Here is a 72089-nt window from a genome sequence, read left to right on the forward strand (position 1 = left end):
CAGTATATACAGTGAGTACACAGGGAGCTGCTGTCAGTATATACAGTGAATACACAGGGAGCTGCTGTCAGTATATACAGTAAGTACAGGGAGCTGCTGTCAGTATATACAGTGAGTACAGGGAGCTGCTGTCAGTATATACAGTGAGTACACAGGGAGCTGCTGTCAGTATATACAGTGAGTACAGGGAGCTGCTGTCAGTATATACAGTGCGTACACAGGGTGCTGCTGTCAGTATATACAGTGAGTACACAGGGAGCTGCTGTCAGTATATACAGTGAGTACACAGGGAGCTGCTGTCAGTATATACAGTGCGTACACAGGGTGCTGCTGTCAGTATATACAGTGAGTACAGGGAGCTGCTGTCAGTATATACAGTGAGTACACAGAGAGCTGCTGTCAGTATATACAGTGAGTACACAGGGAGCTGCTGTCAGTATATACAGTGAGTACACAGGGAGCTGCTGTCAGTATATACAGTGAGTACACAGGGAGCTGCTGTCAGTATATACAGTGAGTACACAGGGAGCTGCTGTCAGTATATACAGTGCGTACACAGGGTGCTGCTGTCAGTATATACAGTGAGTACACAGAGAGCTGCTGTCAGTATATACAGTGAGTACACAGGGAGCTGCTGTCAGTATATACAGTGAGTACACAGGGAGCTGCTGTCAGTATATACAGTGAGTACACTTACTAAGGCTGGGTTCACACGCTGTAACTGTGCGGCTGTATTTTTTATGCGGCTGTAAATGTGCGGGTGAAACTCCGGCCGTGGGAAAAAATAGACATGCGGCTCAAAACATACGGTCATTTACTTGGAAATCTGGTTCAACTAAAAATAACAAATAAAATGTTAAGAAAGTGATGGAAACACCTCTGGATGCATCTGGGAAAGCAGGGAAACAGTTTACATGAATCGCTATTACCGGGGTTTGCGATCCTCTGCACTATAGCCGATGTCTCTCATGGTTAATATATTGAATTAATAAAACACATTTTCTGTCTAATAAAGTCTCTTTTATTGTTCAATAATTAAATGTAAACGATTCCATCATTTTGCAATTAAATATACTGTTAAAATAAATATATATATAAATAAATGTATATTTATATATATATTTATTTTTTGACAGTATATTTAATTGCACAATGATGGATTCGTTAGAATTAAATTATTGACCAACGAAACTGAATTTATTTAAACGAAAATGTGTTTTATTCATTAAATATTAATTAGTACAGGAAGCTCTATAAGCCGTTAATTCATATTCCCGGTAATACAGCATTCTGTACTAATCATCACTTTACTTTAATGAAAACATCAAATGTTTCTTCTAATTATGTTATCACAATAGCATTATTAGAAGAAACATTTAGAATTATATGTGCGCTCAGCTGATTGGATGATCGGCTGAGCGCACATATAAAGAGCCGGTCCGCAGTACAGTGACTTCATTGTGCTGCGGACCAGCGAAGAGGACACATCGGGGTGAGTATAGAGCTCTCCCCACCCCCTCCCCAGCACTGCACCCCTCCCAGCAAGGAAGGAGGGGTCACTTAACCCCTTCCTTGCTGGGATGGGTGCAGTCTGACATCAGTCTGGCCCCCAAGGGGTTAAGGGGGATGCAATACATCCTCCCTTAACCCCTTGGGGGCCAGACTGTAAGCAGCGATCTGTAAAGATGCTGCATACTGTAAGGAGCACAACACCGCTCACAATGATGGGTGTTGTGCTCCTGTTTGTGTGTTTTTTGTGTGTTTCTCCCTTTTTGTTTTTCAGATATCGGTATCCTGGGGATTACGTCGGATTCCGTGGACTACGTCGATGACCAGCGTTTTTTTAATGTTTTTTTTAATAAAATGGTCAATGAGGGGTGTGGGGGTGTTTTTATTTGAATAAAAAAAAATTGTAAACTTGTGTCTTGTCTTTATTTCTTTACTTTATAGACTTAGTAGTGGAAGCCGTCTAATAGACGGAATCCATTACTAAGTTGGGGCCTAGTGTTAGCCGGTATAAAATGGCTAACACTAACCCCCCATTATTACCCCAGTACCCAATGCCACCAGGGGTACTGGGAAGAGCCGGGTGCCAGTGGTCCCGGAGCGTCAAAATTGGCGCTCCTGGACCGGGCGGCAGCAGGCTGGTAAGATTTAGGCTGGGGAGGGCCTAAACCAATGGCTCTTCCCACCCTGGTGTTACCAGGCTGCTGTCGTTTGGTTTTTAACCCGGCTGGTTATAAAAATAGGGGGGACCCTATGCGTTTTTTTTTAATTATTTATTTATTTAAAAAAAAAACGCATAGGGTCCCCCCTATTTTTAGAACCAGCCGGGTTAAAAACCAAGCGACAGCAGCCTGGTAACACCAGGGTGGGAAGAGCCATTGGTTTAGGCCCTCCCCAGCCTAAATCTTACCAGCCTGCTGCCGCCCGGTCCAGGAGCGCCAATTTTGACGCTGCGGGACCACTGGCACCCGGCTCTTCCCAGTACCCCTGGTGGCATTGGGTACTGGGGTAATAATAGGGGGTTAGAGTTAGCCATTTTATACCGGCTAACACTAGGCCCCGACTTAGTAATGGATTCCGTCTATTAGACGGCTTCCACTACTAAGTCTATAAAGTAAAGAAATAAAGACAAGACACAAGTTTACAAATTTTTTTATTCAAATAAAAACACCCCCACACCCCTCATTGACCATTTTATAAAAAAAAAACATTAAAAAAACGCTGGTTATCGACGTAGTCCATGGAATCCGACGTAATCCCCAGGATACCGATATCTGAAAAACAAAAGGGAGAAACACACAAAAAACACACAAACAGGAGCACAACGCCCATCATTGTGAGCGGTGTTGTGCACCTTACAGTATGCAGCATCTTTACAGATCGCTGCTTACAGTCTGGCCCCCAAGGGGTTAAGGGAGGATATATTGTATCCCCCTTAACCCCTTGGGGGCCAGACTGATGTCAGACTGCACCCATCCCAGCAAGGAAGGGGTTAAGTGACCCCTCCTTCCTTGCTGGGAGGGGTGCGGTGCTGGGGAGGGGGTGGGGAGAGCTCTATACTGACCACGATGTTGTCTCTTCGCTGGTCCGCAGCACAATGAAGTCACTGTGCTGCCGACTGGCTCTTTATATGTGCGCTCAGCCGATCAGCCAATCAGCTGAGCGCACATATAATTCTAAATGTTTCTTCTAATAATGCTATTGTGATAACATAATTAGAAGAAACATTTGATGTTTTCATTAAAGTAAAGTGATGATTAGTACAGAAAGCTCTTTTGCCGGCATATGAATTAACGGCTTATGGAGCTTCCTGTACTAATTAATATTTAATTAAAAAAACACATTTTCGTGAAATAAAATCAGTTTCGTTGGTCAATAATTTATTTCTAACGAATCCATCATTGTGCAATTCAATATACTGTCAAAAAATAAATATATATATAAATATACATTTATTTATATATCTATTTTTTTTAACAGTATATTTAATTGCAAAATGATGGATTCGTTAGAAATAAATTATTGATCAACGAAAGTGTCTTGATTACAAAGAAAATGTGTTTGATTAATTTAATATATTAACTATTAGAGGCATCGGCATTCGGCATCATTGCCGGCTATTTTTGAAGTACTCCGTACGGACCGCCTGTCAATCCACGGCCGCATATTCAGCCGCAAACAATGGTCTTGTTCATTTTTTACAGGTCCGTTTACGATAGGGCCGTAGATTCATACATAGTGTGCACTGTGCAGCCGCATATCCTATACTTTCCAGCATACACACGAACCATCAAATATACCGCCGCACAATTACAGCCGCACATACAGCCGCACTCTTACAACGTGTGAATCGAGCCTAATACTGTACATTGAATAATTTTATTATAAAGTGACCAACCCCTTTAACAAATCTTGTCGTCCACTACTTATCAGCTGCTGTATGTCCTGCAGAAAGTGGTGTATTCTTTCCAGTCTGACATAGTGCTCTCTGCTGCCACCTCTGTCCATGTCAGGAACTGTCCAGAGCAGCAGCAAATCCCCATAGAATACCCTCTCCTGCTTCACCAGGGCCGGCTCCAAGTTTTTGCAGGACCTTGGGCAACAGAGCCCCAGCAGGCCCCTCCTCCACTAACATACACAATCACACATTATTGACACACTGACTGACTCTGACACAGAGACTGACTGACTCTGACACAGACATTGACTGACACACTCAGACACTAACATATAGCAGTTGCCCGGGTAAGTCCTGTGCTTCACCTATGGACACATCCTCATGTACACAGCTGGGTGACATCTTGGATACACATAGGGACACTTCCATAGGGGTTATACATTCCCCGCAGTCCTATCCCCTGTATGCACAGCAGCTGTGTTTGCGGTCGGTGCGGTGTGACCCGGGCTTCACATTCGCATCGGAGTGACTGACAGCGGATTGCGTGTTCCCGTTACCTGACCTCATTACTGTGTAAGTAGGTTGAGAGCTCCTGAGACTGGACACTGAGCCGTGAGTCAGTGCGGGGGATGAGAGGATACAGCGGGAACACGCTGCCCTGAGAAGGAAAACAAGTGCCCAGGATGGAGGCTAACTTACTGGATCCTTTGTTCTCAGAGGAGATAAACCGCTGCCAGAAGTATCTGGTAATAGCTTATTGATCTCTCCCCTTAAAGGGGAATCTATCGGCTGTGATTCAGCTTCCAAACTACTGACGCTGTTAGATGCTGTTAGGTAATGGAGACACATGGTACCTTCCATATATCTGTCTGTGCTTCCAGAATGTAGAAAATGTTTTTTTTTTCTCAAGCTCCTGATCTGCTGAGGGCTGTAACATCTCCTCACTCCCCTCCCATCCCTGATCTGCCCTCAGCAGATCAGGAACTGTCTGGGCTTTTCCATGTGATCAGCAATACCAGGCTTCATCAGATTGTATTTGACAAGAAAAAACCTGTGATAAAGCCTGGTAATGGTGATCACATGATGAAGCCTGGTAATGGTGATCACATGATGAAGCCTGGTAATGGTGATCACATGATGAAGCCTGGTAATGGTGATCACATGATGAAGCCTGGTAATGCTGATCACATGATGAAGCCTGGTAATGCTGACACCATGATGAAGCCTGGTAATGCTGACACCATGATGAAGCCTGGTAATGCTGATCACATGATGAAGCAGACTATTGGCGCGTGTAAAAGGGTCTTTAGGTGTACGGCCATTATAGAAATGCAGACATACAGACTGGACCCCTTGCTTACAATATACAGTAAAACATAATTACAACTACCATCCAAAACTACATGGAAGAGGAATGGTCTTCTCCAAAGTTCTATGCATAGTGTATGGATATCTTGTCTGGATCCGGGAGTCTTCTCAAAGAGGTGGTCTTCTGGAGAGGTCACCCCCCCCCCCCCCCCTTCATGTGTCTCTCAGCCTGTGTTATGGGAACAGGGTGGCATGCTGGGCTGGCATACACATTGATGCTACTCATGGACCCCACATATATATATATATATATATATATATATATATATATATATATATACACACACACACACACATATATATATATATACACACACACACACATATATATATATATACTCAGACCCATATGATAAGATCCTAATGCAGCTCAGAGCCCCCATCTCTTCTGTGCTATAACCCCTACATAGGTGTGAGCCCTGGGGGATCCTGCTATGGCTCCAGTCTAGAGGCTCCAGAGCAGGGGCCCCACCCAGCCGCCCCCCATGATGTATTCCGGTCACACAGCTCGGGGCCACCTTGAGGCTGAACTTGTCACTTGTCTGCAGCGCACATGTCCCATTCTCCACCTGCCCTCAGCCACAGCATACACACAAAGTCCCTTTAAACCACGGCGCCACCTCATTGGCTATTGATGAACATAACCCCGCCCCTCTTGAACAATGATTGGATAACGGTCTGCCATGTCACGCCCGCTGTCATCTGCTCCAGCCCGTGATTGGCGGTTTATTTCCCTTAGCCACGCCTTCCGTTAGAATCTCTGTAAGAGTTGATTGGATCACGCCCCGTTAGCCCCGCCTTCTGTCAAGCAGATGCGGCCGCTGATTGGCTGCGGCTCCAGCGTGTTGCAGGAAGCTCCCAGCTGATCCGCTATGGGAGACGGAAGTGTCGCCTGACTGGGGGTCTGTGTCACTGGGAGTCACCGGGGCTGAGTGCGATGAGAGCAGCGGCGGCGGCTCCGGGTGGATGATGGCCGCTGTAAAGAGTCACAGCCGGGCAGCGGGGAAGCGGGAGGAGGAGAACGGGGGTCTGGACCGCTCCCTCCAGCAGATGATCTCAGCCATAGTGGACGAGAGGAACCGCCTCAATATCCGCCAGGAGATCAGCGGCCTGGGTGAGTGCGAGCCGGGGGGGGGGGATCGGGCTGTGGGGATCGGGCTGGATCTGGGGGGGTCATGTGATGTCTATGGAACAATGGAGAGCTGGGCGCTGGGCTCCGCGTAGGCTGACCATAGGCGAAAGTGTCCATCCCCCGCCGTACGGTGACCGCCAGCGCTGTCATGTCACCCGCCACCGCCGTCATACCAGCCGCCATGTCACCCGCCACCGCCGTCATGTCACCTGCCACCGCCGTCATACCAGCCGCCATGTCACCCGCCATGTCACCCGCCACCGCCTTCATACCAGCCGCCATGTCACCCGCCACCGCCGTCATGTCACCCGCCACCGCCTTCATACCAGCCGCCATGTCACCCACCACCGCCGTCATACCAGCCGCCATGTCACCCGCCACCGCCGTCATACCAGCCACCATGTCACCCACCACCGCCTTCATACCAGCCGCCATGTCACCCGCCGCCATGTCACCCACCACCGCCGTCATACCAGCCGCCATGTCACCCGCCACCGCCGTCATACCAGCCGCCATGTCACCCGCCGCCATGTCACCCACCACCGCCGTCATACCAGCCGCCATGTCACCTGCCACCGCCTTCATACCAGCCGCCACGTCTCCGCCCAGCCGTGACCTCACCCGCCACCTCTCCGCCACCAGCCAATGACATTTTTTTTTTTTTTTTAAATGTATCAACTTGTCTTCGGAATGTCCGTGAATGTATCGAATCGTTTAATTAACAATTGAAAAATTCAGTTTCTAAGTTTTAATTTATTATATTCAATTTTTTGTTTTCCTTTTAAACATTTTAAGAATTTTTTTTTTTTTTTTTTTTTTTTTTTTTTTAAAAGCGCAGTGGCGGTGTCGTGTTTTCATCACTCGTTCACACCAGCTCTACGAGTAACAGATCACATGGCGAATTTTGTATTAAAACATAAAACACTTGGTTTTACCTCCCCCTCCCCCCCCCTTCCCTTCTTTCAGCCTGGATCTGAATATTTTTTGGGGAAAAAATTTAAAAGGGGGGAAAAAAGGATGAGTGATCATGAATCGCATCTTCATGGCATGTTTACTATTATGGCGGAGTGAGAAAAAATGATTATTTGTCCTTCGTTACTAGTAAACTAATTTAATTTTAATTTTTCTTATTTATTCTTATTTACTTAGTCTTTCAATCTGGATTTGAATATATATATATATATTTATTAAATTATTATTTTTTTTTTTTTAAGGAATGAAAAAACACGTTTTTTGGGGACTCGTGACTGACTTACCACAATTGCGCCCAAACTACTTGTTGTATTTTATCAGGAAACATATTTGGGGTTTATGAGAATTATTTAAAAAAAAAAAAAATCTGTATTTATTGAATACGGTTGTCAGTCGGTTGTCAATTGACTGGGGAAAGAATTTAAATTGCAACAAAGTAACAGAAGACGTTCTGCATTCCAACAATGTTACAGATTGGAATGTTGGTGTGTTTGTGGGAGGGGGGGACTGTGTGACTTTGGAGGAGTTGTGGGGGTGGGGGGAGGGGGGCACTATAGTTGTCTGATTTAGGGGGATTTTTGGGATATCTGCATAGGGTTAAGAAGGTCTTATAGTCTGAGAGAATAACAGTCTGGTCACTACTTTTATATCTCCAGACGGCATGATGGGATTTGTAGTTTAGCAGTAGATTGGAAGCCGCTGCATGCATGCCTGCTCCCTCCCCCACCCTTCCTTACATCACTTGGAATTGCTGTATATAAAATCCTATGAATACAAAGTATTCTACCTAATCCTCCTATCATACAAATAGATGACTATAATATGTTGTGGCTTGTGTGTATTATACCCCTAATCCTGGGGGTCTCCTGTAGGGGGGCGGGGGTCTTATCTTATATTGTGCCTCGTTTCTCCTCCACCTGAGAACAAAGGTGTCCTCCTCCCGCTCACATGGAGCTGCCTGACTCCGAGCTGTCCGCAGTGTCCCAGACCCCCCCCCCCCCCTTCCTCCATCCCTATCTGCTCTCCAGCCTCATTTATCACATCGCATCAGTATACCCCCCCCCCCCCCTCTAGATTTATCAATGGTTTCTTCCACAGTAATAAAATTAAAGGGTCGGCTATATACAACCCCCAGGCTTGTTGTGATGTATTTAAAGGGTCTCTAGTTTACGTAATTTGCCTGTAATGTTCTTCCTCGGAAAGATTTTGGCTTGGGTGGTATGAGGGGTTTCTCAGCGTTCTCCTAAGGGGGCGACTTGCAATTTGTTGTATAAAACAAATATATAAATAATATTACAGCAAATGTCAAGGAGGCGATGCCAAGCCGCAGCATGCATGCCTGCCTGCTCCCTCCCCTCCCCTTCCTTACCCTGATCTACAGTACTGAGCTCTGTTAGTCACTCAGGATAGGAGGCATGCTACTGGCACCGCCTCCTTGACACTTAGCCTCAGCTTGATAGGAGGCATGCTACTGGCACCGCCTCCTTGACACTTAGCCTTAGCTTGATATGGAGCTGAGCGAATGCCTTTAAGGCACCCTTCCCTGGTGATCAGCTGATCCATGTGGGTTTAGGAGCAGTAGGCAGCGGCACAGTGTCTTCCTATAGCCACAGCTGCTGTGTGTTAGTGATGGTGGAGATCACTCTAGTTGGACCCCCCCATTATTAGTGGTACATTCCAGGGGGCAGGAGACCCCTTTAATGTAAATCCACAACAATCTGTAACTACAATAATATTGTGGGACATTGCTGGGTGTCGTGTTCTGGTTTTCCCAGATAATCTCAGTTCCTCATTTCAGGTGATCGGTGTAAACTTCCTTCTTCCTCTATCAGAACCGCCTGATGGCAAACAGTAAATCATTGTGGTTATCAGGTCATAGACGTCACCCCCCCACCCCCCCATATATATATGTATCTGTAGTACCAGGTACTTTCTGCCATGTATGGTGGTTACTGTGGATGAGATAAGATTTTATTGTGAGTTACATCCTGTATTATACTCCAGAGCTGCACTCACTATTCTGCTGGTGGGGTCAATGTGTACATACATTACTGATCCTGAGTGACATGCTGTATTATACTCCAGAGCTGCACTCACTATTCTGCTGGTGGGGTCACTGTGTACATACATTACTGATCCTGAGTGACATGCTGTATTATACTCCAGAGCTGCTATGTGTATCGCCCGTGTCGCACTCTCCCGCTGTGTTTGCTTTGTATTACCTCCTCTCCTGTGTTTCTGGCTGAATGCTGCAGCGGAGAATAGTAACACTGCGGTTACACAAGTCACACTCCAAATTCCAGAGTTCTGCAAACATAAGGGTGAGGCTGTGGTATGCTGGACGAGTCCTCGAAGCCTTAGGGCTAATACTTAATCATCCATTGCCCGAAGATAAGAAAACCATAGCTGCTTTCTTCCAGAGACAGCACCCCTCTGGTTCAGGTTGTGTGTGGTACTACAGCTCAGATCCGCACAGATGTGACTCCTGTGTCTGGTGCTGTCTGTTGGTGGATCAGACATTGGCGGGTAGTAATACTGCACGGTCTTCTATGCTGTACAGCTTTCAGGGTGGCATGATGAGATGATGATGGGGCTACAGGGGTCTGAGATGGGGCTGAGATGATGGTGCTGCCATACGTGGCTGAGATTATGCCGCCATACTGGGCTGAGATGATGGTGCTGCCATACTGGGCTGAAATAATGCTCTTTGCTTACATAATTCTACAATATAGTTCTGAAATTATACTTCAGACGCTGCTCTATTAATGGTACCATACAGTGCTGAAGTAATACTACCGTAAAGTAGTCACCTAATGCTGCTATACAGTAGTATACCACCATACAGAGCTCTAATAATGCTTCCGTATGGTGTCTCTATAACACTACCAGACACAGCTTAAATAAGTAATACAACCACTACAGTGCCCAGATCGTGTTATAGTGTCTAAATAATGCTGCCATAAAGTGCTCAAATAATGCCGCCATAGGGTCATGAAATAATACCATCATACGCTGCTCCAGTAAAACCAGCGTACAGGTGGTCATATGATACAGCCATATAATACACCTGACACTGCTGAATGAATACTACCATACAGTGTTTAGGCAATGCTACCGCACAGTACCTGTCCTTTTTAAAGACATCCGTCACATCATAGTGATATTTTAGAGGTTTGGATCGGTGGCAGTCTAGGTGCCCATGTTCAGTTTGGTACATTTTTTTTTTTATTTCTACCGCCATATTGTGCTGATATAATAACACAATACAATAAGGCTACCGTACAGTGCCCATAAAATAGTCATCGTGAGAGTGGGGTATGGGGGGGGGGCAGAGGTTTGTCCCCTTTTGCCCTCCATAGACATGGACAGATCCTGGCACAGAGTGACATTAGATGGCGGGTTTTATGCTCGCAGCACCTGTTGATTCACGATGCTGAGGAGCTGACAATGCGCACAGCACCTGCTCACTATTCCGCTCACCGAGAGGGTTTCATTTGCTGCCTTTTGTATGGGAATGAGTCATAGAGCGAGATTATAATACCGCCTGCTGCACCAGCCAGGAGCGAGCCAGCGCGAATCTAATAAAGAGCGGCGGGTGTGAAGATAAGACCGCCGATGGGTGATGGGAGCGATTAGATTACCCCCTCCCCATCTGGGTCATGTGACATGGTCAGGGGGTGAATGCTGAACTTGTATGTTGACCGTATTTTTTGAGTTCCTCAGTTATTCCTCCTGGAAATGTCAGTGAACTGAGAACAGGGTTTTATCAGTCCCCACATGCTCTTAAAGGGATTATCCAGGCGATTATCCAGGCTTAATAACAATGCTTACCTCCAGAAACAGCGCCTCACCTGTCCTCAGTTTGTGTGTGGTATTGCAGCTCAGTTCCATCAAAGTGAATGGAGCTAAAGTGTAATACCACACACAATTTGAGGACGGGGGTGGCGCTGTTTTTGCATTCTGTAATACAGGGAGGATTAATCTGAGGTCACATTGTGGTCGACCTCACTCTGGGCATTACAGAGTGCAGATACAGCCTGTTTACATCAGCTGTCTCAGAAGGGAGGGGGGGAGGAGGGGGAGACAGAGAGAAAAGCTCGCATGCAGATTTTTGTGTCTTCACCAGAAAGCAGCAGCTGAGAACTGGGGGAAGGAGACTGAATAGATAATAACAAGTATGGAAGGAATAGTTAGTCTCATCATGGGCTGCAACATATCAAGAGTCTAAGTGGAATATCCCTTTAAGGCTCCCATACACCAGACGATGACTTTCCCCCTGATGTTGGGGAAGAGAAGGATCGTCCATGATGAATTTGAATGCAGAATCTCCAAAAAGTGGCTTTTTCTCCCATCTTGAAATCATACACACACTCAGCCAAACTGAACGTCCGTGTGCGCAGGGGGGATTGAGACAAATAACTGATGTCCAGCTGATGGCTATTAAAGATCTGTGACCACCTTAAAGGGGCTGTTCAGGCTTAGAAAAACATGGCTGCTTTCTTTCAGAAACAGCGCCACTCTTGTTCTCTGTTTGAGTGTGGGTATTGCAGCTCGGTTTCATGAAATGAATGAGAGGGACCTGTCCTAGTGACAACGGACACTTTACCGACATTTCTGTAACCCGTCCCTTCCCTTAGCGACGTCCTGGTCCCCACCACTCGCCTCTCTGGCCTGTGACTACCAGGACGCGGGGCTAATAATAACACATGAGTGGCATCTATTAGTCATGTGTCAGCCCTGACCTGAAAATCCCCCATATTGGATGCGATCTGGGATAAGATTACAGCCGTCCGACACAGATGGTAGAAAAAAAATCTATGGAATATTCATCAGACTGAGCCGTCATGACATCAGCCGCATGAAAAGAGGAAATTTCTGGAATGTACAAAAAAAAAAAAATGACGAAAACACGAAAGAAAATAAATAAATATAAATAAATAAATATATACATACACACACACACACAGGGTGGTCCTAAATTAGGTGGACAAAATATACTGGATCTGTGAAACAGGCCCAGTTGCCCCTAGCAACCAATCAGATTCCAGCTTTCATTTTCCAAAGAGTCTGTGAGGAATGAGAGGTGGAATCTGATTGGTTGCTAGGAGCAACTGAGCCAGATTCACTTTACACCATGTTTGATAAATCTCCCCCTTCATAACCCTATTACACTATGGGGGAGATTTATCAAACATGATGTAAAGTGAAACTGGCTCAGTTGCCCCTAGCAACCAATCAGATTCCAGCTTTCATTTTCCAAAGAGTCTGTGAGGAATTGAAAGGTGGAATCTGATTGGTTGCTAGGGGCAACTGAGCCAGTCTCACTTTACATCATGTTTGATAAATCTCCCCCATAGTGTCCACCTACTTTTGGACTGGTTGTGTCTGGTATTACAATTCAGCTCCATTCACATCAATGGAACTGAGCTGTAATACCACACACAACCTGAGTACAGGAGTGGTGCTGTTTCTGGAAGACATCAGCTATGTGTTACTAATCCTGGACAACCCCTTTAAAGGGGTTATCCAGCGCTACAAAAACATGGCCACTTTCCCCCTACTGTTGTCTCCAGTTTGGGTGCAGGTTTTGAAACTCAGTTCCATTGAAGTAAATGGAGCTTAATTGCAAACTGCACCTGAAATGGAGACAACAGTAGGGGGAAAAGTGGCCATGTTTTTGTAGTGCTGCATAACCCCTTTAACACAGTTGTGTGCACGAGGCCTCAGATCTGAACCTGTAATATGGCCCATGCTTTCACAATACGTGCGGTACGCTATGTCCGTCATTTACTGGGGGTTTTGTAAAAAAAAAAAAAAGAACGGCCCCATATAAATGAGTCTTAAAGGGATGTATGAGGGGTGTAATACTACACACAACCCGTCCTTAGGTTGTGTGTCGTATTACAGCTCGGCAATGAAATACCACACACAACCTGAATACAAGGGTGGCGCTGTTTCTGGGAGGAAAAAACTGTTGTTTTTCTAATCCTGGATAGCCCCTTTAAGTAAATCTCCCTCGTCATCCTCTTCTCTCCTCGGGTGTTTGTAGTTTATAATCCCCTTCCCTCCCTGCTGAGCCCGGGTTTATATACAGCAGCTGAGAGGAGGAGGAGCTAAGACAGGAAGAGCCGATGACATCATCAGAACTGAGCCAGGAGGTGGATTTCAGACTACAGTGGAGCTGCAGTGTCTGTGCCCTAATGCAGCAGAGCTAGGAGGCAGCTGAGCCTGAAGGGGAGACGTAGCAGGTAAGGAGCACCCAGGAGTGGTGGCCGGTGGCTTATAAGACCCTGTAACTGCACAGGACACTAGCACTAGGACCCAGTGACTTCCTTGCAGCAGCCGCAGCTTTGTCCTTGTTGCTGTAGAACATTCAAAACGAGCGCTCTATGGGCGTTCACTGTGTGGATACAGGTACAGGCTCCCCCACCCCGCACATCTCCCAGCCCCCTCCTCCTCTCGTCACTGCAGCCCCCCCCCCCCCAGCCTGGGTAGTCACATGAGACGCAGCACACGTGCAGCCATGTTGAATAAATATCAGCAGTATAGTGTGTATGGAGGTCGCCTGTCGGGAAAATCCCCAAAAATTGTTAATGACATCTAGTGTTGTTAGGTTAGTAGTAGTCACTGATCCTCCATGACCGTGCTGATCCCAGCATGGTATTTAAGGAGATCCGAACTTCCGGATTACCAGATCTGGCAAGGGGCGTCATGACAGGTACAATTTAAAGGGGCTTTCTAGGATTAGAAAAATGTGACTGTTTTCTATCAAAAACAGCGCCACCCCTGTCCTCCGGTTATATGCGGTATTACAGCTCGACTCCTTTCACTTCAAAGAAACTGACCTGCAATACCAAACACAACCTGAATACAAGGGTGGCGATGTTTCTGGACAACATCAGCTTTTCTAATCCTGGATAAAGAATTTTTAGCACCAAACCAGGTTGTGTGCGGTATTACAACTCAGCCCTCAGTATTAACACTGTAGGGGGGTAAACACCAAATAACTGCCCAACACCCTTCCCACTTTACACTTTTTTCTTATTTGTGGGGATCGTATTCCCCTATGTAACACAGGAGGCTGGAAGTGCTGGTGAGGAGAGTGGAGGAAAGTACAGGTCTTCTGCTAGTGGTGGAGCATATAACCATGAAGTTGAAGTTCTCCTTCAATCTAAAGGTGCCCATAAATCTCAACTAAACCAGCCAACTTTCACGGAAAATTGTATAATGTGAATGGCGGCCTCTCGACTCTAAACCAAAAGTTGGTGTTGGCGAAAAGGGTCGTCAGTTAAAGTCAAACATGTCCGACCTTTCTCTTTTCTTCTGGGAGAGAGAAGCCAATGACAGAGCTTTCAGTCTGCAGCTTTCCCCTCCCCATAGAGGAAGCATGGCGCCTAACATTCATGTATATAGGGAGGTCGGGAAAGATGACTGTTCTCCAAATGTATGGGCACCTTATAAAAGGAAGAATGGTGGCAGGTAGCTACAGAAGACTAGAGCAGTGTCCTCTCCAGTAGTGTTGAGCGGACTCGACAAACTGTTCGGCGGTGTTCTCCAAACCCTCGGAATTTGGCAACGTTTGGTCCGGCAACGTTCTCCGAACTGGAGTGGTGGCTGAAGAAGTTGGATGTTGCCCTAGGGCTGCCAGGAAAACATGGATACAGGTAATGGCTGTATTCATGTTTTTCATGACTCCCTAGGACGGCATTCAACTTCTCTAGCCACCATTCAGGTTCGGAGAACATTGCCGAACCCAAACAGTTCACTCAACACTTATCTCCAGTCCTCACGTCCCACCAACAGGCCATGATTCATGGATGCCTCATAGAGAAAACACCATAATTCTACCACCCATTAAAAACCAAAGCAGTCCTGAAAACATGGCCACTTGGGGAAACCAAAAGATCAAGGTTGAGGAACGTTGTCCTCCTGTTTAAGCGTCTTTCTTAAATCTCCTATGAATTTAATATGTCTTACCCCAAAGATGACTTCACAACCGTACTCACTATCACAATTTTTCTAGGATGCCATCTTGCATAGTCCAAGGCTGCACCTCCTCCTCGAAAACCAAAGACCCAGCTCCGGTCCTCCACGCTTTTCCACCAGAAATTGAGAATGTGCGATTGTGGCTCCTGCAGACCAAACAAGACTTTGGGAACATGGAGGAGCTTAGTAAAAAGATTGCGGAAGCCCCAAGAGGAAGTTACCGTATGTGTTCTCTCCACTTTGGCAAAGACTGTTACGAAATTAGAGGTCGCTCGTATTTTCTTAAAAAGGGAGCGGTCCCTACCGTATTCCCTCAGAGAAGAGTTTCAGGAGACGTGATGGAAGAGGGAGCGTATAAATCGATGAAAAGATCAAAAAGAGGTAGCAGCTTGATGGATGTCGCAATGGCTGCCAAGGAGCACAGTTATGCCGGAGAAGTACAGACTCCAGTCCACCATGTCTGTAACCAAACATTTGCCACCAACACTATAGTCAATGAAGCCACAGTAAAAGTTGAAATAATGGACGATTCTCCAACAAAAATTCTCCCCGAAGATGACTTACCAAGATTTGCAAGAAGGAAAAAGATCAAGTTACCCCCTCCCCCGAAGCCTATGGGAAAAGTGACGGATTATTGCTCCCGCCACGTGCACCGCGGTACAAACACTGATCCTTACTTCGGAAAATCGCACAAAAAAGTTTCCGCTAGTCTACGACCCAAACATTTCTCTATCGGCATTCAGTGTAACCTATCCAACTTACCAACGTTACAGGATGATATGACACGATGCCAGGCGATGCCAAGTATTGACACTGTAGGCTTGTCAAACAGAATACGGAAGATGGTGCTACATCGGGGAAGGGTCTATGTTATGTGTGTGTAGGTGATTATTTTTGGGACAGTTAGCATCTTATTTATTGGCAGTAAGGCCTCTTCTAGATCCTGTGTCCGCTACGGCATGCCAGTTACCAGTCAACAAGCCTTACGGGACATTATATCAAGTGGAGATTACCTGAGTCTATTTCAGATAGCAATAAGTACCACCCCAGGGTTAACAAATACTTCTAAAATACTTCAACATGAGTAGATCAGAGTTCCACCAAAAATTCTAGTTTCCCACCACTAGGACTTGGTAGGATCCAATATTTTTGGTGCCCATCAACACTGGACTATAAGATGAAGTTCATGGATCAAGCAGTGGTTTGACGTCTAGTTCAAAAAATTCTGACCATTGATGTTTTATCCAAGACTTCGTATAGGATATTGGAACATATTTTCTATGATGCAATGGTCAATCCTCATTGATCGTGGTTAGTGTTAATTAACCACGGCAACTTCTCCGAACGTCAATGCTCAGCATTTAACGCCCCGCGTCTGGAGAAAGTGGATGCCGCCCATGGGAGTTCTGGAAAACCTGGCTACAGCCAAAGGTTGTATCCATGTTTTCCAGGCAGTCCTTGGGTGGCATCCACCTTCTCCAGATGCGTGGAGTTAAATGCTGAGTGTTCAGAGAAGCTGCCGAACCTGGACACTTTCATGATGCTCACTCAACCGCAATCGTGGTGACATCAAAGGACCATCTGAGGGACATAGAAGGTGGCTGTGGCTATGGGACATTGCTAAAGTACCAAGCAACTCGAAGGAGATGGATAAATCCTAAACTTTTGTTGAAGAATTGGAGAAATATGAGATCTCTAACCTTTTTATATAATTCCACACGCCTAGATTTTTATTTATTCATGCTTCGGTTACAGCTGTTTTTTTTGTAGATTATCAGAAGATGTGGTGGTCACTTGGTGGAAATTTGTTGTTTCTAATACCAGTTCGGTGAAAAAGAAGAAGAACCAGCAAGATGTTTTTTTTTCTTCATGTTGAAGGAAAGGAACGAATTACGAAACTTTTTCAAAAGCTTTTTTTTTTTTTATTTGAAGTTCATCATTTTAGAATCCAAAAATGATTCTTACCCAATATTATTTTTGTGTCGCGTAGCCTATATTTTTATCACTAGGGCATGTGGATGTCCTTAAGGACTAGGATAAGGCTGTGTAAAGCTCCTTGGTTTTGTTTTTTTATTGCTTAGTAATAAAGATATTGGTTCGGTTACATTTCCCCGCGGTGTCTTTACTGTTTTTTGCCGGTCAAGTTATTTGCAACAGCAAAGGAATTTTTTGAAAGTGTTGAAAATGTTTTACATGGTCTAAATAAAGTATGTACTTAGTGGATGGTCTAAGTTATCGACCACCCCCAACTCTCCAAATATTGTAGGTCATAGGACACCGAATTGAAGTTTGTAGGTCCCGTTTATCTTTGAAGGATCGATTGGCGATCTGATGTGTATGGCGGCATCCCATCTGTCCTCGATTGGAACTGGGCATGATGGATTTCAGCATACACAATTTTACTCCCATGGGATATAAGCAGCTGCCAGAGGAGCCTGGTAGTAGCCTGTTCCCTTCTACAAGGAATTGGATTACCAGTGTCTGAAAAAGTTGGATGCAGCCCTTGGGAGTCCTGGAAAACATGGATAGAGCCATAGGTTGCATAGGGCTGCATCTAACTTCAGCCACCGGTATGCAAACGCCGAACATTCATGTTAATACGAACCTGAGCGTTCTTGAAGTACTCTCACCCCATGAGGTATGTGACTGTAGCATGCCTGTGTGCAGGACTCCTCCGTTGGTGTGCGGTGACGTAAAGACTTCTTCATTCTTGCCAGATGGCGGCGTAAATTGCTGCCCGTTATCCCACTGGTAGGAGACGCGATGGTGGAGAGCGAGGAGGCACAACAGACGGTGGCCTGGAGGGCCTTGACTTGACTCTTTGGGGTCCAGAAATTTCTCGTATCTCAGGCAGAATACAATTTGCTAATGGTTCTGCTTTGGGTGTGCAGCTTGTGATTAATTTTCGGAAACTTGTCCAACTTTGCTACTTGTATAAATAGCGCGATTGCCTTTTGACAGATGATCGTAGATTGTTGGATCGTGACTACATTAACTCTCAACGCAACCCTGCAAACACTGTGTGGGATAGAGATACTATGGGAGGTCCCAAACCGCAGTTTGGGTGGTACTCTGCTGGGTGCTCATTAGAAGGGGTGGGTCATCCAGGGTCGATCAGTGCACTGATGTGGAAGCCCCGCCCCCAGGGCACCAAGCTGCCTCATTTACATATCTAATAAACTACATAGCTCCCAAAAACGGCGCAGAGGATGAAGGTAAGAAACTTTCCTCCATCCTCAGTGCCCCATGCACTATAGAGACATATCAGCTTCTAACCGATAGTTATGAATTTTCAATTTTATTAATTATATTTTAAAAATGCTCTTTCCATGGTGGCCACTAGGCCTAAAACTAAACTGAGACTTCCTGGTAAGTTTGTGGTGATAAGGAGGAGGCTGCCCGAAAGTGATCTGTACAGAATTACAGTAAAATTGACAACATATGAAGCTCACAGCTTAGCCTCCCCTTCCCCTCTCTGAAATTATCTCCTCAAAGGTCACGGGGTATGCTGTATGCTTCCCATTCATGTCAGTGGGATAGCTTCTCTCTACTATTGCCTATGTCCGGGGGACTTGCTGTAAAGCATATTACTAACTGCTGCCTCAAACATCTTAAGTGCCGATCCCGTTTGTTTATGGGTATCCATGTGTCAGTTATCCTATTCTGTGTGGTTGTTAGAAGCTTGGGTCAGGTGCTTCCTGCAGGAAAGGCTAACCAGGAATTACCTGTAAGAACTAAAGTCTCTAACTAGAGTCGAGCGAACTTGCCAAACTGTTCAGATTCGTCAACATTCTCTGTCTGTAATGGTTGGTTAGTGTTCATCACCTTTAACCAATTTTGTTATAAAGTTTGGGACCTGGACTCTCTTGTTCCCACCGCCCAGTCTCCAGTGATGTCACCCGTATAAGACGAGACTGAGTGATACATCCTGGATAGCCGTCCTCAGATTTCTCCAGCAGGGCCTGACCTCTCGGCATAGTGCTGACTACAGTCGGGTCCAATCTCATTACAGCCGCTGTTATTTCCTGTCCTTCTTCCTTGATAAATTAATAATCAGGGTGGTTTGTGCAGCCGAGGAGAAATCTAGGACAAGGAAAGCTGCAGTGCCGGAAATGGGGATGGGATCTATTTTTATATACATATACATATAAATTTGTTAAATATAATATTTTTTCTTTTTTTCCCGTTTTTGAAAGAATATATATATATATATAATATAATATATATATATATATATATATATATAATATAATATATATATATATATATATATATATATATATATATATATATATATATATATATATATAAAAATTTTTTTTTTTTTTTTTGCCAAAAATTTTTTTACTAATAAAAAAAAAAAACATAAATACATCATATCTAGTTTTATATATATTTTTTATGTTTTCTTTTATAATTTAAAAAAAATTTTAGGGGGAAAAAACAACAACAAAATATATTTTTTCCCCCAAAAACTGGAAAAAAAAATTTAAAAAATGAAATAAAAAGTAAATATACTGATATATACAGTATATGTACTATTGTTTTTGTTTTCCATATTTGGTGAAAAAAAAGTTTTCAAAAACAAAAATTATATAATTTATATAGATTTTTTAAAAATGTAAAAAAAAATAATATATTTTTTATTTTTAAATCTTTTTCTCCGCTTTCCAGGCTGCTTTAAAGATGACCGCATTGTATTTTGGACCTGGATGTATTCCACCTATTTTATGGAGAAGTGGGCTCCGCGGCAGGATGACATGCTGTTCTACGTGCGACGGAAACTTTCTTACGTGAACGCAGATGGCAGTGAAGGAAAAAAGGTGACTAGCAGAGGCGTAGCCCGCAGGGTAAATGTCCACATCCCCTTCCCTAACTCTTCTTTGATTATAATGATGACTCTGATTCAGTGAATTTGCGCGTCCCTCTGTTATTCCTCTTGGAAATGGCTGATTGGATGTGACCGTTCTCCTCCCTGTCCTTACACACTTACATATTGTCCAATCAGGGATGGTGGCGCAGATGGATGAGGTACATGTCCAGGGGGAATAACAAGAGTGGAAGAAATTTTTTAACCCCTTCAACTATTCTTCCATCTTTCTTAAGACTTCCAGTACTTATCAGCTGCTGTATGTGATGCAGGAAGTGGTATATTCTCTCCAGTCTGACACAGTGCTCTCTGCTGCCACCTCTGTCCATGTCAGGAACTGTCCAGAGCAGGAGAGGTTTTCTATGGGAATTTGCTGCTGCTCTGAACAGTTCCTGACATGGACAGAGGTGGCAGCAGAGAGCACTGTGTGAGACTGGAGAAAATACACCACTTCCTGCAGGACATACAGCAGCTGAAAGACTGGAGATTTTTTTAATAGAAGTAAATTACAAATCTGTATAAATTTCGTACACCAATTTTTTTTTTTTTTGGTCGCTGGAGTACCCCTTTAAGGGTGTGCGCCCATCTCTCCCAGTCTCCTAAATGGTAAATGTGCTTGGTTGTATAGCCATATACATTGCCTATACATCCTTTTCCAGCCAGTGGAAAGCAGTCATTTTTTTTGACAGCTTTCCAATTTTTTTTTTTTTTAGGGAATTTAAAGACTAAGGAGGAGATTTATCAAACATGGTGTAAAGTGAAACTGTCTCAGTTGTCCCTAGCAACCAATCAGATTCCACCTTTCATTCCTCACAGACTTTTTGGAAAATGAAAGGTGGAATCTGATTGGTTGCTAGGGGCAACGGGGCCTGTTTCACTTTACACCATGTTTGATAAATCTCCCCCTAAAAATTATTTTTTTTAACTTCTGTTTTATTTTAATTCTAATGATTGTGTATTGGATATATTAGATATCACTGCTATTGTGTATACAGCTTCCAGTGTGGTGGTCTCTGTGTATTATATCACAGTTATTGTGTATACAGCTTCCAGTGTGGCGGTCTCTGTGTATTATATCACAGTTATTGTGTATACAGCTTCCAGTGTGGTGGTCTCTGTGTATTAGATATCACAGTTATTGTGTATACAGCTTCCAGTGTGGTGGTCTCTCTGTATTATATCACAGTTATTGTGTATACAGCTTCCAGTGTGGCGGTCTATGTGTATTATATCACAGTTATAGTGTATACAGCTTCCAGTGTGGTGGTCTATGTGTATTATATCACAGTTATTGTGTATACAGCTTCCAGTGTGGCGGTCTATGTGTATTATATCACAGTTATTGTGTATACAGCTTCCAGTGTGGCGGTCTCTGTGTATTATATCACAGTTATTGTGTATACAGCTTCCAGTGTGGTGGTCTCTGTGTATTATATCACAGTTATTGTGTATACAGCTTCCAGTGTGGCGGTCTCTGTGTATTATATCACAGTTATTGTGTATACAGCTTCCAGTGTGGCGGTCTCTGTGTATTATATCACAGTTATTGTGTATACAGCTTCCAGTGTGGTGGTCTCTGTGTATTATATCACAGTTATTGTGTATACAGCTTCCAGTGTGGCGGTCTCTGTGTATTATATCACAGTTATTGTGTATACAGCTTCCAGTGTGGCGGTCTCTGTGTTTCGCCGATATGTTGGGAATGGAGGCGGAATAAGATGCTGTAAACTGTAGTGACAGAATTAGGTGAGGGATTACTGCCTCTATTAAGCGGTTTACTCCGTATTGGTTTGTGTTTAACACTACCTGACATCTCGGCGCAGGAATTAAGATTACGGGTTGTCTAGGCTGAGAAAAACATGGCTGCCTTATTCCAGGAACAGCGCCCCAGCTGCCCACAGGTTGTATATGGTACTGCAGCACACCTGAGGACAGGGGTGGTGCTGTTTTGCGACCTTCTTTTTTTTTTTTTTTTTTTACCCCCTCATGCTTAAGGTATAAAAAAAAAAAAAAAACATAACATAAAAAAAAACTAGTAACAGTATAAATATAAAAAAAGCAAAAAATAAAATACTAATGGTATAAGAATAAATAATTTATGCAAGAAGATGAAGCAGTACAGCCGGTGGCCCCATTTACTCTCACGGCCTTTGGGCACATAGCCGGCCAAATGGTACATGGCCTAGAACTGAGGCGAAGAACTGGCTGTGTACCAAGGAGCCATCTGTGTAAAGTTTGAAGTCTTTCTCATCTCTGTATGGATTTTCCTTCAGGGCATGAGATTTCTCTCACAAGTTTTGAGAAAGATAAAAAAGAAAAGTGAATGGTAAATACAGTCAGGATCTGATCCCGCTAGAGAGTATGTGTAGGCGTATATACCGAGGTGGGAGGTCATGTGACTGTTAGATCTGGCTAAGACACCAAAATATGTAGCACAGTCCACAACCACATGATAATAACAAAGGGAGGAAGAAGAAAACCCTGTCAGCGTGGGAGCAGGGAGAAGGTGAGTTTGTTAATTTATTTAAAGTGTACCTGTCATAGAATTTTTTTTTTCAGAAATCAATAGTACAGGCGATTTTAAGAAACTTTGTAATTGGGTTTATTAGCTGAAAAATGCATTTTTACCATGAAAAAGCAGTTTGAAGCTCCCCCCCCCCCCTGTCTTCATTGTTTTCTACGTAAAGTGGAGGGAGATGAGGCACCAAAACAGGACAACAAAGAGTTAATTTACAGCTACATCGGCTATCCCCTCTGAAGTCAGCACTGACCTCTCTGACCTCTGAATACTGGCTTTCACACAGCTCCCGCTGTGTAATCCTTTGTTCTCTGCTCTCTGCTGGTGACTAATCCATCTCCTCCTCCCTCCATAGAACAGACCGGGCCCGACTGATGTAAAAGAGTCGAGATTTCTTGATAATGAGCAGTGAATGAGGGAGGGGGGGACCTGGGGAAAGTCTTTTTGAATGCAGATAATGGCATATTTGCCTAATAAATCCAATTACAAAGTTTCTTAACCCTTAGACGACCCAGGGCGTATAGTTACGCCATGGAAGTCTGTCCCCAGACGACCTAGGGCGTAACTGTACGCCCTGGGTGTTATTCCCGCTATGAAGCGCGCTCCGGAGCGGAGCGCGCTTCACAGCAGGTGGGGGCCGGCTGCAATCAGCAGCCGGGACCTCACCGGCAATGACACGCTGCAGCGATCGCGCTGCCGCGTATCATTAACCCCTTAAACGCGCGGCGCGACTGCGGCGTTTAAGTGTAAGTGACAGGGGGAGTCCCCTGTCACTTACCGATCGGGACCCCCGCAGTGTGACTGCGGGGGTCCCGATCGGTAAAACGGACTGCTGGAGGTCTCTTACCTGCCTCCATGCGGTCCGATCGGCGATCTGCTACACTGAGCCTGCACAGGCAGGCTCAATGAGCAGATCGCCGATAACACTGATCAATGCTATGCCTATGGCATAGCATTCATCAGTGTAGAAATCAAAGTAATCTATGTACAAGTCCCCCAAAGGGACTTCAAATGTGTAAAAAAAAAAAAGTTAAAAACACTATTACACTACCCCAAAACCCCTCCCCCAATAAAAGCTGAAATCACCCCCCTTTCCCATTATATAAATAAAACATATAAAAATAAATAAATAGATAAACATATAATATACCGTAGCGTGCGTAATTGTCCGATCTATTAAAATATAACAAGTGTCATTGCGAACGGTAAACGGCGTACACGAAAAGAGGGGAAAAAGTGCGCGGATTACCGATTTTATGTTACATTATATATATAAAAAAAATAATAAAAAGTGATCAAAACGTCCGATCTTCACAAATATGGTATTAATAAAAACTAGAGATCATGGCGGAAAAAATGACACCCCATACAGCCCCGTAGGTGAAAAAATAAAACCGTTATAAGCGTCACAATAGTCCCATTTTATTTATAATTAATTGCCAAAAAAAAAGGATTTCATTTAAAAAAAAATATGTAACATTAGAGAATCTGTGTAACCTGCATATGGTTGTGTTCAGACTGACCTATAGAATAATTGTATCATGTCGCTGTTACCATATAGTGCATAACGTAGACACAGGAACCCCCCAAACGTTACCATATTGCATTCTTTTTTGCGATTTCACCTATTTATATCTTCATAAATAATATATTTGGAATTCCATCATACATGTTATGGTAAAATGAATGACGCCATTACAAAGTACAACTATTCCTGTAACAAATAAGCCCTTACATGGCCTGTAGATAAAAAACTGAAAGTGCTGGAGCTCTTAGAAGGGGAGGAGGGAAAAACGGAAACACTAAGATCAAAATTTGCGCGGTCCACTGGGTCATTTTGGGCCTGGTCCTCAAAGGGTTAAAATCGCCCGGACTATTGATTTCCGCAAAAAAAAACAACAAAAAAACAAAAACAAAACCCGACAGTGAGAAGTCAGCCAGTGACTGGGACGGGACGCTACTGCAGTCACTGATTGGCTGAGCGGATATGTTTACAATATATCTTTGCCATGGATCTTCTGGTGCTGGTGCACCCACTGGACCGAGTAGATGGTGGCCCCCTAGTCAGGTGCCTACCCGTCATCCTAGCCCTGGTTGTGAACTCTCTAGAGAGTAACAAAAAAGGGGAGAGAATAGAATGTATTAATATTTCTACTATTTTTGAAAGGGGCCGAGCTGTAATACCACACACAGCCATTGGACTGGTGCGGCGCTGTTTCTGAAAGAAAGCAGCCATGTTTTTATAAAATCATAAAACCTCCTTTTAATAAGAACATTTAGTGGTCGATACGACAAGGACTACGTGATATAGATCTCCGCGTAACCCGATCCCTCAGACTTCATTACTCTATCGGATATTTGTTTGTATTGTGAAGTGGTTTCATTGTCTTCCTAATTGGCTTAATTAGATTTGGTAGAAGAGAGCCCGGAGCTCCGAGGAGTCTGAATTCCCAGCAGTGAACGCTTTTGTTTTTTTCTTCTTAAATAAATAGAATTTATTCCCGTTGTTTATCTGGTTTAGATTATTGGGTAATTGGACTTATCGCATTTGTCATTAACGACTTGCGGACCACCCATAGACTGTAAATGGACTCTGCCAGGACCTTCCTGAACATGCATTCAAGGTTTGCTGCTCCAGGAGAGGAGAGCTGGCTGTCGGGGACAGACGGACTTTTTAGGGATGGTTTATTATTGTTTGTTTTCCCGATACATCCCCCATATCAATATGGTTTTTCCAAGCTCCTTGTAGCGATCCATGGAGATCTGAACACCAAGACCCTGATCGATCTAAATGTGTAACATGTCAAAAGTTTTTTGTTTTTTTTTTTCCTTAAAGTGACAGTAACACTTTAAACTGGCTATTACCATCAGATGTGTTGGGCAGACCAACCAACGACCATGTAATGCGTATGGTGGCCTCACAACTCTTCCCCAACCACCCATGTTGGGGGAAAGAAGGATCAAACATGTTATATTTTAACTGCCCAACCCTATTGTTCTTAGGGAGATAAGTCTCTCCTAGAAGAATACGTAAATGGCTTCTTCTCCTTCTTCAACATAGTGCGAATGGAGGTGGTTAGAAGAGATGGATGTGAGATGAACAAGCATTTGGCCAACAGTAAGACCATCTTTAGGTTCCCCAGACTATTTCTATAGTTGCTAGTGAAATGATCAGCTGTTCCTCCCATCTCTATACTCTATACTTGGCTGGACATGCATGTATTTTCTGGAGTAGACCACCACTGCCAGACCCTGGATCTTCTGCTGGAATACAACATGTCTGATCCCTCTTCATCCCAAGAGTTGGGATACCCCTAGGTAGTTGGCAAGATCTGGCAAAATGGACGTGTATGGCCAACTTTTCTTCCACAGTTTTTGAGCACCAATCCGGCTAATCTACCATCGTTGTTACCATTAGGTTGTTCCAGGATGTCCACATTAGTGGGAAGTAGACATAGGACACATAAGATGAACCTACTGATCCTCTAGATTTTTCCAAGACAAATGGTCTTGTGTAGTGGAGCCGAGGAGATGGTTGGCTGAATGAGCCATGGATGAAAGGAACCTCTGGTTCAATGGCTTCACTTCTTTCGGGTACAATGGAATTTCCAGAGACTTCAAGCGGATTCCGCCGGGCGGCCTCTGCTTGAAGTTCCGCTCGTTCCATAAACTCAATGATATTTTCCAGCGAATTCTGCCCGTCAGTCCCAAGAATTGGCATGTCAATTCTTTGGGCGGACGGTGGAATCTGTTGGCAAATATCGTTGAGTATATTGAACGGGCAAAACTTTAAGTGAAGGCCACCTGGCGGAATCCGCTTGAGGCCTCTGTGGAAATTCTGTAGTGTGCACATACCCTTCTCGAGAAAGCCAAAGGATCAGATAGTAAAGATGTATCCCGTAACTTGACTGTAGATGTAGATTAGGGGTCTGCTGACCTCCTAGATCATTGGTGGACACCATGTTGTGTAATCCGTGTTGATTCTTCACTAAGTTCACCCTAAGATTCTGTTTGTTTTTTTAGCAGGTGGATGTTGAAGTCTATCGTAAGGATTCTAAGAAGCTTCCTGGTCTTGGAGACCCAGACATAGACTGGGAGGAGAGCGTCTACTTGAACCTAATTTTACAGAAGGTCAGTAACATTGTATTGTGTACATAAGAACCTGGTAGTCCAAGCTCTCCTGGACATTGGCCTGAAGACATCTCACGTTTTAACACGTTAGAATAGTTCTACTTTTTTCATTGAGAATGATGGATACCTTATAGTAGAGAACCTGCCTGATGACCACAATTCCAGTCGGTGGGGTCATCAACAGAGAGATAGATGCTCCCCAGAGTCCATCCCCAGCCCCGACTGGCACATAATGTTCCTCATGTTTAGGTTACAGAATGCCACAACAGGTTTCGGTTCCTGGTTTGCTCAGGAAGTCTAAACATTTGACTAGAAATTCCCCAGGGTGAAGAGGAAGAGCATCTACTAATGTTGTCACATGATGGTAAATGCAGATGTTCAGGATCTGTATGAAAATTATTCTGCAGTGCTATAGACCTAACACCCTAAAAATGTCTAATAACAACCTCCCTCATCTTCAAGTAGAGCCAAGATTGGCAGCGTTCCCTTACTTAGCTTTATGTGATTAATGTGTGACAACTGCTTATCTTGGCTCACGCAGCATAACAGTTTGACTTTAGTTTGTAAATTTGCAATGCTTGATGTGTCGCCATCTTGGTGCTATTTCATAATTTGAAATTACTAGTACATGGGATAGCTGAGGTTGTCTCCAAAGGAAATACTTCCCCCACTCTCTAAGTAGAGTCACGATCAGGGCCGATTCTAGCTTTTCTGCTGCCTGAGGCGAAAATTTAAATGGCGCCCCCCCCCCCCCCCCAAGAACAACAAGTCTTTCTTGTGTCATTGTTGACCGTAGATATGACGTAATAAGCGGAGCTCTTACACCAAAACACTCTTAAAACCAAGTTACTCTTAAACCAAGGTACCACTGTGTATATATATATATCAGCAGTAAATATACCAAATGCATAACCACACCACAGCAGTGAATATAACCATGTGGTACATGGTTATATTCACCAGGTGCAAATTCGTTGCACTGGCTACAGGGCACAGCTCTATGAGGTTTGCTGTACTTCTGCTGAATGCCTCAAGCAAAGAGCAAAAGGTGGCACCAGATTTTGACACACAGCCTGGATTGTCTGGCAAAATCTACTGGTGTTGCAAATCGTCACATTTGTCCATTTACACAGAAAGATTATCTGACAGATTATCTGCCAAAGATTTGAAGCCAAAGCCAGGAATGGATTTAAAAAGAGGAGAAATTTCAGATTTTGCTATATGACCTGACTTCTACTTATAGTCTGTTTCTGGCTTTGGCTTCAAATCTTTGGCAGATAGTCTTTCTGTGTAAATGACCCCTTAGGGTCCATTTACACAGAAAGATTATCTGACAAAGATTTGAAGCCAAAGCCAGAAACAGACTATAAACAGGGAACAGGTAATAAAGGAAAGCTTGCGATTTTTTTCCTCTTTTCAAATCCATTCCTGGCTTTGGCTTCAAATCTTTGCAGATAATCTGTCAGATAATCTTTCTGTGTAAATGGACCCTTAGGGACTGATAAAGGTGGACCAAGGGCAGGTAAGTATCATTTTATTTTGTTTACATTTTTTAATACTTTCATTCTGCACTACTTCAGATAGAAGATTCTTACTTTTAATGAAAAAGGGTCAACAAGGGTTCTTGGGGGTATTTTATTTCAATAAAGAGCTTTGCTAAATTGTTTTTCTTCTTACTTATGTTTGGCTTAGTAGTGGAAGCCGCCTAATAGATGGCATCCATTAGTAAGCTAGGGCTTTGTGTTGGCTATTATAAGCGCTGACACTAACCCCCATGCTTATTACCTTTAGTACCTACTGTCACCAGGGGTACTTGGAAGAACCAGATACTGTCTGGCCTGGAACGCCAGAAAATGATGATCCAGGACTAGGCAGCAACAGGCTGGCGTTATTAGGCTGGCAATAACTAAAATAAATGGCGCTTGCCTCTGATAGTGTCAGGCTGCTGCTGCTTGGTTTTGTATCTGTCTGGTTATGGAAAATAGGGGAGACCCTATCCATTAGTTTATTAAATAAATAAAATGTGTGGGGTCCCCCTCATTTTCCATAACCAACCAAGCTGCAGCAGCCTGACACTATCAGGAAGGCAGGGGCCATTTATGTTTGTACACTGCTACCCTGATAGTGTCAGGATGCTGTTGGCTGGTTCTGTATCTGACTGGTTATGGAAACTGAAGGGGCGAAAGCATGCATTAGTTTATCAAATAAGTAAATAAAAATACATAGGGTCCCCCTCATTTTCCATAACCAGCCAGATAGAAAATCAAGCAGCAGCAACCTGACGCTATCAGTGTGGCAGGGGCCATTTATTTTGGCCATTGTCACCATGATAGTGTCAGGCTACTGTTGCTTGGTTCTGTATCTGACTGGTTATAGAAAATAAGGGGGCCCATGAATGTTTTATTAAATAAATAAATAAATCGAAAAAAAAAATGCGTGGGGTCCCCCTCATTTTCCATAACCAGCCAGATACAAAACCAAGCAACAGCAGCCGGACGCTATCAGGGTGGCAGGGGCCATTTATTTTGGCCACTGCCAACCTAATAACACCAGCCTGCTGCCGCCCAGTCCAGGAGCGCCATTTTCTGGTGCTCCAGGCCTGACGGTATCTGGCTCTTCCCGGTACCCCTGGTGGTGGTGGGTACCGGGGTAATAAGCGTGGGGAGTTAGTGTTAGCCCTTTTACTGGCTAACGCTAAGCCTGGCTTAGTAATGGACGCCATCTATTAGATGGCTTCCACTACCAAGCCAAAAATAAGTAAAAAAAAAAAAATAAAACAATTTCAAAAAGCTCTTTATTGAAATAAAACTCCCCAGAGACACCTCGTTGACCCTTTTATTAAATAAAAAATGTAAAAATCTTCTTTCAAAGTAGTCCAGTCTGTACCTGTTAAAAAAAAAAAAAAAAAAAAGTGAAAAAGCAGCAAACAAAGGCCCTGGCAGCATTAAGTCTATTGTCATTATGAGGAGGTCTCTGCAGAGGCCCTGACCACCTCAATGCAGAGACCTCCTCATAATGACAATAGACTGCCAACCCGGAAAAAACTAACAGATCCCCCCACAACCCACCCCCGCACCTCTGCAAGCCGCCCGCCACCCATCCAAACCCCTTCCCACCCCAGGAACTTACCAAGTCGCACGGCAACCTCTCCTCCGCAGACGAAGACCCGAACTGCACTTCTTCTTCCTGGACACGTCTCGTGACCTCAGCTGAGTAGCGCCGCGGCGGACGTCCGTGGCGCAGGCACTTAACCAATCAGAAGGAGGAAGCCGGGTCACGTGACGGGTGACGTCGGAATGGCCGGCCCGACGGTACGACGAGGAGACGCCGGTGGTGACCGTGAGCAGCGCGACTCGCGAGGTCTGGTGAGCCTGTGCTGTGGCTGTCATTTTAGCTAAGTTAAACTTAGCTAAAATGACAGCGGCGGGGAAAATCTTGCCGCCCCCTGCAGGGGCGCAAAATCTGCCGCCTGGGGCGGAATACTCATTCCGCCTCATGGCAGAAGCGGGCCTGGTGGTGACCGTGAGCAGCGCGACTCGCGAGGTCTGGTGAGCCTGTGCTGTGGCTGTCATTTTAGCTAAGTTAAACTTAGCTAAAATGACAGCGGCGGGGAAAATCTTGCCGCCCCCTGCAGGGGCGCAAAATCTGCCGCCTGAGGCGGAATACTCATTCCGCCTCATGGCAGAAGCGGGCCTGGTCACGATGGGCAATTTCCCCTAACCCATCCTGTGCTATGAACTGTGTGAAGACTGCTGATCTTGGCTCACGCAGCACAATAGAGTTTCACAGTAGTTTGTAAATTTAAAATGCTTGTTGTGTTGCCATCTAGTGGCCAATGTAGTAACTAATAAATAAAAATCCATGTGGGAACTGGCTGCTGTGGATATGGTGTGAGACATTCTGTTCTCTATCTGCAGCTGGATTACATGGTGACCTGCGCTGTGTGCACACGCTCTGAGGCTGGCGACATCCACATACACAAGAAGAAATCCCAGGTGGGCGAATGAAATATTGAATGTAACAATCTATAATCAATGATCTTATAAGACTGGGACTGATCTACAGCTTTATAAACCAGTCGCTGTGTCTCCTGTATCTTTATGCGTATTGTATATAATATCTGTACATGTCCTTTCAGCAAGTCTTCGCTTCTCCAAGCAAACATCCCATGGACAGTAAGGGAGAAGAGTCCAAGATCAGCTATCCCAATATCTTCTTCATGATTGACAACTTTGAGGAGGTGATGGTTGTTATCTATCTATCTATCTATCTATCTATCTCCTATCTATCTCCTATCTATCTATCTCCTATCTATCTATCTATCTATCTATCTATCTATCTCATGGTGGTTACCCATTTTGAAATGAATACTATGCGGAGTATTAACCTGTGTTGTAGGTGTTCAGTGATATGACTGTAGGGGAAGGGGAGATGGTTTGTGTGGAGCTTGTGGCCAGCGACAAGACGAACACTTTTCAAGGAGTCATATTCCAGGGGTCCATCCGATACGAAGCTCTAAAGAAAGTGTATGACAACCGGGTAAGTATGGGGGTTTGCAATAACTGGGTAGTTTAGCCTTCAAAATTGTAGAATCCTGGTAGCCACGAGGTCAGCACTAGTACAGAGCTGCTTTCCATAAAATTTAAAGGGGTTGTACAGAATCTAAAAACCATGGTAGTTGCCCATACATTGGTTTGGTGTCTTTGGGGATATCCTATTTTTAGAATCAGGCTGCTGTGAGTATCTGCAGTGGCCACTGCTGGTGATTTAAGGTATTACATGATGTCCATTCCAGTGACTTAGCTCCTCCTTATGGGCACTTGATGCTAAATTCCCCTTAAAATGTTCCACCCCCCCGATGGTTATACATCTTCTTCACACTGTTTGTCCCAGGTCAGCGTGGCTGCCAAGATGGCCCAGAAGATGTCCTTTGGCTTTTACAAATACAACAACATGGAGTTTGTGCGGATGAAAGGGCCACAAGGGAAAGGACACGCGGAGATGGCGGTGAGCAGAGTGTCCACCGGAGACACCTCTCCATACGGCACGGAGGAAGATTCCAACCCCGGGTCCCCACTGCATGAACGGGTAAGTGGTACATTCTATATCACTATAGTTCACAACTGTTCTTTGTACAAAGAGGCGGGGCTTGTACCAATTAGCATAAAAAGGGGCGTTTCTGAACATGGACTTTCGGGGATTCACATGACCATCTAAGACTCCATTTGGGCACTTCTCTCCTTGCAATTTCTGTCTCTCTGTGACACTTCTAATAAGTAGGAACTTTTTGAAGAGGTGCGGCCCTTTTAACTCTTAGAGGATTAAGTTTTATAATCTGAGTTTTTTTTTCTTTGACTTCATTCCATTTTATATCCGTATGTCTGAATCCCCCGGCAGGTGACATCATTCAGCACTCCCCCCACTCCAGAAAGGAACAACCGTCCTTCCTTCTTTTCTCCGTCCTTGAAAAGGAAAGTGCCGAGGAACCGAATCGCAGAGATGAAGAAGTCGCATTCGGCCAATGACAGCGAGGAATTCTTCCGGGACAGCGATGACGGGGGAGGTAAGAGGGCCAAGATAGTGTAATAGTGTAAGCCCAGCATGGACACAGATCGGTGGGAATATTTCGTCTACCTGTGGCCACCACTAGGGGGAGCTGAATAGGGCCAAATAGGTGTTATAGGTGGACATGATCCATGTAACTTTATATTGGTTCCTGGTATCGTGTCTTATATAGATCACTTGTGACTTTGCTTGCAGATAATTATAACGTCACCAACCTGAGGTCGCGCTCGCTCTCCGGGACGGGGAGATCTTTGGTGGGATCATGGCTGAAACTGAACAGAACTGACGAGAACTTCCTACTCTATGCACATCTGACCTACGTCACGTTGCCACTGCAGCGCATCTTGTCTGGTAAGTGATGGGGAAAGCAGAGTACAGTCAGACCCCTGAGCCGACCCTGCGTGTTTGTCCAGAAAAGTTATCTTTTTAAAGGGGTTCTCCAGCGCTAGAAAAACATGGCCACTTTCCTTCAGAGACGGCACCGATCTTGTCTCTAGTTCAGGTGCGGTTTGTAATTAAGCTCCATTTAAAGTGGTCCCATCTTATTCCTGGTCCACAGCATGGCTCCTCATCCTATTTTTTTTTTTGCAGAAATCAATAGTCCAGGCGATTTTAAGACACTTTGTAATTGGGTTTATTAGCCAAATCTGCCATTATCTGCATGTAAAAAGCCTTTTCCCAGGCCCCCCCTCCTTCCTCTTTTTCATCCACTCCAAAAAATCTGAAAATTGTGACTTGTTCCATGAGTCACACTCTGTCTATTCCTATAGAGAGGGGAGGGGGGAGGAGGAAGGAGGGAGTTAGCCGGCAGCAGAAAGCAGATAACAGAGGATTACAGGCACGGAGCTGGGTGACAGCTGTAATCCGAGCTCAGACAGGTCACTGGTGATGGTCACAAGAGATATCCCGTGAGGGATTTGTAGATTAACTTTGTTGTCCTGTTTTGGTCTTTTCTTTAGCTCTCTCCATAGAACAATGAAGACAGGGGGGAGAGCTTCAAACTGCTTTTTCATGATAAAAATGCATTTTTTGGCTAATAAACCCAATGACAAAGTTTCTTAAAATCGCCTGGACTATTGATTTCTGCCAAAAAAAAAAAATATTCACGACAGTGACACTTTAAATATGGCTCCCCACCTTATTCCTGGTTTCCAGCATGGCCTCCTATTTTACTCCTGGTACCCACCTTATTCTTGGTTACCAGTATGGCTCCCCATGTAATTCCTTCTACTCAGCATGGCTCCCCATAGAGAAGCATGCTGGGGACAAGGAAATCTATCTCAATTCCAGGTCCTCAGCATGGCTCACCTTCTCAATTCTATTATTCAGCATGGCTTCCCATCTTATTCCTGGTCCTGAATACAGCCCCCAACTTATTCCTCGTCCTGAATATAGCCCCCCTTCTTATTCCTGGTTCTGAATATAGCACCCCCCCCCCCCCCCCCCCCCGTCTTATTCCTGGTCCACAGCACGGCTTCCCATCTTATTCCTGGTTTTCAGTATGGTTCCCCTTGTTCTCTCTTCCCTTGTCCCCAGCTTGGCTCTCCATCTCATTACTGATCTCCAGCAGGTCCCCTTATCTCAATCTAGGTCCTCATTTTGGCTTATCATTCCTGTTCCCCAGTATGGCCTCCTACTTTACTCCTGGTCCCCAGCATGGCTCCCCATCTCATTCCTGTTTTCCATCATGGCTCCCCATCTCATTCCTAGTCCCCACTATAGCTTCCTACTTTATTCCTGGTTTCCATCATGGGTAGCAACATCTCTCCCTCTTAAGCCTACTATCTTCCTCCTGTTTTCTTTGGTCTGGTAATGCAGGGTAGAGGGGATCTGACTCCAGATCATTCAGAGCACATGTATGTGGCCTTTTTCAAATGAGTTCCTCAAAAAAAAAAAAAAAAATTGTTCCATAAAAAATGGTCTTGGGTGGTCTCCATACCGAGGACTAGCTGCCATATACTATAATGGGAGGAAAATCTGCCTAGATGGGGGAAGGGGGGGGGGGGATATTTTTTTAGTTCTGAAACAAGGGAAGTAAAAATACCCAATAATAACTTTTTTTCTTTCTTCTCTAGATATTCTGGAAGTTCGACAGAAGCCGATCCTGATGTCCTAGCAGATAAAGTTGGCACTGCCTTTGGGAAAACTCCATTTTCACTGCCATAGTGCCTACCTGACCTGCAGTGGTTTCATGTGCCACACCGCCACCTGGTGTCTGGGCACCAAACAAAGATGAGCGAGGGAGAAGCCCACTTCCTACCGGATGGCAGTAGGAAAGGAATACAAAGAAATACCAGCCAGTCTAAAGTGCCTCTTTCTAACCCTTCTCCTCCTTCCCTTGGTATGCTCACTTGCGCCATCTAGTGGTCTGGTGGGACTTTGTCACTTCAACAAAAAAGGGGCTGCGTTTAGAAACGGACACGCTTTATAAAGGATTCATTACCTACGTTTACTGCGGGTGGACTGTGGGCACGTCCGCGTATTCCCGCGGTTTGGTCAGTTTTCAATGAATGTCACGCCGTGATTCCAGTCAGCGGGCTACGGACTAACTTTTGGTATTTTCGATGTCTTCGTCCGTCCTCCCTGTTCTTATGAGTGAACAAGAACACAAGTTACGCGTGCAAACGTCTGCGTCTTCTTATTTTTTTATGTTTTTTTTTTGCTTCCTATTTTATATACACTTTTGTGTGCAAAGGGAAATACCGAGCAAAAAGGACAAATTTAATCCTCCTCAAATTTTTTTTTTTCTTTTTTGTATTGAGAAAAAAAAAAAAAGTTCTATAAATGTATTAACGATGTGATTGTTGTAACTTGGCGAAATGCGGATAAGGTGACTGTGACCGGACGGTAATTGTACTGATAAAAAAAAAAAAAAAAAAAAAAAAAGTCGGAAAAGTGACTTGTTTGTGGACGAGAAGATTAATATAAGTGATGGTGTTTGACGGCTTTTTGTTGTCGCTGTCAGAGGTGGGGGAGGGTAAGCTGGTTTGTATACTCTGCACATGTAATTACTCATAGCTACCACTGGTGGAGCTATACGCATACATGGCCCCTGATGAAGCTACCATGGAGACTGGTGTCCAGTCTCAACTCTTCTTTCCATAATCAGGATTAAATATCCTTCTCAACTGTACAAAATTTCCATCATGTCACCTGCAATATTATACATTTCAGTCACATGACCCAGCCTGACCATAGATCATGAAGGGCCACTTTTAGTTTTACCCAGTAGCTCCAACATCATTAACATAATGAAGCCGGTTTCACACGAGTATAACACAGATACATTTTTGTGTCCTTGTAACAAATACAAGGCCCGGCCCGACCATCCGTTAGGTCGGATGATCAGGTTTTTGGGACGGGCCTTGCAGCCGTTACACAGACACACAAAAATGTATCTGTATTACACTGATGTGAAACTAGCTTTATAAATACAGATACATTTTTGTGTGTCTGTGTAACGGCTGCAAGGCCCGTCCCAAAAACCCGATCATCCGACCTAACGGATGGTCGGGCCGGGCCTTGTATCTGTTACACGGCCACTAAAAGGGGTCTGTATTACACTTGTGTGAAACCAGCTTTATTAATACAGATACAATTTTGTGTCTATGTGCCAATGCAAATTCCTAATCAGTGATGTGTATGATGACTATTTTTATTTTTTTTTGTAATATATGGCTTACTAATAATTTACAGGGGCACCAATAGACAAAATGCCCCCCACTTTGTTGGGTATAGTCTTACCTATATCACAATTCAAATAATAGGTCCTCCTCCTCTAAGGACTAGGAGTTCTTCCACCATGGCTGCAATAGACATTAGACAAGGCAAGCCCCTCCCCTTAAGCAGAGCACCGCCTCTTCAAGGGTCAATTTTTTTTTTTTTTACATAAGTGTCTATCAGGAAGTTACAAACTTGTATATTAAAAGGGACAAGGAAGAAATCCCTCTTTTGTATTTTTCCTTCCTCACTCTTCTCTATATCAGTGCCCCTTTGGATACGAGGTAGTGATATCCTCGCATCACAAGGTTCTGCTGCTGTATAAATAACATATGTCAGATTTTTTTTGTGGTGGGCAGATCAACAGGACCCCGAACAAAAGGGTCTTGGGCCCTTTAGCTTTATTTCTGGATAGACTTAGGGTGTGTTCACACCTACAGGATCTGCAGCAGATTTGATGCTGTGTTCAGTTATTTAAATGAAATCTGCTGCAGATCCTGTAGGTGTGAACGCACCATAAAGGTATATTTCGGGTATAGATAACCCATTGCTAGTTATAGTGGAAAGACCTAACATTTTTATGTATTTAGGGGGAGAAAAATGGTGATTACTCACCTAAAACTGAGCAACATGGTCCACAGAGTTAGAATAGCTGTCCTGACGCATTTCTGGAGATTCTTTTAAAACTCTACATTACTCTGTTCCTCCTGGAAACGGGTTGTTACTGGGTTCTTTGTAAATGAGTTGCTGCTGAGGGTGTTGGACGTGCCCCATTGGCAAGGCAAAGGGTAACATTTAAAGGGATTATCCAGTGCTACAAAAACATGGCCACTTTTTCCCCTCTTTTGTCTCCAGATTGGGTGGGGTTTGAAACTCAGTTCCATTGAAGTAAATGGAGCTTAATTGCAAACTACTCCTGAACTGAAGACGAGAGGGGGAAAAGTGGCCATGTTTTTATAGCGCTAGATAACCCCTTTTAAATTCATACATTTTCAGGAAAGATGAGAGGAGCGGAGCCAACGATCACAAACTAATAATATGCATGTAATAGTCCCCAGTATCACATATATCCAGTCATAAAGAGTATTATGTATTTCACTATGTATAGGTCTGGCTTGTTACGTTACACTGCTGACATTTATTTTTATGGAATTGAACCTCCTAAGACCGGCGAGCCTTTGGCTACTGACAGTGGCACGGCCATCTTGTTACATGAAGAGTTACTTCCTGCATTATACTCCAGAGCTGCACTCACTATTCTGCTGGTGGGGTCACTGTGTACATACATTACTGATCCTGAGTTACATCCTGTATTATACTCCAGAGCTGTACTCACTATTCTGCCATACATTATACTAATGGCTTGGTGTAAATGTAATACTTGCCAGAATGCAAATCACCAAAATAATGTGTAAAAAAAAAAAAAAAAAAAAGCCAGGATAAGCAACAGTTGTAAAACTCCATATTGAAATAACCACACTGGGTAAAATGACACATAAAAAATACCAAACAAGATGGCTGCCCCCCTGTCTAGTTAAAGGGACGCCTTAAAATTGGTTCTATACCATTTTGATGCTTTGTTCATATAAATGAGAACAAGGAATTTATAATACAGGGTCCATAGAGCTGTGACCCCCTAAATGCCTTAGTCAGGGGGGATGTAAATGTTTCATCACCTGAACACTACCATGACTATAGGCCACATCTTGCCGTACACTTACCAGACGGACTTCCTTACTACCCGCAGATACAGGCACTGCTCCACTCCCTCATGTTTAAATATGAATAACCTACAGTAGATCAAGTTAAAATTGCATGCTGGCGCATAAATTGGAGTTTTTTGGGACCTGTTTTCACCTTATGGAAAGGTCTGTTATACTGGAAAGTTTCCTTGCTCCTGGCTAGTACCACATGTGATGATTGGGGGGGGAGACGATTTAATAAATTGGGGGGAAAAGGATGGTTTGGGCCAAAGCAGCCAATCAGGTTGCAGCTTTCATTCTCCAAAGAGCGTCTGTAAAATGAGAGCTGAAATCCGATTGGTTCTTTTCGCCTATAGCGGCCACTTTTCCCTTTAAGTTTGGGACAATTCTCAATTTTGTGTTTAATCCTTCAAGTGTAATTCTAAGTGCAGACTAGATCAGCCAAATGTTTTCTATGCTATTTCTATGTCATGTTTGTCGGAGCGTGTAAACATTTTTACAAAAAGAATTTCTATAAAACCATTACTGACTGGCAAATCAGAATCTGGGCATCCTTGTGTGTATGCAGACCTATGGTCCTCTCAGAATGGATGGATATGGAGCTTAGTACAGGGAAACGGTTAGATGTTACAGGACATTGCAGAATTAAACATGCGTATATGGAAGGACATTGGAATAGCTCTTGTACATCAGAGCCAGACCAGGAAAAAGCCCAAGGAGGGCCTAACATTTTGGGGATATTTTCCCTTTAAAGTGGTGCTGTCATTCAAACGTAAAGATGGCAATGGGTCTCTAGCATCAGACCTGCCGCACATGGGAAGTGTGTAGCTATGCACTTTGCTCTCAAAGTCCAGCAATTTTTTTTTAGTAAAGTATTGTATTGTCCCTCAAAAGTTATACAAATCCCCAATATACACTTATTACAGAAAATGCTTATAAAGGGCTTTTTCCCTGCACTTACTACTGCATCAAGGCTTCACTTCCTGGATAACATGGTGATGTCACTTCCTGGATAGCATGGTGATGTCACTTCCTGGATAAAATGGTGACGTCACGACCCGACTCCCAGAGCTGTGCGGGCTGTGGCTGCTGGAGAGGATGATGGCAGAGGGATGTTCACAGCCCGTACAGCTCTGGGAGTCGGGTCGTGACATCACCATGTTATCCAGGAAGTGACATCACCATGTTATCCAGGAAGTGACATCACCATGTTATCCAGGAAGTGACATCACCATGTTATCCAGGAAGTGAAGCCTTGATGCAGTAGTAAGTGCAGGGAAAAAAGCACTTTATACGCATTTCCCGTAATAAGTGTATATTGCCGATTTGTATAACTTTAAGGGGGCAATACAATACTTTAATAAAAATCAATTTAGAAGTAGTAGTTGTCTATGTGCAATGGTGCAGTCTGCTGTAGCTTTTTGGATTAGGCACCTGCACGCTTAACCAAGCTATAACGCACTATTAAAAGTGGGCCTGTATCACCAGTAAGACCAAATGTGATCTTATGTAAGTGTATATACACACACAGAACACACGAGCTTTAGAATTGTCAATTGTTCCATCTGTATCCTAAAGTCTATGCTGGTAGTTTATTTCAGCATCAACTATTCTTACAAGGTTTATCGTGACTGACCTGTGGTGTAGTAAACCGTAAATATCCCTGGTTATAAGCCGGCCATACGGTCCCTCTCCTAGCTGTAATAAAAACACTGACGTCAGGGGGGGTTAGACTACATTAAATAGAACTACCAAAGCCCATTGGCAGATATAACTGCAAGAATAGAGGCGTGACATGAACAATATAAAAATTACAAAACATGGGGTACACTAATCACGCTCTAAATATCAGATTAGAAAAAAAGGATCATTACCAGAAACTAAACCATACCTGTCCAATGAATAGGAGATTATATATATATATATATATATATATATATATATATATATATATATATATATATACACACAGCCAATGAAAAGTATGGGTGCAGTTTCTGATAGTAACCCCTTTCAATTTAAAGGGGGGAAAAAGGAAAAAAATAAATAAATCATTTTACATTGTAATTTTATTCAAAATCCCTTCAGACCCCTAACCAGACAGAGTCCATGTATAGGAGTGGCGCCATCTAGGGGTTATGTAAGATTAGAGACCCAGGCTGCTCCTGTGCATTAATCACATGCTCGGTCCTGAACTATTTCTCGCAAACTCTGAATCTGCAATGTAAATCTCTCAACATGGTCAGACCTTATACAAATGGGGGTGATCAGTAATCGTTTTATTAGTCAAATAGGTCACATATTCCTGTGCAATCTGATGCAGAGGTGTAAAAAAAAAAATACATTGTCAAGTAATTGTACAGAGTAAGGGTACAAACACACACACCGTATAGGCAGCATATTTACTGCTGTGATATGCAGCAGATTAGATCTATATAACTGAACAGCATCAGATCTGCTCCGTATACGGTGTGTGTTTGTACCCTTACAGACAGACATCCGGTGTGCACACTGATGTCTAGTCTCTGCCGCGTGATCACAGAAGTAATAGGTCAGACAGACGATAACATAGGGGTAAAGATAGACGGTAAGCATCCCTGGGCCAGGAGATACCTGTAACTACAAGTCCCAGCATGTCGTGTGAGCAATTCTACTGACCTAAAACTAGTCAATCTTGGATGTAAAGAATAGACAGACATGTCCTGAATTACCGGCACAGATCTGACTGGTGAAATAGCGCTGAACGTGAATAGACAGTTCCTGGAATTGAGTAAATATGGCTAAAGAGATCACTCGGCTGAGCATGTATGATGTATGACAACCTTATCCTATATATTATATGAAAATCCCAGAACTCACCACCCGGCATCATCATATACTTTTATTCAGTTCCATAACCATTACAATGCTGTTCACATTGTAATGGTTATGGAACTGAATAAAAGTATATGATGATGCAAATGGTGAGTGCCGGGATTTTCATATAATACATTGTATCTGGGACTGTGCTCTTTTCCTCGTGCACCACCATCTGACACGGAGTGCCGCTCTGATCCTTATCCTATGTTCACACAACGTAAAAATAAGTAAAATATGGCCGTATTTGGCCCTTTTTACGTTGTGTGAACATAGGATAAGGCTGGATCATTGGCCAATTTACATAAGAATTACCCAGGACTGGAAAAAAAAACAAAAACTAAGTGACTAAGGGTCCATTTACACAGAAAGATTTTCTGCCAAAGATTTTCTGCCAAATCCAGGAATGGATTTGAAAAGGAGAAATCACAGGCTTTCCTTTAGGACCTGATCTCTATTTATAGTCTGTTTCTGGCTTTGGCTTCAAAACTTTGTCAGATAATCTGTGTAAATGGACCCTTACTTGCAAAAACACCACCACCCTTGTCCTCGGGTTGTGTGCAGTATTGTAATTCAGCTCCATTCACTTCAATGTAACTGAACTGCAAAACCCAAACTGAAGACAAGAATAAAGCAGCCATGTTTTTTTTTTATTATTATTTCTAAGCCTGGTTAACCCTTTGAAGGCGGCTATCCGCTTTTCCATATGTCTAAGGGTGTTTGGTCCACAACCTGTGAAACTACAACTTGATAAGTCACGTCAGCTACAGAACCCGCTCACTCCTCCTCCAATTAAGCCAGAATGGAGAGACCCCTTGCCTGTATTACATGGACACCAGGTAAGACTTTCTCTTTCCTTCTAGCTTTGCTGCAGGTGTGAGGTCCCCCCCAGCAATAAAGATGAATATAGGAGAGTCCTGACACCATTTGTAGCGCTGAATATTATAGCCATACTTACTAAAACCATGAAAAAAACACTAATCAGCATAAAAAAAAAAATTGTAACCCGACACAATACTATATTGTTGGGGCCCACGATCCAGGCCCCCCCCCCCCGCCCCCCAAAAAAAGCTCCAGCAAACTTCACGTGGACATTTGTTTTCGTGCCACGTTGTTGTTGTTGCCCATTCCTCTCCAAATCATTTAGCTGAAAACGAAAGGATTTTTTTTCCCTCTTCATTGTTAAATTCAATTCAACATACATTGACATGAATTGGGTAGCCCTGGTACAGTGTTGCAATATAACAATGATGTCACAAGTGTTTCTTGATCCTTAGAAACCTTCCGGCTCAGGCTCCCAAGACCGCTAAGTGCGCTAGTAAGACTGGTCGAGCAGAGAGTCTGGTCAGATATGGAGACAAATTCAGGTTAAAGATTATATGAAGCGACTGCATATTGCTCAGGAATACCATCACCTTATGATGTCATCGGCTGATCGTTTATTTAGGTTTAAACCTAAAATCATCGGGCACCGACCGCACATCGCTGTGTGGAATAGCGATGCACAGCGGGCGACCGACAATTTCACGAGCCCCATGCTTTACCTAAGCATGTTGCAGGGCTTCTCCTGCGCTCCTTCTTCCTCCCGGTCCCACGTGCAATAGGCTGAGCTCAGACAGGCCATACCGAAGCGGCTGCTGCGAGCTGGACCCGGAGGAAGAAGGAGCGCAGGAGAAGCCCTACAACATGCTTAGGTAAGTATGGTGTTCATACAAGGGCTGCAAGGACATCGGTAACGTTGTCCCTGCAGCCCTCGCTAAACGATGATCGGGCGGTGGAATAGGCCCAGTAAACGAGTGCCAAACAGTAACATTTGTGATCGGGCCCACAGTGGCCCTTAGGCCTCTTGCCTCCATTCTTAGGACCCGACCCCCCCCCCCCCCCCCAATGTTACATGATGGCCTATCCCAGCAACATGCCACCTCTAGTATGAGATTGTAATACCTCCTCAAAGTAATGGTATATCCTAGTGATATGTAACCATTTTACAAGATGAAAACTCCTTTAAGACATCACCGCTGTTCTGAAGACGCTTCACATTAAAATAGACATTTCTTGAATTGACCAAAAATAAGGAAAAAAAGAGAAAAAACTTTAGTCAAAAAGCAGGAGAGAGCAGACGTAGGGCAGGACAACGCAGACTAAGTTCTTATCCCTCACGATATATTTCGGTTTCCCTCTCAAAGTTTTTGTGTGAGGACCGACTAAGGCTTTGACTGTGATACACCAGCCGTTCACATTAACACCAGGCATTCCTTTTTTTATATCGTACATAAACGCCGTTTTCCTTAAAGCTTTATTACCATCCGAATCTTTCCCAATTAAAAAAAAAAAAAAAAAAAAAAAAAGAAAAAAGAAAAAAACTTACGAAGACAATCTTTCTGCAGTGAGAAGAGACGTGGGTCACGTGATCATTACTAGACGAATGGCAACCCTCGAGTTTAATAAATGAGCAGCAACTTGGCAAAAGAGAAGAATCCCGTGAAGGCATTTGGGTGTTAAGCCCCCTTTTTCTCCACAAGAAGTTTGTGCAGCTCGTTGGCGTCTTCTGTGGTCTTCACTCGGATCAGCATGGTGGCGGGAACGGTCGGGTTCTTCTCGTCAACGGGAGGGTTGGGAACGCACACGATCATCACGTTGTTCTTACCAGTCCTTGAACATGGCATGGAAGGCTGGACCAAGATGTTCAACAGGATGTTACCTGAAATAATAATAAAAAAATATTATTGGTAATCATAAAATATAGACAGAATTAATGGGAACCACATATGCAAATTTATTTTACACTTTGAAGTGTCATTGTTGTATTTTTTTTTCCAGAAATCAATAGTCCAGGCGATTTTAAGAAACTTTGTAATTGGGTTATTAGGCAAATATGTCATTATCTGCATTCAAAAAGACTTTCCCCAGGCCCCCCTCCCTCCCTCCTCTCTCTCATCCACTGCTCATTATCAAGAAATCTCAACTCTTTTACATCAGACGGGCCCTGTCTGTTCTATGGAGAGGGGAGAAGGGCAAAGGGAGATTAGTCGGTAGCAGAGAACAAAGGATTACACAGCAGGACCTGTGTGAAAGCCAGTATTCAGAGGTCAGAGAGGTCAGTGCTGACTTCAGAGGCGATAGCCCGGTGATGTAGCTGTAAATTAACGCTGTTGTCCTGTTTTGGTGCCTCATCTCCCTCCACCTCTCCCCTCTTCATAGTGAACCATAAGGACAGCGGGGAGAGCTTCAAACTGCTTTTTCATGATAAAAATGCATTTTTCGGCTAATAAACCCAATTACAAAGTTTCTTAAAATCGCCTGTACTACTGATTTCTGCAAAAAAAAAAAAAAAAAATGTAAATGACAGTGACAATTGAAGCCATCAGCTCCCCACACAATCCTTTTTAAAGGGGTTGTCCAGGCAAAAAACTGCTGCTTCCTCCCCAAAACAGTGCCACTCTTGTTTTCAGTTCTGTTCCACTGAAGTGAATGGAGCTAAATCATAATACCACACACAACCTGAGGACAGGGGTGGCACTAAAAAAAAGTAAGTTTTTTTTTTTTTTTTAAATCTCGGATAACCCCTTGTTATTACAACCGTATCATGAAATATCCCTAGGATGTATGCCATCGCTTTATGGGAGACCGACCCATTGTGACCTGACTAGTGCTACATCTAGTAGAGCTGCAGTACTGAAACAATCCACTAGATGGCGCTAGCTGCAGTTCATTGCACTGGGGAGTCACAGAACAGGAAAAACATCCATGTAACCCTTTTAGTCTTAGGACTGGTTCCCAGTGATCATGAAATGATGGCAAATACTAAATACAGGGGGGTCAAACTTGAGCAAAAGCTTAAGCTTTGGCTGTCCAGGCATGACGGGAATTGTAGTTTTGCTCATGTTTGAACCCCCCCCTTTGTACTAGTAGTTGCAATCGCTTCATAAGCTGGGTATATCCCTTTAAACATTTATGTTTACACCTTACAGTCCTGTGGTGCTTTAGATCTTTTGCACATGTATATAACTGTATGGTGACTGAGTATACAAAGCATATTCCCGACACAGAATAAGACGTCTGTCACGCTACACCTAAGAGTTCTGAGGAGCTTTACATCTTCTGCACATGTATGTAACTGTATATAAAGCATATGCCCGACATAGTATAAGGAGTCTGTCACACTACACCTCAGATCCCATTGCCACAGATCAAAACTCTATATTTAGCCAGACTATAAAATAAAAAAATTAAAGTAAACTACACACAGCAATCCCTAACATTAAGAAGCGGCGGAGCTCTATTATCCTCCGTTGAGCGCGCTACATGAAAGCGATCAGATATACACGGAGAATTCACTACAAGCTGCGGATCCTAAAAGGAAAAAAAAGCTGCAAAGGGATCCATTTCCAGCAGGACCAAAGTCCTCTCTTATTCCTCTCACAGTGACTGGAGCCAATGGCACAGAAAGCAGTCATAAGCGTGTGCTATTTACTGTATCCTGACTGATCTATCCATCACAATGATCTCATGGGCACTGCCCACTGTACTCCTGAGAGGGCGGCTGGTAATACAGCTGCTGTTTAATCCAGATGCTGCTCCATAAAGGAAAATGGGTAGACTCTGGCTATCAACAACCCTGAGAAACACAGGGTGAGGTTTACCATAAAATACACCACTTCCTGTGGGACATACAGCTGCTGATAAGTACTGGAGGAAGAGATAAATTTAGATAGATAGGATATAGTGTGTGTGTGTGAGCAATATAAGTAAACTGATCTGTATAATCATTTGGTGTCATAGTGCCCCTTTCAGAGTGAATGATGTCGGGAGTTCAGCGGTCAGGTCTAGTGATGCACGATGCACCGAAATTTTGATACTAATATCTATATTCGGGGCAAAAAACGGTTCGGTACCAGGATTTCCTGGTATCGATACTTTATTTTAAGATGTGCAATAGCGCAGCTTAACATAGAGTATAGCACAGAGAACACGGCCGGCGGTTACCTGAGCGCCGGCCGTGTTTTCTGTGTGCTCCCCGCGCGGCTCACCAACTCCTTTTCCATGCTGCCTGGTCCCTATGTCATCTCTCTCCCCCGCACGGCTCACCAACTCACCAGCTTCTGCTCCATCTCCATGCTGCCCGGTCAAGCAGGTCAGTGAGCCAGCGTGCCACAGCACATGTGTCACGGCCGGGGGTTAACCCCACACTACCCACTGGCCGACCCTGTTCTGCAACCAGCGGGGGCCTCCTGGGTACGGCATGCCGCTGTCACTACAGAGCGGTATTCATACTGGGCTGTGCTCCGCAGTGACTCCCGGCCGCAGCCTCCTTACTACGGGACGATCTCTAAAGCAATTGGCTGCGGCGTACGGAGCTTCTGGGATGCTGACGACACTTCACAGCGGCATCTACACAGTTACACCGGCTATTTAACTGTGTAGATGCAGCTACGGTGTCAGCAGCATCCGAGCCGCTCCGTACGCCACAGCCGATTGCTTTAGAGATTGTCCCGTAGTAAGGAGGCTGAGGCCTGTGTGCGGGGGCTGGGAGTCACAGCGGGAAGGGAGGGGGGAGTGACGCTGGGACCGGGCAGCATGGCAGGAGGTGAAGGTTCTGCTCCACTACAACTATTACTATCCCCAATGTACTATACTAGTGCTGGGTCAGCACTAGTATAGTATGTTGGGGATAGTAGTTTTATGGCTAACATATAGCACTAGTATAGCATGTTGGGGGTAGTATTCGTATAGCTATGTGTCAACCATACAACTACTATCCCCAATATAGTATACTTGTTTTATGTGTCGGCCATACTAGTACCCACAACATACTATACTGTGCATCTGCCTTACTACTACCCCCAACCTACTATACTGTGCATCTGGCATACTACTACTACCCCCAACATACTATACTGTGCATCTGCCTTACTACTACTACCCCCAACATACAATATTGTGCATCTGCCATACAACTACTACCCCCAACATACAATATTGTGCATCCGCCATACAACTACTACCCCCAACATACTATACTGTGCGTGAGCCATACAACTACTACCCCCAACTTACTATACTGCGTGTCAGCCATACAACTACTACCCCCAACCTACTATACTGCGTGTCAGCCATACTACCTTCCCAATCTCGCACAGTATACAGTGTTCAAAGCTGCAAATCATTGCGCAATAAAAAAAGACTCTCATACAGCCCTATAGGCTGAAAGATTTTTAGAAAGTTATGGGAATCAGAAAACAGCAATTTTAAGCACATGTATTAAACAAAACAAAAAAAACTACAAAATACTAAACTTTTGTAACATTTGTACAGTGTAAGTTGTAAATTAAAAGATATTGTACCATTGTAATAGTACCGACCTGAAGAATATAGATAACATGTCAGCTATATTACATATTGGGGGGGGGGGGGGGGGGGGGGGGCATTATATTGAATCCTTATGGGGGGGGGGGTCCTTATACGCCAAGTATTGAAATGGTATTGAGTATCGAAATAAAAAAGTTGGTATTGGTATCGAACTTAAAATTCTGGTATCGTGACATCCCTAGTCAGGTCTGTAGCGCACAGTGCCAGAACCGTATATATGGAACGTGTGAATGCAGCCTCAGTCTGCTCCAAGAGTTCAGCGAGACGTTATGCTGCGAGGTAGTGACACCTACTGGGAGGATAGGCATATTGCAGAAAATTCACAAGTTGTACTAGCAAAGGGATTTTTCACAAAGAAATTGAGACCCAAACCCTTTCCTTTAACTTCTGTAAATTAGGCTTGTTTCTAGAATGGGCTGTGTAGGCGTCACTTTTTCCATAAGCCAACAGACAGACAGGAAAAAAAAAAGTTCTGTTCCTGGATGAAGAAGTTGGCCAAACCTCTCAGCATCTGCACCGCTCTCTATAGAGCCATCTGGAAGCGGTGATCAGCGTTTAACCGATACGGTTCTTAGTTTGTATAGTGCAATATGTTCAAACCAGGGTGCACGTTATAATACACAGCTGTATAGACTTTGGTTAAGCCACGTGTGCATGCATCTAACCCAGGGATGGGGAACCTTCGGCCCTCCAGCTGTTGCAAAACTACAATTCCCATCATGCCTGGACAGCCAAAGCTCTGCAAGTCTAGCCACAATGGGAATTGTAGTTTTGCAACAGCTGGAGGGTCACAGGCTCCCCATCCATGATCTAAAAAGACACATGTATTGAAGGGCTTGTCCAGGCACGGATAAACATGGCTGCTTTTTTTCAGAAACAGTACCACTCCTTTCCTTAGTTGAATGAACCTGAACTGTAAAACCACACACAACCTGAGGACAGGGGGTGGCTTTTTTTTTTTTTTTGGCAAGAAAGTAGCAGTGCTTGTTCGAATTCTAAATAACCCCTTTAAAGGGTTACTCCGAACAGGGGTCATTTTTATTGTACGGCCGGGGAGGGGGTGGATATAGAAGGTGTCGGTCACTTACCTCCCTAGTTCCAGCGCCGGGTCCCGTATTGCGCCGCCCCGTTCTCCCATTTGGCTGCCGCTTTCATGGTGTGAGTTGCAGCTTGAGACGTGACGTCTCAAGGCAGCTCAGCCGTTTAGCGGTCATAGCAGAGTCCCGCCTTGGCCGCTAAATGGCTGAGCTGCCTTGAGATGTCACGTCTCAAGCCGCAGCTCAGACCATGAAGTGACAGCCGGAAGAAGTACGGTGGCGGCGCAATCCGGGACCCAGCGCTGGAACCAGGGAGGTAAGTGACCGTCAGCATCTATATACACCCCCTCCCTGGCTGTACAATAAAAATGACCCCAGCCCGGAGTACCTCTAACTTTTTAAGGATCACGGCATCTTTAACTATCTGGTTCATCCGCAAGATATGTTTAACAAAGTTTGGAGGTGGAGAAGATAAATGCGGCCGTGTGAGGTGAAAGCTAGCTTCCAAATAAAGGCGGCAGAGTTTTATTATTGTCTTTGCTATATAAAAACGTTAATATGAGAAGTGTCACCCTGGACCCACACTAAAAAAAGCTATAGAAAGGTCTCATAACATGAAGCCAAGGATGTGCTACTTACCAAGGTTGGTATCAGCCCGAACCAGCAGCTGAGTCTTCTGATCTCCCAACGTCTTCAGATGAAGGGTGCCGACTCCTTTCTCCTTAAATTCATTATCTTTTTTGTAGAACAGTTTACACCTGTCACAAGGAAAAGGCAAACGTGTGACCTCAAGACAACTTCTGAGAGGAACAGCAGTTAGTGGCAATGGCTTTTCTTAGTATTGACCAGTAAGCAGATGGCATTGTAAGTTTTAAAATCCGCACCAAGAAAATTTGAGTGTTATCTCAACTTTGCCCCAACCTATTCAACACCTCTATCACACTCACCGATCAGTACTTGATGCGTTTTATATGCTTTATACCAGGGATGGGGAACCTTCAGTCCTCCAGCTGTTGCAAAACTACAATTCCCATCATGCCTGGACAGCCAAAGCAAAGCTTTGGCTGTCCAGGCATGATGGGAATTGTAGTTTTGCAACAGCTGGAGGGACGAAGGTTCCCCATCCCTGGTTCATACGGTTGATACTAACTTTTTGGAATAGAAGGCATCATCTTCTTTTACTTCTTGAATAACTACTTTCGGCGGCTCTTCCGCTTCCTCTTCATCAGCAGCAGCACCTCCGCCTACAAGGGAAAAAGGATGAAAATCATACATCATACACTTTCATAAGCCTACGGGACACTAGATTAGAGAAGAAACCCATACAGCACTTCCTATCAGACCATTAGGTTAAAGTGTCTGTCATTTAATTTAATTTTTTTTTTTTGCAGAAATCAATAGTACAGGAGATTTAAAAAAACATTGTAATTGGGTTTATTAGCCGAAAAATGCATTTTTATCATGAAAAAGCAGTTTGAAGCTCTCCCCCCTGTCTTTATGGTTTTCTATGGAGAGGGGAGGGAGATGAGGCACCAAAACAGGACAACAAAGAGTTAATTTACAGCTACATCACGGGGCTATCCTCTCCTCTCTTCTGAGGTCAGCACTGACCTCTAAATACAGGCTTTCACACAGGTCCCACTGTGTAATCCTTTGTTCTCTGCTAGCGACTAATCTCCCTCCTCCCCTCTCCATAGGTTACACAGGGCCCGACTGATGTAAAAGTCGAGATTTCCTGATAATGAGCAGAGAATATGAGAGAGGAGGGGAAGGGAGGTGGGGGGGACCTGGGGAAAGTCTTTGTATGCAGATAATGGCAGATTTGCCTGATAAACCCAATTACAAAGTTTCTTAAAATCGCCTGGACTATTGATCTCTGGAAAAAAAAAAAATTATATTATAATATTTTATACATATACACATACACACACTAACACTTTAAAGGATAACATGAACAAATCCATCCATGTAAAGAGGGGGAGAAGGAATCTGCGGCCCTCAAGCTGTTGCCAAACTAAGATTCTAATCGTGCCTGGACAGCCAAAGCTGACAATGGATGATGGGAATTTTAGTTTTGCAACACCTAGAGGGCCAATGGTTCCTCATTCTTGATCTACATCAGGGGAATCAAACGGTTGTCCTGCAGCTGTTGCAAAACTACAATTCCCATCATGCCTTCACACACAAAGCTTTAGCATTGGTTGTCCAGGCATAATGGAAATTGTAGTTTTGCAACAACTGGAGGGCTGAGAGTCGAACATGAGCGGATCTGTTGAACACAGATGTGAACTTTGTCTAAAAACACTGATTCTTTTTATTGTATGGAGGAAACAAGCAATAGTCTTCTCATTAATCTTTCCCCTCCCTCCTAATCCAGACCTATTTTTGCATCTGTATTATGGGCACAAAAGCTGGACCGACCAGATATTCAGGAGAAGGAAAAGTAATACTCCACTTTATTAGAACTCCACTTCCACCTTGGTCAGCCATTGCTGATCAATAACACGGTATCACAATCATAGTGATGTTTCAGAATTTCAAAGACATGACCAAGGTTAGGTGGAGCCCGAGCAGCAAGAAGTAGCATTACTTTTCCTCCTTCAAGATAATTCTTTTAGTGTTAGAAACCAACTAACCACTGTGGCAGTAAACATTCCCTACACACACACACCTGAATCGTGACTCTTGTTGGTCGACACCGGCTGAACAGAAAACGAAGATGCTCCAATACTGCTCTTATTTGTATCTTTACCGAAGAGACTGGCGGCCCCCGCTGAGAAAGAGAAACCAGCTGCTGTCCCCGAGCTGAATGAACCAAAGCTACTAGTGTCCGTCTTTTGCCCGAAGGAGAAGAGAGATGCCGGCTGAGCCTTCTTTTCTGGTGAGGACTGAGCCGGCTGTTCAGATTTACTCTCCTTGCACGTAAAAGAAAAAGACGGCTTGGTCTCCGCTTTCGGAGAGACAAATGTGGGAATGGTCGGGGTGCCCTTGGAGCTGTCGCTCTCAGATCCGCTGTCTATATTCGCTCCGTATTTCTGCTCTATTGTGGCTAAATATTTTTCGTAGTCCTTAAAGATCGGCGTCAGGTCGCACAGTGGATTGGAATTGACGTGTTTCACAATCCAGTCACGGACAGAGTAGTTCAGGGATGTTAACTGTTTGTTGTATTCGCTTGAGCCGCCCGACTTGTTTGGACCTGAACCAGAGGTAGGTGAAGGATTCTCTCCGTTTGTTTTTGCAGAAGTTCCATCGGCGGCGGTAGATGTCGGACCATTGGTAAAGAGAGATCCTGATGAATAAGATTAGACGCTAGTATAAGCTAAATATAGGGCTGGCCATGCACAGTAAAAGAAATCACTAAAAAAAGAAAACTTATGGCAGCAAATCTAAAACTCACCAAAGGACTGTTTGTTTTCCCCGGCAGGCTTTGCGGCGAACAAGGATGTTGTGCGGCTGCCGTTGGTCAGACCCGGAAAAGGCTTTGCAGCAGTCTCACTTCCAAATCCAGCAAAACTTGCTCCAGATGTTGAGAACAAACCTTTAAACCCTTTAAAAGCTCCACTACCCTCAGACTAAAAGGGAAAAGAAAAGACAAACAAAACTTAAAGTTCCGCTTCACAGAGATACCGATTCCAGGTTGCATAAACGTTGACGTTCTTACCTCACTTCCTGGATTCCTTCTCTTCGCCTTCTTAATTTCTCTGTTCTTTAAAACATCTTGACTCGCAACAGAGAACATTCCTGCCTGAGAGATCATGAGACGGGTGATAACATAACAGATGGGTGATGGACATACAGGAAAATACATCTAATGGATGTATAAAAAGTTACTGGCGCTAAGATTATACAAAAGTGAGGAAATTATGGCGTCACATCGTCTAAGTGTAAAAACTACTGTGACAAAGGTATTTAGTTACAGGCTCTAAACTTCTTATAAGGCCCGGTATAGACACATACACAGTGAATGATGCTGTAAGCCCATAGCTGTCTACTACGTAGTGATGGCGTGGGTTACTGTAGTTCAGGAGAAAAGCTGTCGTAACCCATGCCACCACTACAGAGTAGACAGCGCATTCACGGTGTATCGCTGCAGAGTACTCACCTCCTCCCCCGTGCAGGCCAGCTTCATGTTCACCACAAGTGGCCTGGACTATGTTGCCTTCTTCTCCCAAGAGCGTAGTCCAGGCCACTTCTGGTGAGCGTGTGTAGCTGGCCTGCATGGGGGAATAGCTGAGTAGTAGATGTGATGACAGGAGCGCTGTGTGTTATATGCTCCTGTGGGTGGAGGGGACCCATGCCGGGTGGCTCCAGCTAGGGGATCTGTGGCACGATCCGGAGGAGGATTGGTAGCCCTCGCCGCCCAGCACAGATCCTCTCCGGCAGCAGAGATGATGTGTGAATAAGGATTGAGTGACTAAGGCCTAAAACTTTACTCTCACGTAGAGTATTTTTAAACATCATTGGACATTAGAGAACATGAGTCCAACAGCGTCCAGTTGTGTACAAAAAGTTCCAAATGTTTTGACCAAAATGCTCGGTCAACCATACCTTAACGGGGTTATCCAGTGTTACAAAACAGGGCCACTTTCTTTCAGAGAGAGCACCACTATTGTCTCCAGTTCAGGAGTGGTTTGAAATTTAGCTCCATTCACTTCAATGGAACTGAGTTACAAAAACTGCACCCAAACTGGAGACAAGAGTGGAGCCGTCTCTGGAAGAAAGTGGCCATGTTTTTCTACCAGTGAATAATCCCTTTAAGGCCAAAGAGACCTTATTTTATATCATACGTCATGGTGCTTGTTTCAGGTAAAACTGATCTTTTATTATCTGTGGATTGTGCCACCTGAGCGGGGATTCTCTACCAAAGTGTCACTTAGCCCCGCCCATAACAGTGCCATAGACCCCCGCCACACTGACATCCTGCCCCTATTGGAATGGGCCAGTCTAAAGGTCTAGGCCCCACCCGCCTGATGTCAGAGGGGCGGGGCCTACTGTGGTGATGTGGGCGTGGCTAATTGGCGCTGCATCCGTGAAGGCCCCCCCAGGTAGCACAATATGCACATGATAAAAGATCACTTTTTATTGGAACAAGCACCATGACGTATAATATAAAATAAGGTATGAAAACTGCTAAATTTACCCATTACACCTGTGAAAAGAAGTCATAATGCAAAAAAGGGGGGGAGGGGGTTGGGACAGTGTCACTAAGTCGAAACACTGTTGCTGTGTACTCTGACAAAAGCTTGGAACAACTGGATGCTGATGAACTATTTTCTCATGCTGGAATCGGAGATTGCTGGTAATCCTGTGGGCATCCATACTTCAAGCTGCCTGGTGGACTACTAGTTACGGAGCTGTTAGGCATCATTCACACCTTTAGTGAACTTCCAGGTCCGCTACTTGTAATCGTACTGGTGATACGTGAAAAAACGAAAATACTAAAGTAGTGGTAAAATAACTAAAAATTTAACTAGTTCGCTTAGATTTGATCTGCGTTTTTCACGACCACAAAAAACATAGATCCCAAAGACGTCTATTGGCTAATCTATGTCCTATTTTTTCTTGGAACGGATTGTGGCTCCATGATAAAGCGGAATGTGTGAATAGCACAATAGAAATCCATGGGCAATAGGTTGATCTGTTATGACATAAAACTTTGGGGGACGTGTGAATAAGGCCTTAGACGCTTCTTTTCTTCAATATGTCATCAAAGGTGTTAAAGGGGTTATCCAGCGCTACAAAAACATGGCCACTTTTCACCCTCTCTTGTCTCCAGATTGGGTCGGGTTTGGAACTCAGTTCCATTGAAGTAAATGGAGCTTAATTGCAAACCACACCTGACCTGGAGACAAGAGAGGGGGAAAAGTGGCCATGTTTTTGTAGCGCTGGATAACGCCTTTAAGGGTTACTGACTGCATCAGGTCTCACTCCTGAGACCTGTTGTGATCCCAATACACAGTGATAAGAGGAGTGTGCAGCAGTGTGTCTCTCCCCAGCTGTCAATCAAATCTGACTCACTTTATTCTCTACATTACGTAGCAGAAGAGTCGAATGTTCTGCTGGCTGGGGAGTGAAGCACACAGTCATGCACTTCCACCAAACAAAACTATCTAGTCGAGTGCAGGTCAGATGGCGGCTCACTTACATCCTCAGACTCTTCCTCTTGATCCCAGTTGCGGTCTGTCAGCTCCTTGTCTGCCACTCTCTTCGCCATTTTGCCAGCACTGAAAAAGAGAAAGGACGTGGTACGTTATACGTGGATTCTGGAATCTCGAACAAAATCAGTACCAGATTCAGAAGCTACAATTTCACCATTCTGAAACGATTTTCGGCAACAAATCTTAAACATGTGAATTCATTCAAAGGTACTTTTGGAGAAACAAAATAAAAAGTGCTGCCGTGTATAGAAGCGGAGCAGAGATCCCAGTGTATTACAGGGCTGCGCAGATCCCAGATCACGTACTGTATATATACACCAATGACTGAGTACGTTCTGCCCTCCAGCTGTTGCAAAACTACAATTCCCATCATGCCTGGACACCCAAAGCTAAAGATGGGAATTGTAGTTTTGCAACAGCTGGAGAGCGGAACGTACCCTGTCATTGGTGTATATACAGTACATACAGACTGATCCTATACTCAGACCCTATACAGGGGTTGTCCATCAATCAAGCCTTATCCCCCCTTCCCATAGAACAGGGAGATCGCGGGGGGTCCAATCACTGGTACTTTGACCCCCTCGTACCCACACGTAAATGGGGTACACAGTGCCACTCTATTCACTACAGGACTCCAAAATATAGCTAAGCGCTACAGCGCCGGGCCACAATTCTTTTAAATCAACTGGTGATAGAAAGCGCCATAGATTTGTAATTTACTTCTATGTAAAAATCTCCAGTCTTCCACTACTTATCAGCTGCTGTAAGTCCTGCAGGAAGTGGTGTATTCTTTCCCAGTCTAACACAGTGCTCTCCGCTGCCACCTCTGTCCATGTCAGGAACTGTCCAGAGCAGTAGAGGTTTTCTATGGGGATTTGCTGCTGCTCTGGACAGTTCCTGACATGGACAGAGGTGGCAGCAGACTGGAAAGAATACACCACTTCCTGCAGGACATACGGTACCTGATAAGTACTGGAAGACTGGGGATTTTTTTTTTACATAGAAGTAAATTACGAAGCTATATAACTTTCTGAAAAATATATCAATCTCCGGAGTACCCCTTTAAAGTGTGATATCCATAGATCAGAATGGGGGGGGGGTCACACGCAGGACCGACCTGTCATGGTCGTATCCATGGATACCCACTTTTTAAGGGCCGAATGGGTTTCCCACCGATTGAGTCAGCGTACTTTATGACAGGTAACTTATCACCTATCTATCCATAGACCGCTGGGACCCCCGACCTTCCCATTCTTGGGTACAACGGCCCAGGAATGAATATATATATATATATATATATATATATATTACCAAGCTCAAATATGAATACCCCTTTAAGGCCTATAGGGTTATTCCCAACTTTAAAGGTTGGGGGTCTGACCCCCCGGGACGCCATAAAAATAGAGGTCGCTTGTCCCTTCAATGAATGGAGGAGAAGCGAGAACGTGCGGCTGAAGCTCCATTCATTCTCTACGCAGGGTCTGTATATTGATGGAAAATCCCTTTAAGGAGGCAAAAATAGGTAGAAAACATAGCAATGAGATAAGATATATATATCAAATAATATAAGTTAGGATAATATACGATATTACACAATACAATACAGTATAATAATGTGGGCCTCTCTACCTTTTGCAAAACTACAACTCCCAGCATGCCCTGACAGCCTTCGGCTGTCAGGGCATACTGGGAGTTGTAGTTTTGCAACAGCTGAAGAAGCAGAGATGAGAGAATTGTTATATACAGGTCTGTAATATAATATAATGATCAGGTCAGTGACGTCATCACAGCCACCATGTGTGACAGGAGCCCTCCCGGTCTCTATCACCCCACTCACCTCCTACAGACACGAGTGAGGCCTCGTCACGTCACGCAAACACACACACGCCGGTCTCTGTCCACCCCCCCTCACATGCAGCGACCACCCAACGACGCGACGAGGGCGGGAAACCTCTTCAGGCGGCCATTTTGTAAGAGCGCCGACAGGTTAGACTCGACTGCGCATGCCTCGACGCTAACGGCCGGGAGCAAAAAAAAGGAGGCGGGGCTTCCGCGGCACATTCAATGAAGAAAGCGGAACTCTACTGCGCATGCGGCAAGGACTTCCCGGCTGCTCATTGGACAGAGCGCGCCCATTGAGAAAGACGGAGAGGGCAGGGCGCATGCGCGGCGTTGGCAAGCACGTTCCTTGTCATGGCGACCAGACTTTTAGGTGGTTGTAGTGTGGGACTACAAATCCCAGCTGTTGAGGATAAATCTTTGAGAAGATAGAGCATGTGTCATTTTAGGCTCTGAATTAGTAGTATATACAACTTTTAAATGACATTAATAGCTGTTTTCTTATAAAAAAACAGCGCCATACCTTTTCTGAGGTTGTGTGTGGCATTACTTCACAGAAACTGAGCTGCAGTACTATACACAACCTGAGGACAAGAGGGGCGCTGTTTTTGAAATAAAGCAGTGATGTTTTTGTAGTCATGGAAAATCCCTTTAAGCCCAACCCCAGAGGGTTAGAGATACACTGAAAGTGCCCAATATGCCCCACCCACCTGACCAGTTTGCCAGATTAGGTCAAGTTTACACACAGTGTGGATTATGGACTCGAAACACAGTGGGGGGCGCTTTGTGCTCAATGGAAACGCCATGAAATGTGGCGCACAATTTTTTTTTAAGTGCGCAACTAAAATAAACCAACATGAACTGTATTTTATGAGCCGTTAAATTTAATTTTTTCCCCTTTTTGGAGTATTTTTATGTATGTTTTTTTTTTATAGAACTTTGGCTGGAGTTTTGAAAAAACTTTTCACCGGAGTACCTCTTCAACTATTATATGATTTAGGCAGGAAGAGAGAAGCAGCCATATTAGTTTGCATAATGCTGCGTTTACACGGAACGATATCGTACGTGCTAAATTGCGAATCGAACGAATCGTAACGGTACGACGCAAGGAATCGTTCATTTTAATCTATGAACATGTTCTTAAATCGTCGTTTGTCGTTCGCAAAAAATTCGCAGATCGATCCGTGTAAACAGTCGTTCACTGATTTTTCCTATGTGCGAGATAGACTTAAGCGATCGCAAAACGAATTTTCTGTACGATATATTGTTCCGTCTTCTAAACGCTGATCGTTATAAAAGAAAAATCGTTACTTCGAAGTTGTTAATCGTACGATCGGGCGAATTATCGTTTCGTGTAAACGCAGCATTAGTCACCATGTAACCCCAGCTTTAGATGAGGTCACATGAATAAATCTGTATACATTGAATATTCACACTTTATTAGACCCATGTCCCTGGAGTGCAGCATAAAATCCAGTGATTAGTTTTCTGTGGATCAGTATAAGTGTGGACTGGAGTCACAACAGATGGGAAAATCCAGTGATCTGGAGGGAGGCCTGGTCATTTCGGCAAAGACTAGACAGGACCAGGATTTTACTGCCAACCTTGTTTTCTCAAAACTATACCGAGAATGGTAAAATCAAAGAAAAACATCCAGCGAATGGGAATCCTGTGGATGGAAAGAACCCTATTCCACGGAACGATTATCGGCCGTATTCCGCCGTTACGGACGATAATCGCCCCGTGGAATAGAAGGCCGACATTGTTCATGTCAGCTGACTGTTGCGTCTTTTGTCTTTCAAACATGTTAAAAGACAAACGACTCAAACAGCAACGATCTGCTGCCGGCGCTCCGCGGAACTGGAGCGGCGGCAGCAGACCGCTGCTGTATGTTATGGGCTACCTGGTCAGATGGATCCAGATCTATATAGAGAAACATGGCCCGGTCAGATGGATCCAGATCTATATAGAGAAACATGGCCCGGTCAGATGGATCCAGATCTATATAGAGAAACATGGCCCGGTCAGATGGATCCAGATCTATACAGAGAAACATGGCCCGGTCAGATGGATCCAGATCTATACAGAGAAACATGGCCCGGTCGGATGGATCCAGATGTCTGAGGAGAAACATGGCCGGTCAGATGGTACTGGATCTCTGTGAAGAAACATGGCCTGGTCAGATGGACACAGATCTTATTGGAGCATTAAGGCCTGATCAGATGGATCTAAATCTCTGTGGAGAAACATAGATCCAGTCAGATGGATCCAGATCTAAATAGAGAAACATGGCCCGGTCAAATGGATCCAGATCTCTGTGGAGAAACATGGCCCGTAAGATGGATATGGATCTGGATCTCTGTAAAGAAACATGGCCCAGTCAGATGGATCCAGATCCTATTGGAGAATCATGGCCTGATCAGATGGATCCAAATCTCTGTGAAAAAACATGGATCCACTTCTATATAGAGAAACATGGCCCGGTCAGATGGATCCAGATCTCTATGGAGAAACATGGCCCGGTCAGATGGATCCAGATCCTATTGGAGAAACATGGCCTGATCAGATGGATCCAAATCTCTGTGGAAAAACATGGATCCACTTCTATATAGAGAAACATGGCCCGGTCAGATGGATCCAGATCTCTATGGAGAAACATGGCCCGGTCAGTTGGATCCAGATCCTATTGGAGAAACATGGCCTGATCAGATGGATCCAAATCTCTGTGGAAAAACATGGATCCACTTCTATATAGAGAAACATGGCCCGGTCAGATGGATCCAGATCTCTGTGGAGAAACATGGCCCGGTCAGATGGATGTGGATCTCTGTGGAGATACATGGCCACGTCAGATGGATCCAGATCTTATTGGAGAATCATGGCCTGATCAGATGGATCCAAATCTTTGTGGAGAAACATTGCCAGGTCAGATGGATCTAGATCTCTGTGAAGAAACATGGTTGGTCAGATTGAACCAGATCTCTGTGGAGAAGCATGGCTCTGTCAGATGGATTCAGATCTTTTTCAATAATCATGGCCTGATCAGATGGAACCAGATCTCTGTGGAGATACATAGCCTTGTCAGATGGATCCAGGTCTCTGTAAAGAAACATGGCCTGGTCAGATGTATCCAGATCCATATAGAGAAACATGGCCCAGTCAGATGGATCTGGATCTCTGTGGAGAAACATGGATCCAGTCAGATGGATCCAGATCTATATGGAGAAATATGGCCTGGTCGAATGGATCCTGATCTCTGTGGAGAAACATGGCCCGGTCAGATGGATCCAAATCTTATTCAATAATCATGGCCTGGTCAGATGGATTCAGATCTTTGTGGAGAAACATAACATTGAGTTGTCCTTCCTTCTGTTTCCTCATAGTCCCCAGATCTTAACCCTATAGACATTTATTGACCCTATTGACCTATGCCAAAACTAATTTCTGAGGTTCTGGAAACCAAAGGAGATCTAAGATGCTACAAGATGGTGGGCTCTAATAGTGGCCATTCATGGTGTATGGATTTGGTAATCCTCAGGGTGTCTGCACTACTAATGCTTCATTTTCTCATTCTTCTGTGTTTGGGGCTGCACTACTATCTGTGTTTCCATTTCATTTACTCTTTTTCATTTTTTTAACCCATCAGTAGGACTCTTCTGACCCTTTCCTGATGAGGAAAATTGCAGGATCCACCAATGACCCTGTAAACAAAGCATCATGGCTTCAGTTTCAGCTCATACAGAAAAAGATTGATCAAATTCTACAAGAAATTTCCAGACCTGACGGGGAAGAGGCGCAGGGACCAGAGGGTAGGACAGGAATGAAATGATTGTGGTCAAGGCTCAGGCTGCTCAAAGAGAATCACTTCTATATGTTATTAGATATCAGACGCTGTGAAATTGTCCGGCGGGCAGCAGGGGGCGAGAACAATTTATTTTCCCTCTTTAAAGGGCAACTGCAATCAGGTGTAAAAATTCTCCTGTCTGTTCCATATTCTCATCTGTAGGGGGCAGTGTGCAGACATTCACATAATGGTCCTCCTCAAACATGAAGCTCTCTAGAGGTTGCAAAACTACAACTCCCATCATGCATGGCTAGCCTAAATAAACTAGAACCTAGTGTAGAACGAGCAGAGAGAAGCACATGGCTCAGCGCTTCTATTCAGTGCAGGCGACTTAGGCTGTACTCTTTGTAGCAGCTGTGGTGACTGGGAATGAAAGAAGTTATCCAGGCTCAGAAAAACATGGCCTCTTTCTTCCAGAAACGGTACCTCTTCTGTCCTCAGTTTGGATGTGATTTTGCAGCACAGTTACATTAAAGTGAATGGAATTGTAATACCACTCACAACCTGAGGACAGGGGTGGCGCTGTTTTAGCAAAAAAACAAGCAAAACATAACCATGCTTTTTCTATGACTAGATAACACCCTTATTGATTAAACAATTTCCAAAAGACCTACACAGTCTCAAAAAGGTGAAGTATGGCCTCTTTACTGAAAAACAGAGTAGCAGAGGGGCTGTATACCTTTATCTGTGTATATGCAGTAATATATAGTATTGCCATACTGCCGTATCTTGGCCTTCAGCAGTACAGTCATTATTTCACCTGCTCTCTAATGATAATAAGATGCAGTTTCTTCAGTTTCTGTTCCAACCTATACAGTAGACAGTATACCATATTTTTCGGCGTATAAGACGACTTTTCAACCCCGAAAAATCTTCTTAGAAGTCAGGGGTCATCTAATACGCTGGAAAATACGGTAGATCTCCTGTAAAAGGAAGGGGCTGACTACTATACAGGGTACTATTGGGGGGGCTGACAACTATATGGGGCACTATTGAGGGGGCTGACAACTATATGGGACACTATTGAGGAGGCTGACTACTATATAGGGCACTATTTAGGGGGCTGACTACTATATGGAGCACTATTTAGGGGGCTGACTACTATATGGAGCACTATTGAAGGGAGTTGATTACTATATGGGGCACTATTGAGGGGGCTGACTACTATTTGGGGCACTATTGAGGGGGCTGACTACTATAAGGGGGCACTATTAAGTGGGCTGACTACTATATGGGGCCCTTTTGAAGGGAGCTGTCTACTATATGCAGCACTGTGGAGGCTAACTACTATATGGGCCACTGTTAAAGGAGTTATCCAGCTACAAAAACATGACCACTTTCTTCCAGAGACAGCCCCACTCTTGTCACCAGCTTGGGTGAGGTTTTGCTGCTCAGTTCCATTGAAGTGAATGGAGCTTAACTGCAAACCGCACCTGAACTAGAGACAAGAGTCGTAGACAAGCGACAAAAGTGGCCATGTTTTTGTAGCACTGGATAACCCCTTTAAGGGGGCTGACTACTATATGGGGCACTATGGAGGGGGGCTGACTTCTATATGGGGCACTATGGAGGGGGGCTGACTTCTATATGGGGCACTATGGAGGGAGGCTGACTTCTATATGGGACACTGTTATGGGATTACCTTATGTGTGGGGGCAAATAATTAGGTAAATACTGTGTGGAGTAACTACTTTATGGGTCAGTATAATACTAATACTGCATGTATTACATGGGGGACATTACAGGGGACAGTATTACCATTTTGGGCACTATGGATGGGGAGCTTTTATATAGGTGGGTAGGAGGTGTTATAAAAAATGCAGAGCCTAAGTTGAACTATAGATATGGCATGGGGGGAGGCAAGTTCTGTGAACAGCACAGGGCCAATGGTACAGTTAATCCGCCAATGGTGCCCACATTACTGCTTTACGTACCACCCATGACACTGTATGCCTCCTGCCATAGTGGAGCTAGTATAGCATTAAGCTGACGTACCAGGTGAAACTGCCAGAAGCTACCAGCAATTAGGAACCTGGTCAGACATTGATGGAATGTTTTAGTGTTCATGTCTAAAAAAAAATAGCTGCAATTACACCAAGCGTCCACTAGAGGTCTCCTTCCTGAGTGACTATGAGTAAGTACAGCCCCTGCAAAAAACTAGCAATCATAATTTTTTTTTTTTAAATACGCCATTATAATAAGTGTTCTATAATGACATTGAGTACATTATATTAACACAAGGCAGAAAATACAAGTAGGACGCGGAGCTGTCCGTCATCGCACGTTCAGACAGTTAAACCATAATGAATGATAGACACAGATATCCCAGTCAAATCTATAATAGAATCTGCTATAACAGAGTAAGTGACATCGGAAAATATTCCGTAATGGCTTATGAATGACAATGAAGGTCTGGAGTATTCACCAGAGGACGCCTCGTCGCCTTCAGAACAGCACAAGACGTGCCCAACTTCACTGCTCAGACTTTTATAAGTCGTGTGTACGGGACATAAGGACGTTCATGATCAAAGAGCGAAGGAAGCAACTCTCTAATGTAACTCAAAGGGATGCAGGCCTATAGGAGTGTGTTCACACAGGATAGATTTGCCTAGTTACTACCAGCAAAACTGTTTCACTAGCCTGCTCTATAGTGACAAGGTGGTAACTCTCCTCTGCGACTCTTGTCATGGGGTTCAGATTGGTGTATGCCCCCCAGGTCCCAACATACGTTAAAAGGTGTACCCTGTAGTGGATAGGTGCAATATAGCGACCACAGAGTCCAGAGTTCTTAACCAGTTGAATAAACTTTACCTGCAGATTTATTAAAGGAACAGTACAGTGCAACTACAGTGCAACAGGTTCTGGTTTAGTGTTTTAGGGAAACAGCCTTTTATTCTCTTGGGCACCTGGCTACAGGGACCAGGCCCTGGAAGAAACCCTCTTTCTGGAACAACAGTATTGTAGACTAACCAGGAACAACTTAACTCCTCAAGACTGGCACCACCAGCTTCTTATAGGCTTAAGCTGGGCTAGTTTCCCATTGGTCGAGAACAGCTTGGAACTTTCTATAAGGAGCCTGATAGGCCGAGAGAGAGGTCAGTGGCTGTCTCTGGCCTTCTGACCTATAATGTGCTGGCTGTTATAGAAGGAAAATACTTGTTAGTGACATCTTGTGGTCAAAAAGCAATACTACAACTGTCACAGGGAAGCATTAGAAATCCCAACAAAATATACCTCAGTAACAGCTGACATGACTAAAAACCCAGCAGTGCCACATGGTTTCCAGGACACTGTACATTGACCTACAGGGTATCTACCTATAGGTAGCACTAGAGAGACAGTTTTCTTCCTTTTGCAGAAGAACTTGCATATATTTTCCCGTGGAGCATTGCTCTTACCTCATCTGACCTTCACTATATTGTTTCAGCAGCACAAATACAGCATAATGTATATTACCCACTCTTAAGGTGGAACGATCTCCTCTTAGAATTAGTATCTAGCCTCACCTCCTTAAATACGCCCAGACCACGACCGCCCACTTATTTGTGTTTCCGTCTTTCCAGACATACATAAAACTGACTTTCCTACTTCGGAGTATATTTCGCCTTGATTACACCATTGAACGCCGTCGTCACAGAGAAGCCGCCATTAGCTGTCATGTTTATAATCCAATAATAGCCTGTAAGCAGCGCTGTGCTGCAGCGCCTCCCGCCATAATGACTCCCTGATGGATATAATCCCCCCCACTCACTGCAGCTTTTATGGAACAAACACTAAAAGTCTCCGATGAAACATCTTGACGTCCGATCAAATGGTGCTTGAAAGATTAAGGGCATCAGCGGAGGAAGGTCTTACTGTATTCTGGAGGAATAGGAAGGTGTATACTGCCCATATAGACTGCATTATCCTCTGGTGTTACTGTCACAGAGATATGACAAGCTACCCATTAATTGTGAGACAATATAAAATTATATATATATATATATATATATATATATATATATATATATAGCAGATCACGCAGCTGCTGCTAACTGCTGCGTTAACTGCGGCTATTAATAAGATCTGATGATCCAGTTGAACACCATAGCAGAGCAGGGAACTGCTGACTCCCCGCCCTGTCACTTACTCTGAGACCTACATGTGACACTGTCTTCTCAGCACAGGCGGGTAACAGGAATAGGATAGAGTTCTAAGGGTGGGAATGGGGAGAAGTGAGGGTTTTTTTATGCAAGGAGGGCATTATTCATAGGGAAAGAGGGGCTTACTGATATTCGGGGGCACAAAGGGGGTCCCATCACTGTGCAGGGACGCAAAGGGGGAATTGGTACAATGTAGGGAAATAAAGTGAGTCATGTTATTGTATGGGGGCACAGAGGGGGTCGTGTTATAGTGTGGGGGCACAGAGGGGTCATGTTACAGTGTGGGGGAACAGAGGGGCCATGTTATAGTGCGGGGGCACAGAGGAGCCATGTTATAGTGTGGGGCACAGGGGGGCCATGTTATAGTGTGGGGGCACAGAGGGGGCCATGATGTAGTGTGGGGGCACAAAGGGGGCCATGTTATAGTAGGGGGGGGCGGAGCAGGCCATGCTATAGTGTGGGGGCACAGAGGAGCCATGTTATTGTATGGGGGCACAGAGGGTGCCATGCTATAGTGTGGGGGCACAGAGGGTCCTCAATATAGTGTGGGGGCACAGAGGAGGCCATGTTATAGTAGGGGGGGGGGGCGGAGCAGGCCATGTTATAGTGTGGGGGCACAGAGGGGGCCATGCTATAGTGTGGGGGCACAGAGGAGCCATGTTATAGTGTGGGGGCACAGAGGGGCCATGTTATAGTGTGGGAGCACAGAGGGGGCCATGTTATAGTGTGGGGGCACAGAGGGTCCTCAATATAGTGTGGGGGCACAGAGGAGGCCATGTTATAGTGTAGGGGCACAAAGGAAACCATGTTACTGTGTGGGGGGCCACAAAAGGGTCAATATTGTTTTAAAGGGGTTCAAAGAACGTGGTGTTACAGTGCGGAGGCACAAAGAGGGCCACGATACATTGTGGGGGGCACAGCAGGGCACCTTTATAGTGTGGGAGCTGAAAGGGGGCAATTGAAGGGGTCAAGTAAGTGTATATGGGCAGAAAAAAGAGACCATATTACTGTGTAGGGACACAAAGGGGGCTATGTTACAGTGGGGGCCTTGTTGTGCCATGTCATTGGGCCACACGTGGGGGCACAGCAGGAGGGGGGGGGGGCACAAAGGTGATCATACACAGATATGAGAGGATCCAGGTAGTTTTCTCTAAAATAAATAAGTGACTTTCCAACCCTGAGAACAAAAGGATTGGACATGTTCAAACCCAACATCTAGGCCGGGGGAGATTTATCAAACATGGTGTAAAGTGAAACAGGCTCAGTTGCCCCTAGCAACCAATCAGATTCCACCTTTCATTCCTCACAGACTCTTTGGAAAATGAAAGGTAGAATCTGATTGGTTGCTAGGGGCAACTGAGCCAAGTCTACTTTACACCAGTTTGATAAATCTCCCCCCTAGTGTTCAAAACGGCGTTCCCCTTTAAGTGAACAGGCTCCTGGCGGGGTCACGTATGGCGGGGGTGAATTTACAAGGCGGTGTGAATTTCATGCACTTTTCATTCTGTGTTCTTTATGCACCCATCACAAATAAAACTTTTCAAGTGTTAAACCTTGCAGTCGCCCGGGCTTTGCCGAGAAGAGATTCACCTTCTCCTGCCGTATTAGGAGCAGATAAATATAATTTTATGGATGGCCGACATAAAATAAGAGGCAGTATCTATTCTCAGAACCTCGGCTGGCATCATAAACCATAAGAGGGAGATGTGCCGCTCTAAATGTCACTGCCAGACAGATAGAAACGTTTCATTTTTATCGCTGCCTTTCATATCGCTCACATTATGTACTGAAAATTTCCTAAAGAAGGAGGAAACTGATAAGGAGAGCGGAGATATGCAGAAATGATGGGATGTCTGGCCAGACAACGGGGAGAAAATAGTCATTGTGCTGCACCGAGTCCTTAAAGGAATCGCTTACAGATAGTTAGAGACTCTTAAAGGGGAAAATCATTTCTAACTCTAAGTATCCTGACTCTATAGAACAGGGCTGGGGAACCTTGGCTCTCCAGTTGTTGCAAAACTACAACTCCCATCATGCCTGGACAGCCTTTGGCTGTCCAGGCATGATGGGAGTTGTAGTTTTGCAACAACTGGAGAGCCAAGGTTCCCTAGCCTTAGAATATACTATCTTCTAGCCAAGCACTCTAGTCGTGTCACCTTGTCTTACTGTTCGATAGGAATTTAAAGGGAGTTTCCATCATATTGTTTTTAGGTTTAATTTTTTTTTGTATTAGTGTGGTCTTAAAGGGGTATTCCAGAGATTTTTTATTAGAATAGACATTACACTGGGGGAAGCTGTCTGTGTCACTAGTGCTGCAGTCTCCTCTAATGTCTAGATAATATATGTTACCATTAGAATAGACATTACACATGGGGAAGCTGTCTGTGTCACTAGAGCTGCAGCCTCTCCTTATGTCTATATAATTTGTATTACCATTAAAATAAACATTACACATGGGAAAGCTGTCTGTGTCACTAGCGTTGCAGCCTCCCCTGATGTCTAAATAATACATATTACTAAAAGAATAGACATTACACATGGGGAAGCTGCCTGTGTCACTAGTGCTGCAGCTTTCACTGATGTCTATATAATACATGTTACCATTAGAATAGACATTACACATGGGGAAGCTGTCTGTGTCACTAGAGCTGCAGCCTCTCCTCATGTCCATATAATTTATATTACCATTAAAATAAACATTACACATGGGGAAGCTGTCTGTGTCACTAGCGTTGCAGCCTCCCCGATGTCTATATAATACATATTACTAAAAGAATAGACATTACACATGGGGGAGCTGCCTGTGTCACTAGTGCTGCAAACTCCCCTGATGTCTATATAATACATGTTACCATTAGAATATACATTACACATGGGGAAGAAATCTGTGTTACTAGTTCTGCAGCCCCCCCTGATATCCATATAATAAATGTTAGTATTACAATAGATATTATGCTTGGGGAAGCTGTCTGTGTGAGTAGCACTGTAGGCATGGCACCATGTAGCAATTTGAGCAGTTATTCATACTCTATTCCTGTTCTGATACACTGTTATGTGGCTGCAGCTATACTGACACAGACAGCTTCCCCAAGCATAATGTTTATTTTAATGGTAACATGTGTTATAGAGGCATCAGGGGAGGCTACAGCACTAGTGACACTGACAGCTTCCCCCAGTGTAATGTCTATTCTAATGGTAACATGTATTATATAGACATCAGGGGAGGCTTCAGAACTAGTGACACAGACAGCTTCCCCAAATGTAATGTCTATTCTAATGGTAACATGTATTATATAGACATCTGGGGAGGCTGCAGCACTAGTGACACAGACAGCTTCTCCAAGTGTAATGTCTATTCTAATGGTAACATGTATTATATAGACATCAGGGGAGGCTGCAGCACTAGTGACATAGACAGCTTCCCCACGTGTAATGTCTATTCTAAAGGTAACATATTTTATAGACATCAGGGGAGGCTGCCACACTAGTGACGCAGACAGCATCTCCAGTGTAATGTCTATTCTAATGGTAACGTACTAACATGTATTATATTGTATCAGAGGAGGCTCAGCATGGCTAGTGCTGTATATCTGTACCAGGATCAGGGCTTAAGTGGCCATGCAGTTCCTGACACAGCCATTGGTGGCAGCATAGAAGCTGTTTCACCCAAAAATATTATTATTACAAAGTTATAGAAGTTTATTCTCTCCCCAGCAGACAATATCAGGCAAAAAAAGGATGGGAAAGGAAGTTTATTTCAATGCCCCACTGTTTTCTTCTTGGGAAGACAAGCTGTCACTACAGGTGACAGGCAGTGGCTTATTTCCTTCTCCCCTCTGACAATCAATGTGCATTCAGCCATAATGTGTATATGGCCAGTGCACAGCAGGGGCCCACCGGAGGATCCTAGTACCACCACTATAACACAACACTCAAGCTGTGAGTTAAAGGGGGTACTCTGAAGATTGTATAATTTTTTTCTAAATTAACTGGTGTCAGAAAGTTATACAGATTTGTAAATCACTTCCATTTTCCAATCTTCCAGTACTTATCAGCTGCTGTATGTCCTGCAGGAAGTGGTGTATTCTTTCCAGTCTGACACAGTGCTCTCTGCTGCCACCTCTGTCCATGTCAGGAACTGTCCAGAGCAGCAGCAAATCCCCATAGAAAACCTCTCCTGCTCTGGACAGTTCCTGACCTGGACAGAGGTGGCAGCAGAGAACACTGTGTCAGACTGGAAAGAATACACCACTTCCTGCAGGACATACAGTAGCTGATAAGTACTGGAAGACTGGAGATTTTGAAATAGAAGTAAATTACAAATCTGTATAACTTTCTGATTTGCAAAAAAATAATAAAAAATCTCCGGGGTTTCCCTTTAATCGCTGACTTGGCCGTTTCTATATCCATAGAGTAACAACCCCCCCTTGTTTAGTAAATCCACATCGCTGGGAGCCAGCGCCACACGTCCCAAAGTCATTTGTAAATCCTCCAGATACTTGGCACGCTGACTTCCATATGGCCGGGAACAGCAGTTGTTAACTACAGGGTGGCGGGATCACGCTGCCGGCAGACAACACGACAATTACTCCAACCTCCACTTCAGGGTGTGTGACAAATGAGACGGATTAGATCGGAGCTCCAGTGTGTCGTCTGCTGGAAGTTTCTGTCTGTAATTAACATCGAAGACTTTAATGTTGACACTTGCTCTTTTATTCCCCGCAGCGGAGAATCAGACGCCGGTCCTGGGGTGCCTAACCTGACCCTGGTGTATATGTATTACATGGCCTCTGTGCGGTAAGCTGGGAAGTGATACATTCAGATGGGAAACAATGCTAGGGCAACTGCATTTTAATTGTAAGCTCTTGGGCTAAGGGATAAGGGTAGAATTTATGGTGAATACAGCTACTTTCTTGCAAAAATAGCGCCGCCCCTGTCCTTGTGGGTGGTATTACAGTTTGGCTCCATTTACTTCAATGGAAGTGAGCTGCAGTATTCCACACCCAAATTGAGGACAGGAGAGGTGCTGTTTCTGGAGGAAGGGAACTATGTTTTTTTTTAACCCTTAGAGGACCCGGACAATTTAAATTTTAGCGTTTTCGTTTTTTCCTCCTTGTGCTTAAAAGGCCATAGCACTTGCATTTTTCCACCTAGAGACCCACATGAACCCTTATTTTTTGCGCCACTAATTGTACTTTGCAATGACAGGCTGAATTTTTGCATAAAGTATACTGCGAAACCAGAAAAAAATTCAATGTGTGGTGAAATTGAAAAAAAAAAACAAAAACGTTTTTACGCCATTCGCCCTGGGGTAAAACTGACTTGTTATGCATGTTCCTCAAGTCGTTACGATTACAACGATATGTAACATATAACTTTTATATTATCTGATGGCCTGTAAAAATTTCAAACCATTGTTAACAAATATATGTTCCTTAAAATCGCTCCATTCCCAGGCTTATAGCGCTTTTATACTTTGGTCTATGGGGCTGTGTGAGGTGTCATTTTTTTGCGCTATGATGTGTTCTTTCTATCGGTACCTTGATTGCGCATATGCGACTTTTTGATCGCTTTTTATTACAATTTTTCTGGATTTGGTGCGACCAAAAATGCGCAATTTTGCACTTTGGGATTTTTTTTGCGCTTAGGACGTTTACCGTGCGAGATCAGGAATGTGATTAATTAATAGTTTGGGCGATTAGGGTAAATTTACACGGGCGAATCCGCAGGAGTTTCAAGCTGCGAGTATTCCCGCACAAGATTCAGCTGTGATAATGATTCCATTAGGTTTAGTGCGTATTAGCTGCGGGTTAGCTGCGGATCCGCCCATGTGAATTTACCCTTATACTAGAAGCCCCCCGGGGGTTAGGGTTATTCCCCCCTGGGGTTAGGGTTATTCCCCCCTGGGGTTAGAGTTATTCCCCCCTGGGGTTAGGGTTTTTCCCCCCTGGGGTTAGGGTTATTCCCCCTGGGGTTAGGGTTATTCCCACCTGGGGTTAGTGTTATTCCCCCTGGGGTTAGGGTTATTCCCCCTGGGGTTAGGGTTATTCCCCCCTGGGGTTAGGGTTATTCCCCCCTGGGGTTAGGGTTATTCCCCCCTGGGGTTAGGGTTATCCCCCCTGGGGTTAGGGTTATTCCCCCTGGGGTTAGGGTTATTCCCCCCTGGGGTTAGGGTCACTCCCCCTGGGGGTTAGGGTTATTCCCCCCTGGGGTTAGGGTTATTCCCCCCTGGGGTTAGGGTTATCCCCCCTGGGGTTAGGTTGGCACAGACCCCGGACGGCGTGAGATGTTTGGATCGCTCCTCCAGGACAACGACCTGGAAGAGGGAACCACCCCACTAGACACCATGGAAGTGCTGCTTTCAAGTAATCGGATGCAGCTGTCAACTTTGACAGCTGCATCCGATTACTTTATTAGCGGGCACGGCGATCGGACCGTGCCCGCTAATAGCCGCAGTCCAGGGCTACGAGCGGCACCCGGGACCATGGCGGTTCAGAGCGTGGCCGCCGCGCAGCCCCACTCTGAACACATAGAGGCGGCCCTGGACGTACATGTACGTCCAGGGTCGCCTAATGCCCCTATTCCACGAGTCGTTTGGAGTCGTTTGCTCCTCGTTCCCCGCTCGCTGACGCCGCTATTCAACGCGGCTGCAGCGAGCGGGTGAGTGCGGGAGGGGGCGGCGGGGAGCTGCGGGGGGGCTGCCCGGGGGATTGCTGATCGTCCGGGCAGCCCATAGGATATAGCAGCATCTGCTGCCGATGCTCCTATTCAACGGAGCGACGGCAGCAGATCGCTGCTATATCAGTCGCTTGTTTTTCAACATGTTGAAAAACAAGCGACTGCAACGATCAGCCGACATGAACGATGTCGGCTGATCGTTGCACTCTATTCCACGGGACGAATATCGTTCGTAGCGGCCGATATCGGCCGAATACGAACGATATTGCTCCTTTAAACGACCCGTGGAATAGGGGCTTAAGTGTACCTGTCGTTTATTTATTTATTTTTTACAGAAATCAATAGTCCATTTTAAAAAGCTTTGTAATTAGGTTTATTAGCCGAAAAAAAAGCATTTTTATCATGAAAAAGCAGTTTGAAGCTCTCCCCCCTTCATGGTCTTCATGGTTCTCTTATGGAGAGGGGAGGGGAAGAGGGTGATGAGGCACCAAAACAGGACAACAAAGAGTTCATTTACAGCTACATCACCGGGCTATCTCCTCTGACGTCAGCACTGACCTCTCTGACCTCTGAATACCAGCTCTGCTTGTTCTCTGCTGCTCCCTCCTCCCCTTTCCATAGGTTACACAGAGCCCGACTGATGTAAAAGAGTCGAGATTTCCTGATAATGAGCAGTGAATGAGAGAGAGGAGGGGGGGGGGACCTAGGGAAAGTCTTTTTGAATGCAGATAATGGCAGATTTGTCTAATAAACCCAACTGCAAAGTTTCTTATAATCGCCTGGACTATTGATTTCTGCAAAAAAGTGACAGTGACACTTTAAGGCTCATGGGCTGCCCTCTGGTAACCTATAGTCGGCCTTATTACGGCGAACGATTATTAGCGTTGTGTAATACTCGATTTTTCCTGCGGGGGCACAGTTGGGAAATTAAACACTTAAAGGGGTTATCCAGACTTAGAAGAACATGGCTGCCTTCTTCCAGTGCCTCTCCTGTCCTTAGTCTGGGTGTGATATTGCAGCTGAGTTCCACTGAAGCTAAAGGAGCTGGAATGTAATACAGTACTTAACCTGAGGAAAGGGGTGGTGCTGTTTTTGGTAGATAAGCCCTTTAATGGAGCCGGAGGTCCACCCCCATTGCTCCGTGAGCCACACCCCCTGCAGGTAAGCCCCGCCCTGCCTGACAATTGAAGGGATCAGTATTAAATTCTCTCTTGAATTCTCTGCCAGATTTTTAAAAGATTGAATTTGAGGACCTCATTAAATCCTACAGCTGTGGGCAAGTCATTCATTTATAGGA

The 72089-nt window shown here is 44.4% G+C and overlaps 2 protein-coding genes across 4 annotated transcripts; one reads left to right on the forward strand and one right to left on the reverse strand.

Annotated features, from left to right (window-relative positions):
* Positions 1-6015: 6015 nt before the first annotated feature.
* Positions 6016-34747, forward strand: KIAA0930 (KIAA0930 ortholog). 3 transcript variants are annotated; one of them, XM_069952411.1, is made up of 10 exons: positions 6016-6386; positions 20037-20212; positions 26774-26881; positions 30799-30876; positions 31020-31121; positions 31280-31420; positions 31775-31969; positions 32279-32444; positions 32642-32797; positions 34522-34747. In XM_069952411.1, exons 1-10 carry the CDS (start codon positions 6239-6241, stop codon positions 34560-34562), a joined length of 1311 nt encoding a protein of 436 aa, XP_069808512.1. In that variant the 5' UTR covers positions 6016-6238; the 3' UTR covers positions 34563-34747. The 3 variants fall into 3 exon arrangements, with proteins under 3 accessions (XP_069808512.1, XP_069808519.1, XP_069808529.1); XM_069952418.1 differs by having other exon boundaries at positions 6018-6386; positions 20037-20185; XM_069952428.1 differs by lacking the exon at positions 6016-6386 and adding an exon at positions 13535-13624.
* Positions 34748-43103: 8356 nt separating this feature from the next.
* NUP50 (nucleoporin 50) lies at positions 43104-56327 on the reverse strand. The gene is made up of 8 exons (XM_069952441.1): positions 56127-56327; positions 54277-54355; positions 51793-51876; positions 51529-51703; positions 50803-51420; positions 49282-49375; positions 48771-48889; positions 43104-43426 (listed from the first exon to the last, which is right to left on the reverse strand). Exons 2-8 carry the CDS (start codon positions 54343-54345, stop codon positions 43224-43226), a joined length of 1362 nt encoding a protein of 453 aa, XP_069808542.1. The 5' UTR covers positions 54346-54355; positions 56127-56327; the 3' UTR covers positions 43104-43223.
* Between the last annotated feature and the right edge of the window lie 15762 nt (positions 56328-72089).

Source organism: Dendropsophus ebraccatus, chromosome 1 (assembly GCF_027789765.1).
Source record: "Dendropsophus ebraccatus isolate aDenEbr1 chromosome 1, aDenEbr1.pat, whole genome shotgun sequence".
Classification (NCBI taxonomy): domain Eukaryota; kingdom Metazoa; phylum Chordata; class Amphibia; order Anura; family Hylidae; genus Dendropsophus; species Dendropsophus ebraccatus.

Bases quoted from the DNA above. Each gene is read 5' to 3' on its own strand.
- KIAA0930 (XM_069952411.1), top strand. From the start codon at position 6,239: ATGATGGCCGCTGTAAAGAGTCACAGCCGGGCAGCGGGGAAGCGGGAG. The intron at 30,877-31,019 runs GTGGGCGAATGA...ATGTCCTTTCAG, and splicing joins TACACAAGAAGAAATCCCAG to CAAGTCTTCGCTTCTCCAAG. The intron at 32,445-32,641 runs GTAAGAGGGCCA...CTTTGCTTGCAG, and splicing joins GGACAGCGATGACGGGGGAG to ATAATTATAACGTCACCAAC.
- NUP50 (XM_069952441.1), bottom strand. From the start codon at position 54,345: ATGGCGAAGAGAGTGGCAGACAAGGAGCTGACAGACCGCAACTGGGAT. The intron at 51,704-51,792 runs GTAAGAACGTCA...TTTCCCTTTTAG, and splicing joins GAAGGAATCCAGGAAGTGAG to TCTGAGGGTAGTGGAGCTTT. The intron at 49,376-50,802 runs GTGTGTGTGTGT...TTTCCCTTGTAG, and splicing joins CAACAAGAGTCACGATTCAG to GCGGAGGTGCTGCTGCTGAT.